Source organism: Cyprinodon tularosa, unplaced genomic scaffold (assembly GCF_016077235.1).
Source record: "Cyprinodon tularosa strain WSP-4 unplaced genomic scaffold, ASM1607723v1 ctg675, whole genome shotgun sequence".
NCBI classification, from domain to species: domain Eukaryota; kingdom Metazoa; phylum Chordata; class Actinopteri; order Cyprinodontiformes; family Cyprinodontidae; genus Cyprinodon; species Cyprinodon tularosa.
The window spans coordinates 182873-254961 of NW_024039424.1; the positions used below are offsets into that span (position 1 = coordinate 182873).

The 72089-nt window shown below is 38.1% G+C and overlaps 4 protein-coding genes and 1 pseudogene across 6 annotated transcripts in view; 4 read left to right on the forward strand and 1 right to left on the reverse strand.

Moving 5' to 3' along the window:
- Positions 1-635: 635 nt before the first annotated feature.
- Positions 636-20429, forward strand: LOC119771496 (annotated as a pseudogene).
- Positions 20430-21994: 1565 nt separating this feature from the next.
- LOC119771497 (leukocyte elastase inhibitor-like) lies at positions 21995-31727 on the reverse strand. Its single transcript, XM_038267524.1, has 9 exons — positions 31636-31727; positions 29781-29962; positions 29510-29650; positions 28425-28542; positions 28125-28267; positions 24390-24467; positions 23856-23945; positions 23601-23781; positions 21995-23352 (listed from the first exon to the last, which is right to left on the reverse strand). The coding sequence occupies exons 2-9, from the start codon at positions 29958-29960 to the stop codon at positions 23141-23143; spliced, it is 1143 nt and encodes a 380-aa protein (XP_038123452.1). The 5' UTR covers positions 29961-29962; positions 31636-31727; the 3' UTR covers positions 21995-23140.
- Positions 31728-32891: 1164 nt separating this feature from the next.
- LOC119771498 (transport and Golgi organization protein 6 homolog) lies at positions 32892-39262 on the forward strand. The gene is made up of 3 exons (XM_038267525.1): positions 32892-33063; positions 33142-33268; positions 39012-39262. Exons 1-3 carry the CDS (start codon positions 32954-32956, stop codon positions 39030-39032), a joined length of 258 nt encoding a protein of 85 aa, XP_038123453.1. The 5' UTR covers positions 32892-32953; the 3' UTR covers positions 39033-39262.
- A 4332-nt stretch (positions 39263-43594) lies between these two features.
- Positions 43595-54773, forward strand: LOC119771495 (leukocyte elastase inhibitor-like). Of its 2 annotated transcripts, XM_038267521.1 has the most exons (10): positions 43595-43738; positions 43977-44158; positions 48600-48707; positions 49584-49724; positions 49874-49991; positions 52033-52175; positions 53043-53120; positions 53649-53735; positions 53815-53995; positions 54107-54773. In XM_038267521.1, the coding sequence occupies exons 2-10, from the start codon at positions 43982-43984 to the stop codon at positions 54331-54333; spliced, it is 1260 nt and encodes a 419-aa protein (XP_038123449.1). In that variant the 5' UTR covers positions 43595-43738; positions 43977-43981; the 3' UTR covers positions 54334-54773. The 2 variants fall into 2 exon arrangements, with proteins under 2 accessions (XP_038123449.1, XP_038123450.1); XM_038267522.1 differs by lacking the exon at positions 48600-48707 and having other exon boundaries at positions 54107-54333.
- Positions 54774-59441: 4668 nt separating this feature from the next.
- The window catches only part of pigm (phosphatidylinositol glycan anchor biosynthesis, class M), a 14706-nt gene continuing 2058 nt past the window's right edge, over positions 59442-72089 (forward strand). For both annotated transcript variants that reach the window (XR_005279150.1, XM_038267515.1), the window contains exons 1-7: positions 59442-59695; positions 67361-67534; positions 67616-67736; positions 67809-68058; positions 68285-68388; positions 68626-68780; positions 69559-69660. Coding sequence is in view for 1 of the 2 variants with exons in the window: in XM_038267515.1 (XP_038123443.1) it covers positions 59525-59695; positions 67361-67534; positions 67616-67736; positions 67809-68058; positions 68285-68388; positions 68626-68780; positions 69559-69660 (1077 nt within the window). In the remaining variant the exon portion in view is untranslated. The remainder of the gene's footprint in view (positions 59696-67360; positions 67535-67615; positions 67737-67808; positions 68059-68284; positions 68389-68625; positions 68781-69558; positions 69661-72089) is intronic.

The window sequence follows — 72089 nt, forward strand, 5'->3', positions numbered from 1 at the left end:
GTGGTGCCTATCTGATTAAAAAAGGTATGTAACCAACTACAGAAATCAACAGTTATTCATACAGCGTCATACCATATAAAGATGTGTTTTTTTGTTCATCTAGAATATTTTATGTAAAAGGGTTAACATTTTTGACAATTTCAAAAACAGTAAATATCCTAGTATATGTAATTTTCAACAAACAGTGTAGATTGAACGCTTTTAAACACAATGGATGTACTACTATAATCTCTTTGGGATTTTATGGTGCTTATGTCAGTAATAAATTATTCAGATCCATTAGATTTATACAGCAACAGTTCGTGAAGTGACATCTGAGTACACTTCACAAGACAGATACAGCTTATATACAGAGAAGCCAATTTAATGTTTAATCTGTCACATAGAGAAATCAACATTCAGATATGTAGTTGGATTATTAAAGTGTGTCTGATTCTGTCTGATGCTAATTCTGAAAAATAATTATTTTTTAATGTTTCAGTTTTTCTTCTTTCCTCTTCCATTCCTGTTGTAAATAAGCAGTGGAGCCCTCTGTATTCACATCCACAGAGGATGTGTCAGAAGATCCGCCCCTTTTCTTAGAGCCTTCCCTTTGGGGGGATGTTAAAGTAAAGCCTTCATAAGAACAAGTTGTGTCTGTTATCTGGCAGTTCTGATTTAGGTTTGGTTGAACATCCAGAGGTAATGAACTGTTGTGGACTCTTCACGAATAAAACATCAGAGGCAGACACCACTGCCAACAGGAGTGTGGATGAAGAGAGCTTCCCTAAAAGCGGCAAGTTAGATTTTGTTGTTACACTTTTTTCAATTACTATATTAAAACTTTGTTCAAGCTTATAGCTCCATTCCTCAATGATGATGAAAATAAAAATTATGACCAGTAGCAACTGGATTACAGAGATCTGAAATTCCTTTTTAGACATTTAGACATATTTATTTTATGTCATATTTATTTTTATGTCAGAATTACATTTCAGATATCTCAAATTGTCATTTTAGATAGGAGGAATACTATTAAAAATATCTGAAATGCAAATCTTGTCAAGCAAATGTATGTTGAAACGGCTACTTAAAATAAGTAAAGATTTGTAGATATCTGAAATGTAGTTCTTACCAGTACAATTTAAAAAATTTTAAATTAAATTTCTACTGGTAGAAATGAAATTAGTGATATCTATAATACTATTCTGATTAGGAATATTGTTATTGTGACTGGTTAAAATGCTTTAATACTATCTGTAATAGAAATTGGATCTGACATTCTGCCTATTTTATGTTAAAACGGAGTCTCATTATTCTTTTGCAAGTATCTAAAACTGCATAGACTTGTTTAAAATGGAGATCTGGAATTCTAATTTAACTAGTCATAAAATAAGTAGTTGATATCTGTAATGACATTTCTACTAGCAGAAATATACTTTTGATGTCAAGAATTGGATTTCTGGATATCTGTAATGTTATATTCATTTTTTATATCTGAAATCTGATATCTATCTTTATGAATAGCAGTAACTCTATTATAGAGATCTGAAAGCCCAATTCACATGATTCAGAAACGTGACATAAATTTTACTAGTAAGAATTACGTTTCAAATATGTGAAATGTTCATTTTAACTAGGAAGAAATGCATTTGAGACATCTGGAATACATACAGTAGTTAGTCAAGCTAATAAATGTCAAAATGGCCTGCCATACTCTAATACTCAACAGCCATTGGGAAATAAGCGACAACATCATTGAGTAATCACATGATATCAATACGTACTCACTCAAGGGCCCTGAGAATCTTCTAGTTCAGGAGGAGAGAAAACAGATAAAGTAATGGCACTTTGCTTTGTAGCTTTCAATAACTTTTCATTATCTGTCTCAGTCAAAGTGCATTAATTTGTGTGGTACAGAGGTAGAAGATGAAAAAATATCACACAGACCTGCCAACCCTGCGCCTCTATACGCAGTCAGTGTAACATGAAAAAAGAATCAGATCAGAGATTAAAAAGTTGTACGTGACCTGGGCTGAGCAGAGCTGAGAGTGAACATCAGGATGTTTAACAAACCAGCAACAAGGAGCAAAAACGTAGCAGTTTTTCCAAACAATCTTTAAAAGTTGCCCAACATTGTTTGCAAATTAGACTAGTTAGTTAAATGATGACAACAGGCCAATATACTGCATCAATATGTTAAGCTTGTTAACATTTATTTTAAAGGTTGCTACCTCTGTGACATTACCGAGTAGTTTATTGTTGGAATAAACCCAATTCTATTTTTTTCTGCACAGAGTTGTGCTCACAATTGCTCTCCACATAAAAAAAAAAAGGTTTTTGGTCACAACAAGGGAGGAGAGTCATGGAGGGAAAAATATCTATGGCACAAAAGTGAATACTGTAAGAATACTGTATATATGAAAGAAACCAGATTGCACAAATATGATAAATGTATTAATGTATGAAACATTTAACTGGCTTTGTGACAACCATGGACCGACCACATACCTCACACTTGAGACTTGAAACGCTCTTGTCTCTCACATAAAGTACAGTAATCCACATGTGTAGCACTGTAAAATACAATTTGTATTTTTGAGTATTTAATTGAAGCAAGTTAACAATCACAGTTGGTGATATACTATAACTAGTAAAAAATCACGTAAAGCATTAATTCCCAAAGTTGGGGTCAAAGTCCCTCTTGGTTTCAAATAAATATTAATGTTAAAATGCTTGGAAATGTAAAAAACAACCACTCTGGTTATCAGTGCTGCTTGTAAGAATTGTTACAACAATGATTTAGTGATTTTGCAGAAATATTTGTATACTCAACTATTTCTGAGTCAACTTTGGTTCTATTTTTTTCTGTCAGCAGCTGAAAAGTTTGGGAATCTTCAAAGTAAACTTTATTCTAGTGTCACAATGTCTGAGAGTGATTCTTACAGGTTCTTAATGTCCATTTATAAAGCCAAAATTGTGTGTGAAACTGATTAATAATGCACAGAAGATGCATTCTATGAATCTCTATTATAGATGTAAATATTTTAACATTAAACAAAGTCCTTACTGCTACTGTATTACTGTTAGGCTTTTTGAATGTTCCTGCTGATTGGTGTAACTTAAGAATAAATTTTTCTTTGTCTACTCTTATCAGAATACATGGCTTCCCTCAGCCCTCTATCCAAGGCAAACACCAGCTTCTGTCTGGATCTGCTCAGAAACCTGAGTGAAGACAACAACACTGCAAATATCTTCTTCTCTCCTTTCAGCATCTCTGCAGCTATGGCTATGGTGATGATGGGAGCTAGAGGTGATACAGCCACTCAGATATCAGAGGTGAGTTAATCATTTATTAACTTCACTAAAACATTCTATAACTTTGTTTCCTTAGATCTCCCAGTCTGCATGATCTAGATGTTTAGAGCAGGGGTGTTGAAGTCAAACTTGTGCCACTTCTGAATAATGTCTGTAATAGGGATGGCTGCAGCTAGGAAACATTTCATATAACAAAGAGCACACTGCTGGTGTTTCATACCTTTACTCCCATTACTTTAGCAGTTTAACTTCTTTGTACCCACTGGCTTTTTTATTGACATATGCTTTAGAGCATCTGCAGGGAAAATGTATGTTTGTCTCCTTGTAAAAGCTCCAGTCTTGTGTGTCCACAGTGCTTGAAAACCCAGGATTGTCAGGGCGAAGTTTACACTCTGTTTGCCAAACTGGTGAGTGTGCTCAACCAGCCAGGAGCTGCATTCGCTCTCAATGTTGCCAACAGACTGTATGGAGAGAAGTCCTACAGCTTTCTGCAGGTGAGGGAGTGTGAACATGCATCAGCATGAGCTAATATGTGGATTCTTAACCTGCTTACTTGCAACACCAAAATTACCAAAGCTGTGTTTTAAAATGCCTGAAAAATAACGAATTAATATAGCAGCTGTTCTTTAAACCTTGGGAGAGTCTAGTCTGTTAAATAAAACCATTATAATTGTGGACATTAGCCTTAATCTGGCAGTATGAGGAGGTATCAGATTTATTATGCGGATGGAACATGACAGATAAGAGCTTAATTACAAGAAAGGCTATCAGAGTAGCATGTTAATTAGGTAAACGTAAAAATTATATTGATGAATATTGATAATAAGTAAAAGTTACTTTGTTAACTTATAGTTTTATAGAAAGTGTCAGGACTCAGAACGTTGGAGCCACAAATCAGGCTACAGACCGGAGGATTTATAAAAGTGTTTATGGACTGCTTGGAAAGTCTGTGAGTCAGCAGCTAGCGCTAAATGGCCTGAACCTCTGTAAAGGGAAAAACACAGGTTAGTGACCAAGTAACTCTGATGGAGGACCACAATGAGTGTGTGAGTCACTAACCCGGCTATAAAGTTCAGTCCGAGCCCAGAGGAAGGAGCGGAATCCAGCCGGATGATTTTCCACGGCCCGCAGCGGACACCGCCCAGAGAGTTCATGGAGCAGAAGCCATAGGGGCTCAGAGCCAGCAGACGAGTAGATGCCAGCAGACGAGGAAAAGCAGGAGTTTTCAGAAGGAGAAACCAAGACCAGTGTCGAAGAGGAAGCAGAAGTCAAAGACAGAAGATCAGAGATCTGAAGAGGTACCGTAGGGAAATCAAAGCTGGGGTCGAGAGAGAGATCCAAGGTCTTAAACATGCAGAATCCAGCAGTCCGAAGAGTCCGAAGACAGGTCAGGTAAACAGATCAGAACAGGGTCAAGCAGGCTCAGAGGTCCGGGAGCAGAAACTAGTCAGGATCGGGTAATCAAAGTAACAGACCTGGTACGCTAGAGAACTCTCACCTATGGCTCGAATAATCTGGCATTGATGAAGTTGGAACAGGTGGATCTAATGAAAGGTAATGAAGACTGGGCGGAGATAGGCAGGTGGAAGGAATGAACCAATAATCCAGTCATCAGTGCCAAGCTCATGATAGAAAGTATTTTTGTTTTCCAAAAGAAAAAAGGGAAACATTGCTTCAAGTTGTTTATGAAGCAAGATTCACCTTTATAAAATAAAATAAAGCACAAACATTTCAACCAGGTTTTTTTCATAAAGGACTAATTCACTAATGTTTTACCTCAAGGTCCTTTACATACAGTATGATATAAATCTTTGCAAGGTATTTTGTTGTATTTAGTAAGCCAGTAATTAGTATTGGTAGAAAGGTAAATCAGAGGTTTTATGGTTTAGTGTGTAAAACATGTATGGAGACTGAAAAGTTTGTCTTATAACAACTGTTTTTCCTTTTAGGAGTTTTTAACCCAAACCAGGACTTACTTCAACTTAGAGCTGGAGTCTGTGGACTTCAGAAACAGGAGTGAGGAAGCCAGGATCAAGATCAAAAGCTGGGTAGAAGAGCAGACACGAGGTGGATCATGCACACTAATGCCTGGTTCATGTGACAAGATGTTAAAACTGTTGACTGGTTTTCAAAACTTAAGAGTTCCATCACATAATAATCAATATTGCAGGTTTGATACTATATTGTGTGGTGAACAGCTGCACAATGTTGCACAATATACTGCACACAAACACAAATAGTTTTCATCCAGAAAAATTCTGATGTCTAAGGGGAAATTTCTTAAGACCTCTCAATATCAAATATGAGTTCAGGAGTAAGTGCACATGGGCAACAAGGAAGAAGCAAAGGAGAAACTGGAGATTTCATTTTTATAAGATAATTTCCAGAAGATGAAGCAAGATATAAGTAACTGAGATATGTGCCATGTTTATAGGATTGAGAGCATGACATAGGAACAGAAGCATAAAAGGCGTTACCAAGACTACTATTTTTTGAGCGTTCATAGGCCTGGAAGATCTAGATATAAGTGCTTTTCATTCTATCAAGAACGCATAGTGCAACCGTGGGGATGGAGTGGCAGTTTTTCTTTGAGTGGCCAGAACTGCAGTTAAGTCTGTCTGCCTCAATCCTTTTACAAAAAAATAAATAAATACTGCATTGTTTGGCCCTGGTTGGTTAGAAATAAGTTGCCACAATTGATCTTAAATTTCCCTCTATAGTTTACCATTTTATCTTCCCATTTAGCATAACTTCCACATCCTGTATTACAACTGGTCAAAACGGTCTTTTCCTTGTAACCAAGCACCAACGCTGAATGACATGAGCCCTCAAACCGATTCAAGAGCAAAAGTTATGCCAGGGGAAAAGGGGAAAGCAAGCCCTGAGATTTGAAGCCCCAAGTTTTATATCACCTGGATATTAGGAATCCTGAGTAATTCATCAGTGTGGTTTCTCATTACTCTGGAAGCCCTGTGACAATCAGCCTTAGAGAAACTGCACTACACCTTCAGTCCAGTGGGTGGCAATAATAATAAAAATGGTTTTCCATTTACCTGAAGTACCATTTAGCTATAAGTAGATTCCTAAACTTTAAAAGTTTATTTGACATTTTATATTTTTATCAACTTGAATCGGGCCAAAGTTGATTTTTAATGATATGATTCATTTAATATATCTTAAAAAATTTATACACAGTTTTTTTTAAATAAATCTCACATCTATAGCACAAGGAGAACTATTTTCTTTATCAAAAGGTTATTTACTAAAACTCTTACCTACATTGGCATATATTTATATTAAGTTGAAGCTATATACAATGGACTCCATGGTGGAAGGATTCCCACAAGCCAACAGTCAACTCATGATCTCTATTGCAGCCTTGTCAGCATAAAATGGTCAAAATAAAACATGCATTTATACACACAGATAAATATTTATACTCTAGTAAACAAGGTTTACATGCAAATACAGTTTGTATGAATGTATTCTATTTCTATTATAGAGCTTACATTTTGAGGAGTACTTGTTTGTCCTAAAAATCTTTAAACTGATTTTATGACAAGCGTAAGGTAAAAAAAAAAAACATTTAAAGGTGATTGTTGCCGCCAATGCTGTTATTAAGCATTGCAGCTGTTCACCAACCCCTCTCAAAAGTTCATAAAGTCTCTATAGAGGGTTAAACATCCCAAAAAAAAAAAGCCCCACTAAGACAAATAATGTATGTAAACACTACCCAGGCTTTTAAAAACCCTAAGTCTTTGAGTGACAATGGAAAGGAAAGGGGGCTAATAACCAGCCGCTTCAACTAATGATCTCTAAAAAGGTTGCAAGTACCCAGTTTGACCCCCACAGCCTCCGCTCTGGGTCTCTGAGCAGAAACCTTAACACCACACTGCTCCGCGGGCGCCGCACAATGGCAGCCCACTGCTCCCCAAAGGAGATGAGTTAAATGCTGAAGTAAATGTCTCCAATAAGAGATCAATTAAATTAAATTATTGTCTATTTTCCACCAAATGTAAAGAAACACATTTTGGTTGCTATTCTTCACTAATCTGAAATAAACTCCCAGAAAACAAGAAAAGCTCTGAAACCCTCAGTTGCTTTAAATCAAAATAAAATAAAAACATTTGTTTAGAGTGTCTTTGAATGTGCTATCTAAATATTATAAGCTATGTTTCCATTGTAACTTTCATCCCATTTTCTTAATAATTTTATCTTCTTCTCCCATCATTCTCTTTGCATAGGTTATCCTCTATTTCAATATGTCCTTTTCATTTTCTTTTGCTATCTGTGATGCCTTTATGCCACTGCATTATACTTTGTTTTTTATGTACATTAGATTGAATTGTCTTGGAACTGAAATGAATCACAATACTTTAGCATTAATGGGTTGCTATAGCAATAACTATCCAGAGATGACTTCAGTTTAGCGGTAGCTTCCATGCCTGCACGACTCTGGAAGGCTTCCTCTTTTGTTGAACCAAACCCACACTCACTGTACAACCAGGAAAGGTAATTAATGGACATATCTTCCAGATGCATGGTGGGACAACAAGTACTTCAGATTATAACAGCAACTAATGATACAACAGACGTAAGAACAGTAACAAATAAAACATGTAACTTACTGTAATAACCTGGAGAAGATTGATAACATTAACATGCTGCCCAGTGCATTCTGGGAAAACTAGCCTCTGCTGCCCCAACACACTACAATACATTGGCATGTAATTTAATAACTTGTCCATGTTAGAGGCGAAATTTTTTCAAGTGATCAGTTAAAGTGTGCTATGGAGTATACTTTGCAGCATCTGGTTTAAATTTTTCTTTTTCTGGGTCACATGCCCAGTGTATTTACAGCATTAAGGTTATGTTTTTTAAAAGCTGTAGTCTCTTGTGTTTGTTCTCATCTGATCCATTTTGTCACCAGGTTTAATCAAGGACATTTTGCCCCCAAACACTGTGAGCGACATGACCAGGATGATCCTGTTAAATGCCATCTACTTTAAAGGCACCTGAGATGAACCGTTTAAGCTATGGGACACTCAAGAGTCCGAATTCAAAATCAACAAGGTAAAAATGAAGACAGAAATACAGATGATGAACTCAGTTAACTCTGTGAACTAGGTTGATTCTATGTCTCATGAAGGTTTAGTTCTACAAATTTTCAGTCTGGTACAGTTCCTGTTAAAACCCTTTCATGGTTGCTAAGGATATTCCTTAAACCTCAGTATTGCAACTTGATCGGCTGAAAGTCTCTTGATTGATTCAGCCTTGAACTGTTTAAACTAGAATGGTAGAAAATTAGTTCGTTGTTATTGAACGCACAAATATCCTGAAAGTTCAGCTGCAGTTGTTGGCCTATTTCACAAAAGCTGAATTAAGAAATTCCAGGATAAATTATAAAGTCGGGTTTGACTTGACATCATGAATACATCCTGGCTTCGTCCAAAGGCCAAGCCAGGCTCATAGGGTGAGGCTTTGTTAGGTCAGGTATAGCCAGGGTCCAAAATTAACACTCACTACTCGCCCAATGCAAAATTTTTCATTTGGCGGGTTAATGCCAAAGCAAGTGTTGGGGATGTGCTCTGGAGACCGGGCCAGAAGATCAGAGATCCAAAGAGGTACCGAAGGGAAATCCAGGGAGGTGTCAGGAATCAGTTCCAGGTTCTGTAAACGGGCCGAATCCAGCAGGAGTCTGGAGACAAGTCAGAACGGGAACGGGCAGGCTTAGAGGTCCAAAGGCAGAAAGGCTCAGGATCAGGCAATCAGAACACACTTAGATTTAATTTTCCTAATTAAAATAGTAATGTTAATAATTTGTTACTGGCTGTCAATCTATTAAACTGGAGAGCATCTGTGACTCAAGTGCAGCAAATGCAAGATTTGCAGGATGTCCTTGTCTCAAGCTCAATATAAGCAGCCCATGCCACAGTCACTGTTTGAGTGCGCTAATAACTATATCAACACAAACACACAAAGATGAAAATATTGTTTTGCACTGACCATGCCATTAGAAGAAAGGCTACGCTTTTATTTCTGAACCATATAAAAAATTTTAAAAAGTTTTTTTTTTATGGTTTTATATATCTCCCCTTTATCAAATAGAAGTATTTTGGATATGCACTGTTTTGAATGAAATTTAATAAAATTCTGAATTACAACTTCATTTAATAAAACTACACTAACTTTTATTGTAACTTTGTTTGCATTTAGCATAATGCCACAGTGAAATAAAGTGTTACTTAAAATTATATGAGCAAATTATACATTTTTTTTTGTGTGTGGCAGATAAAAGTATGCATGGCTGGCAAATAATTTTATGTTCCAGTTGGCCGCTGATTCAAAAGTTAATCTTGGACCCTGGGTGTAGGTAATGAAGCTAAATGAACTTATGCAGCTTAAAGTTGTTCCATATTTGCAAATGTCTGTTAGTATCACTATTGTGACTTTAGAATAATAGATTATTAACATGCCACTAATAAACATGGAGTGGCTGCAAAAATTTTTTGCATGTAGAACTTAGAGTGGTAAGATTTAAATATATCTTTTTAACAAAGCAATCGGGGTCTCTGTTGTGTGTAGGTATGTGGTTTTAATGCGGGGCGACTCAGGGTAAAAACCTGGGTACATAATGAATGGCATTTAGCGTTAAAAATGTTATCAATCTGGAAAACTGGCCCTTAATTTAAACAAAGGGGAGGGCTCAGTCCTCGGATTTGGGACCGAGGACTGACCCAAGCCGGTTTGCTTCCATGTTGCTGAAGATGCAGTCAGAATCACAGATAATATAATTCCTAGAATAAATGTATGTATTAGACAAGCCTAACAATAGCTTACTTTTACCCGAATGCTCAGATTTTCTGTCAACAAAATAACCCTCATGTGCTCCGGAGGGGAAATATTTTAAAGTTTGTTTGTTCCAGTGCACCCATTGCATTAGGGAATCCTGTTAGGAATACAAAGGAAAAAGTTGTCCAACTGTTCTAAAGTTTTTTTGTAAAATGTGGCTTAAATCATGTTTTGTGCAATACTGTGGAATTCTTCCTTTATAAAGTTCAGTCTTTAGTGGCTGGGGAGGGTTATTAAGATTTGTGTCCTTCCTTTTGATGCCAAATACACAATTCTGATGGTGCAGCGACAAATTTATTTTACTAAAATTTCAGCATTTCCTACTGCAAACAGGAACATACCTCCAGGAGAAAATCTGAGACCCACACAGCTTATCTGAAAAACGGTCAACGCATGGCTCTGTTCTCTGTAGTGCTGAATTGTGGGACCCAGCGGTCCACACAGGTACATCTCATCCCTAGAAAAGAGGTTATGCTGTTGCAGGTTATTCCTTGGAAAAATGTAAATATGGGCACGCCATTGTAAAGAAAGATGTTTGGAGCTACTTTCACAGCCTGTCTTCATGGATAACACTTTTGCTCCTTTATCAGCAATTTCTCTAACCCAGCAATTTCTCTAACACAGCGCTAGTCTATTAAAGGCCTTTCTTTCATGCTTAGAACTCATACAATTATAAAGTTAATAATGGTATAGACTACCATAATAATCATGTTGAAATGATGAAAGACATTTTCTTTATAACAACATATATCAGTAGTTTTTCATGTAGGCTTATAAGAAATATTAAAACACACAAGAGAGGGAAATCAATGATCAGACACATTGATTTCTAATTCTAACCACTGACTGAACAGTTAAGGCACCAGGATTGAGTAAAAATGGCTTATAGATGGATTTGGACGAGGCTAGCTGCTAAACTGCTTTCATGTTACCGAGTTGAGGCCATGTAAGCCAGGAAATCCAGAAAATTCTAACTTTATACCTTATTTCTTGAAATAGGAGCCATGTTTCAAACATTAACATGAGTGCATAGTTCTTCTTTAATTACTTTTTTATGTTTTCTTAGAGCTTTATAAAGACAGTGTTTGGGATGCTTCTCTGTTACTCAATAAAACATTATTACACTGCATTTATTTTGCTGTTCATGTTTTTTCTTTAGACTGAAACAAAACCTGTACAGATGATGTGGAAGGATCATTATCTTCCAATCACCTCCATTCCTGAAGGTAGATGTCAGGTAATTCAACACGTTAAATCAGTTTTAAATTAATTACTGTGAGTTAAAGCCTGGCTGTAATCCTAGTATGTATATTTCTTTATTGTCTGAAACCATCTGCTGGAATCTAGATCCTAGAGAAGCCTTACAAAGGGAAGGAGATGAGCATGCTCATTTTTTTGCCTGATAAAATAGAAGATGATACAACGGGTCTGGAGAAGGTAAGACTCAGTCTAACAGATTGATGAAACTGAACATTTATAGTGAGACATTTGATTATTGATATTCATCGGTGGGCAGAGCTTACAACCCTTGTTGGATTAACCTAAATGGAGCTTTGAAATGAAAGCAGATAAGACAGCTGCCACTGCGTCTCTATCCTTATACAGAGATTCACACCATCACCTGCACATGGTGCTTGATGTTTGTATTCCTGCTGTGTCATATTTTAGTGTTAAGTTGCTTTATTCAGCATAGTTAATTGATTTTTAAAGGCATTTTTCAAGATTATCTAATCACTTTATGCCCAGTATCTTAAAAACACCAAAGTTACTTTATGCTGGAAGCCAGATGCAGGGCTGGGCATTTATTTGTTTTTCCCTTTTCCACTCTGCCATAAAAATCTTTATCTTCTTAATCTGCTGGTCTAAACTGGTCTTCTATCAGACTGTTTAGTTTCTATCAGAATCTCCTCGAGTTGCTTTAAGCTGCACTTAAAATGGAAGTTACAGGTATAGTGCCCCTCATGGCTAACAGCTACACAGTTAGCCCTAATATCTACATCTTGAACTATTAATCAGTTTGAGAATTTATGAATACAAAGATTAAAACAAAATAGTTTGAGTCATTAAGTGAAAAAACTACTATCATTCTTATCAGATATCACTTTTCCTAATGGTGCATAAAATAGTAATGCACAGTAAATCCTTAATGCATGTAGCACAGACATATCCAATGGTGTCCAGACTGCATTTAGGTTTGTGTGTCTCGCATGTCACATGCTGCTGGCCGATGTGTCTAAATGAAATATGTTTGAAGCTCCGTTTAAAAAGCTTCTACCTCAAAATTGACTGATTGTGGCAAATTGTTGTGTAAAAAATACTACAGTTTTTTGTCAGTTGGAGGCTTTTTGCTGTTGTTTTTTTAGTCTGTTTGGCTGTAAACTACAACTTTTGTATTTGAAAAATACAAAAACTTTTTAATTTGAAATTTTTTTAGAAGAGGTTTGGGGAAATGAACCTCTTGGCACATGTTTATAGAAGAGCTTCGGAACCTCAACAGAGCCACATCTAGGGATGTTCATATTTTGTTTATGTGAATGTTAATGGTATGGCTATATATTCAATCCACCTTTTTTTTAATTGAAATTAATCTTTTTTTTAATCATGAAATCTGAACTAACAACTTCTTTGGCAGCTTTTACTGAATTTGCTTATATTAAAATGGTTTATTAAAAACTAATATGTTTGAACTTTGTATAAATCCCTCTCAATGCAAGTAGATAGAGAGAAGCTCTACATAAAGGTGACTTAAATAAAAAGGTTCTTCATATCTAAAAGCATCTAGCTTTTATATTTTGATTATGTAAATGATATTGAATTAAAATATGCAAATTCAGTATAACTAAAGTTAACCAGTCAGCAAAGAGTTTTAAAGGTTATCAAAAAAGCTAATCCAATGAAAGAAAGGTTAGCTTTTCTATTAGCTTTTGTCTGATTATCAGATGTGTGTTCACAACTGTTTTTGTTTTCCATCAAGCTGGAGAAACTTCTCACCTATGAGAAATTCATGGAGTGGACTCATCCTGACAAGATGGAACGCCAATATGTTGAGGTGCGTCTCCCTCGATTCAAGATAGAGGAGAATTATGACATGAGGAAAACCCTGATCAGTATGGGCATGGAGGACGCTTTTGATGAGACAAAGTGTGACTTATCTGGTGAGAAAAAAAATAAGTTTCTCTAATTACAAGTGTCAGAATTCTGAATATATAATTTTCATACTATAATAGCCAGTCTATGTAATATGCTGAACGAGTGAACTGTTGATCGATTGCACTAATTTACCTGTTTTAAAGTGTTCAATATAATTCATACGCTCATCAGATGCAGAATTCCCAGGTTACTTAACTTAAATGGGATAATTAGAGCATATGGCCCAGAAGATCGAGAAACTCACGTCTAACATTTGTTATTCATTTCTCAATGAGTATAAAGCAGTGTAACTTCAGCATGCCTTGAGCGCAAAGGAGAGACAATCGTGCAGAGCCACTGTCCGTCCTCTCACCACGCCTGGCTGCAATGTGCTGTTCCCCTCCCTCCTGTAGTGAGTTCTTCACCCTTACCGCCAGATTCCACATACTCCGTCAGCGCTCCGCTCCGCTCCGCCCCGCTGACGTACGTCGTGCGAAGCGCTTGTCTTTCATGGAAATCAATGAGAGCTGTTCCACATCCACCGCTACTCCTCTTCACGTCTCCGTCCACGTACGTCTTCTCCGTCCGTCACCGACAAATTACGGAGCCGAGCTATTTTTTGCTCCGCTCCGGTCCGGCCAGGTCAAGATCCGCAATAGGGCTTGGTCGTCGTGACGTAGGCACTTCGCGTCGCCGCCATGTTGAATGCGTCTTTTACCGCGGCTCAGACTACTGCCTATGACTACCGGGTACTGTACTCCCCCTCAGCCGTGTTTTAATTTGATTAATTTCACCTTAACTTGATTTCAACCATGGTAAACCGTTGCTGTATTGTGGCCTGTAACAGCTCAACGCATGATCGCCATGGAAACAGAAAATGGGTTAACTTTCCACCGCTTTCCTGAATGGACGCGTAACCATGGAGACCAAGCGTCAGAGATAAAGAGTCGTCGGCTAGCTTGGATCGCGGCTGTAAGACGACCGAACATAACTTTCCACAGTATTCCAATGTCATTGAGAGTGTGTTCCCTGCATTTTCATTCTGGTAAGTTAAAGATGCACGGTTTTATTTTATAGCCTACATTGTTTCTTTCCTTCAAAGTTGGGATCTTTTACGGGAAAATAATAAAAACGGCAGCGGGAAAAGGCTCAAATACGTGAGAAACCCGGAGGGTTGGCAGTTAACGTTACTAACTACACCTTTGAAACACATAGCAGCTAGTTAAAAGTACATTACATGCGTGAGTGGTTGTTAGCATTAGCGGTTAGCAGTTGCTAAACTAGCAGGTTCCAGAGCCCGTCTGATCACAGCTTACCTTCGTACGGATTACTGTGTTCCCACTGTTTGCTGGCTTTATGATTTGCAGCTCCTGAACCCATCCATTCATGAACTGCACATGAGACTCCAAGGACTTGTAGCTTCGGAACTGTTTTGAAGTATAGGCGCTCACTCATCGGTGCTCCACTCATTGTTTGGAACTTTATATGGATCCAAATGATTAATAATGCTGATTTTGTCAACATTTATGGTCCCTGGGTTCTCTATTTAATGTGTCCCGGTAAATTCCAGATCCTTTTCGGGATTTTAACATATTTTTTCTCTCTACTTCTGTCTCTTCTTTCAACAACAACGTTGTGGTAGAGCTATGCTTACGTTTGCGTAGCAGTCAGTATGGCTGCGACGTCCCACAATGCAACGTGGATCCCGAGCCCTATTAGAAATGATTTTAATGCCATCAACAAGAACCATGTACAGCTGGAAGCACAGTATGTATGTAAACACACACACACATATATATACGTATATATATATTCTCTAGCTTTTTCTCCGCCTCGAGCTTCGTTTCCGAACATACGGCTTTATGATCAGTTCCACGCAAATTAATAGCGATATAATATATCGGAAACCCTGGTTCATCTCGCGCATGCCCTCTACGATCTCCCAGGAACTCAGAGCGGAGCGGACGGGACCACAGCGGCGGCTGTAGGCTTTGCTTTGCGCAGGCGGTCTGGAGCGCAGCGGGGCGGAGCGGAGCAGAGCGCTGACGGAGTATGTGGGATTTCAGGGTTAAGGTTTTCTGCCCGCTTCTCTTGCCAGGTCTGTAAGACAGCTGATAGGCTGCTTCCAGGCACACCCACAACTCCACAGGTGACCATCATCAAGTTAATTGTCCTTAGAGTCCACAGTGGATCAAAACAGTAAAATCATGCAAATCTCCAACCATGTTGCTTCATCTGTTCCAATTTGCATGTTTTCAAAACAAAAACAAGGCTTTGTTGGGCTACCGTTTAAAACCTTGAACTTAACGCTGTTCCTGACATTTTGAATTGAAAAAGCTTCCTGGATGAGAAGCGAAACGTCTCAAACTTGGAAGCAAAGTCCAGTGGATTGTTTTTAATTTTAATTTTTTTTGGCATGCAATAAAACAAAAAAAATGAGAAATCATGCACAATCAAAAATATTTACATAATCACAAATTCAAATTAATTTCCACTGTGAGACATATCCAGCTGCAACATCAGCTCCACCTCTGGTTTGAGTTTAGGGAGCAGACATTAAAGGATCCGATAAAACCTTCAGTGCGGTGTAGCATCATCCTCAAGGAGATATTTATGCTCAACCAATGTAGTGAAACCTTTTGTTTGTGTGAAAAGGTCTGTGTCAGTCACTGAATATCTATCGCTGACCAGGCTGGAGTTCTTACAGATCCACTGTCATAGATTTTGTTTTTTTTTCCTGGGAACTCCTGTACCCTGTCCTCTTCTGCTTCACAAATAAAGAGCTATGGCTTAGATGTTTCAATAGTTGGACCTACTTGGTTGAAGGACAGTGAAGCTCCTTCAAATGGTTCACATGGAAACATCTGCTGCTTATCTGATGTGTAGAGGTCATAGATGACCTTATTCACACATCTTATGATCTTATAAGGGCAGTGGTGGAAAGTGAAAAAAAAAAAGAAGTACATTTACTGGATTACGGTACTTAAGTACTTTTTCAAAGTATCTTTACCGTAATTTTGGGACCATAAGCCGCACCTGAATATAAGCCGCAGGTTTTTTATGTTTAATTACCATATGGCTCGTGCACAGAGAGGATTGTCAGGCAAGAGGCAACTGTTTGGGGAAGCTCCTATTTATTAACATTTCAACACAATTGAATTGAGACAATTCTTCCTGCTGGCGTCTCCAACGTCTCACCATTGACTCGTTGATTCCAAGGTTACGTGCAGCGGTTCTATTTCCTTGGTTTACTGCCAAATTGACTGCCTTTAACTTAGAAGCTGCATCATATGCATTTCTACGTTTGTTTTCCATAATGAAGGTGTCACACGAACTGTCTTGCGCGCGCAATGTCCGTCTTTCTCGGAGTCTGCTTCCGCATTCCCGCGTGCACGGCTACTTGTGTGTTGAAGCAAATGTGACGTCAACATGGTGGATGGTAAAATCCATAGATTTAGGTACCATATTAGCCTAGTGGCCGTTAGCTGTAAAAGTCCATAGATAAACCGCATTGTTATAGAAGCCGCAAAATCAAAAAATGGTCGAAAATTGGGAAAAAGTCGTGGCTTATAGTCCGAAAATTACGGTACTTTGCACTTTGTAATTTTTTGGGACGTTCTTATAACTTTCACTTCACTACATTTCAAAGTCAAGTATTGTACTTTTTACTCAACTATGTTTTGAGGAAGCTGTTATTTGTTACCATTTGCCTCAGCTTATCTTTATAATCCGCTCTTGCTGTTTTTCTCGCTTGAATTCAATTTCAACAGGCAAGATACTAACAGCCCTTGGGAGCAAATTTGAACACCACTGTTTTAGAGATTTGCATGAAATTCCACAAATCCATAAAACTATTTGTAGTTTGAAAATTCTAATAAGGTGTTGGTTATTGCCATGCGGCCAAGTTGTTCAGTTGGATGAGTTCCTAAAGCAGAGTTGTAGTTTCTTTGTGGTAACAAATTCAACCTTAAACCTCTCCATCATGAAATCGTGAGAAGAATAAAGAAACACCTTCTATCTTTTTCTGTTTGTTTTTAAATAAGAAATAATTATCAAAATAGGCATTATTTTTGTGGCATTATTATGCTAAAGGTCTTTACAGGTGGTGCAGCATTTGTAGCAGACTGGTTTTACACATTAATACTTCAGATCGTTTCTGAAAGTTAAAGTTTTTTTTAGAATTACTCTAAAAAATATACATAAATGTTCTGATATTACAGAAACTTATTTATACGTTTGAAAGTATTTTCAAAAGTGAGTACTTCAATAACTTAGATTTTTGACTGAGTAACTTTTACTTCTAGTTGAGTAATATTTGACTATGAATATCAATACTTGTACTCAAGTACTACCACTGAGTACTTCCTTTTTCCACGCCATGCCATCATTTAGCATGTAGTTTCAAACCATAACTTCTGACACCACTTGCTACATGCTAGTCAGGAGGTCAATCAGTCTTGGAGGAGGGACCCAAAACAGTTTAAAGGAACAGACTTAGAAGAGTTTAAGCTGAAACTTCTTCAATTTTTGTTACTGCAGCACATCAACCAAACCACACCAACCACAGCACAATGACAGACAAGCTTCTTAGATACAGATGGAACTAAATTGGAAGAAACCTTTATAATAAATAACGGAAACAAGAGTATTTGTTCTAAATGAGCAGCTAGTGCAGCGATATATTTACATGTACAAATCAAGACAAAACAGAAACTTTCAATTCAATCCCAACAAATACTCAAAACTTCATATAGAAGACAACATACATAAGACTAAACCCCTCCTTCAATTCTGATGGTGCGGTCCTGTGCATACCTGCTCTGAAAGGGAAATGGCAGAGGAGAGTATTCAAACTGACCTTTCATATTTCACCACTCTAATATACCGGTAAGCGTTTCATTTTACGTTAAGAGTGTAGCAACTAAATATTCTAATGTTAAATCAGTTCCACGTTTAAAGGAAACAAGATGAGGCCTGTCAAACAAGGCACTCCCCAAAACAAATCTAATTTCGAAATAAACTAAATAACAAAACCAGAATGTGTTTAACTGTTATCTTTTACTCACAAATATAAAGATAACGGGTCATTGTTACAACCATCCATGTGCTGACTTTGACATTTTATGAACTATATTAACCTAAAAGTTACAAAAAGAAATACAGCAATTAATAATTTACAACTGTATTATAATTAATGAGGATTAATATATGATTGTTGCTGTTTTATATAATTTTTTTAATGTTTTGTGGGGTAGAGTTTGTCTCTGCTGTCCTTTAGGAGTCTTCTATGTAATCAGTGATAAACATCAACTGCTCAACCCATTTAATGTTTATACTGTGTATAACAATAAATTCCTTTAAACGGCACCGAAGTATAAATATGTGCATAGCTTTATTAGCAACGGCCTCATGAAACTCTGCTCCATCTTCAGTGATTTATTGCCACAATATAGAAGTATGTTCATTTTGATCATTATAGGTTCACCCTGAACCCCTTTGGTGCCCTTTCATTTCCGGCAAACCTCCATTGCACATTGGTCACCTCTGAAAATTTGCCACTGTTGTCAAATTTTTGTCCAAATTCTTGTTTCATATCATATTTATGGTTAATTAAGACTTGCACTGGGAGGCCACAGTGCAGTTACATGAGCTGGCATGGAGGTGAGGTAAACAGTCTTTAGGTATAAATTGGCTTTAAAAACAATTAAACAAAAAAACAATTGTTTGGGCAGAACGCATCCTGACACTTGAGTCTCACTCTTGTCTTTTATTGAAACTCTGCAGATCTGTCTTAACACTGACTGACTGCTGGCTGCCTTTAATCATGACACATTCTCAGGGTTAATGATTTTACTTGCATGGTTTATATTTTTAAATCCTGAGATCATAAAGTCCTGATAGTGTTTTCTTTCTGGAATAGTGTAACCCCTTTTTTTATTCTATTGTAATATTTATTTTACTTTTGTTATTTTTCAGCTTTATACCTCTTTATACCCAATTATATAAAATTCTAAAACATGTTATCTTTATTTTAATCTAAAAAAGAAAAATCATCATATCTGCATAATTATATCGCTGCTTACTTGTCAAACCATATACACCAAAGTAGTGCAAATTAGTTGTCAATGTTTTCTGATGAGTAGACCTTTTATTTAATACTTTGATTTATTTATAAATTAAAAAAAACTCCTCATATTACAAAATTAAACTTAACATTTCAAAACATGGAAAAGTAACTGCATGCTTACTTTCAGAGTTACTTTCACTGAGCATTCACTGTTACTGAGTTACATTATTGGAGGCATAAGTATCTATAACTAGCAAATTTTTTAAAGTAACTTTCCCAACAGTGATAACTGAGATGCTAATTAGGGAACATGTGGGAAAGATGCAGCTTTTTTTATGGTTCTGCTTTACTACTCATATTCTCATAAAAAGCATCAGCTCCGAGTGTGCAGTTTAAAAAAAGTAACACATATTTTGGCTCTACGCACACATCAACTAATATGGTAGTCATTTAATGTTTCTGTCTGCTCTGGTACAGGTATGTCTGGCAATAAGGAGCTTTTTCTCTCTGAAGTCTTCCACAAGGCTTTTGTGGAGGTCAACGAGGAGGGAACAGAGGCTGCTATTGTTTCTGGTACTGCAATAAATCTTTGTTTCAGAGAAACTCCATTTTTTTGTGCAAATCAACCCTTCCTTTTCTTCATCCGCCATAACCCCACCATGAGCATTCTCTTTGCTGGACGCTTCTGCTCCCCTGAATGATATCCGTTTGCTTTAAAGTGAACACTGTCCTTGTGAAAGGTAAGGGGTGATGCAGCAGTAGCCACATTCCTGCAACAGTAATAGAAGTATGATCTTAATTCAACCTTTTTATAGAGAAAGTGCCTAATTGCTGGCTTAATCGAGTGAAATGGTTTGAAAAACATCACTTCTGTTTTATTTGCAGAAACTAACCTGGGTAACTGCTACATAAACAATATGTCTGACATTTCTCAATGCATAATCTGGACATTGACAGGAAACTACTGCTGTGTCTTAAGAGCATGTGATTTACTATCATAGGCTTTGCTATCATGCTGACGTATTAAAATCTTATTGAATGTTTAAAGATTCTGTACAATAAACCATTACCTGAGCAAAATGAATACTTTGTCATACTTCCTGTGAATCTATTCAACTCTGTATCTTCTATTTGGGGGGCTCTAAAACCTTTAAGCCTTCCAAACAAAACGCCTTCTTCAGAAGTAAACTCAGACTATTAAGCCTAATAGTAACAAGCACTTGAAAACAGCAAAAGACAGCAGGCCAGTAATTTTGAATTGAAATGAAAAAAACATTGATCCCAAATAGATTTTAATAGTTTTTCAATAATTTAGTTTGTAATTCATATGTATCTAATAAATAAATCTAGGTCGATATTTATGTATATTTCTAATGAAATAAAACCGACTTGGTCAAATGTTGAGATGAATTTCTAAAACAGAAAAAATAACCGACCAATTGTTTAAAGCAACACACTTTCTAGGAACGCTGCAATTTCCCTGGTGTAAATCCCACTAATTGGCATGTTGCTTCTCAAAAATAACCTTAGCCCTCCATGGGTGCTGCACGGCATTGCACTGCTCGATAAGGGATGGGTTAAGTGCAGAAAACATTTTTTTGTGAATGCCAGTGTTGTCCTGAAAACAATGTAGGCTAGGCTGATCGTTGACAGACTTTTTGGGGAAATCTGGTGTGATTGAGAGGGACGGCATCCATCCCATCTTGAATGTGCAGCTTTTCTTTCTAGGAATTCAGATCTATTAATCTTCCAAAACCTTGACAGTCCAGCGTGCAGACCAGGAAGCAGGGTTGTAGTATAAACGCCTCCCTGCAGCTTCTTTACTGTTAGACAATCCAAACATCCAACCAGTGTCTTGTCCACGGCCAGTATCAGATAATCATAAAGTCGGAAATCATGTTGATCTGATTAAAGTTCACATTAAAAGAATTGAGAAAAAAAGTTAAACCAGGTAAGGTCAGCTGCTGCCTATGAATCACCTGCAGAGGATTGTTAATAAATTGTTAATAGTTGTTGTTAAAAATTGTTAATAGTTGTTAATAAATTTTTCATATATTAACAACTACTTCACAACAGAAACACTGCGGTTAATTGTGCACATCAATATACAAATATTAAAGGTGATAGATACAGAATTCATGCTCTTTTCAGAACTAAATTTAGAATTATTTGGGGTAAAGATAAAATTATGTGCCTCTGCAAGTCATCTAGGAGTCTTCAGTGAAATCATAGATAAATAAATACTTTAATAATAACATAAAAATTAATTAAATGTGGATATTAGTAGATTTAAATATAATTTTTTTGCAGAATGATTGTTTATAAAAGTAAGGTAGGTAATGACAATTGAAATATGTTCACCCTGAACTCAAACCTGAAAGAATTTTGACCTATACCTTTTATTTACACAGCATAGATGTTTAAATATATGCATCTATTTGTAGCAAAGGCTGCAGGAAAGTATAGTTTGTCTTTATTTAGAAAATATGAATGTTGTGCTTGTTCCTGTTGGAACAGTGTAGATTGACCCTGAGGTTCTGGTGCCTTTCGGCCACCCCTCAATGTTCGTTTGTTATTGACTGGACACCCCTATTAGGATTTTCTGGCTACACCTCTGCTCCCTTCCTACACACATTAACACAAAAAACCTTTTCCCAAATACAGATTTATTAACATAATATTAACATTCCAGTTAACTCTTTGCTGGGCTATTAACATTCAAATCAACTTCTTAGTAAATACTAAAAGAACAAGGTAAACATAGCAATGGAAGAAGGAACAGATAAAGAAACTCATTACATATGCAGTGGAATCCAAGTTAAATGAGATTCTGTATGTCTAAGAACCATGGAGAATCAAAATGTATAAAAAAAAAATTAGGCTCCCAGCTTTGGCATTTCAAAGGAACATATTAGGAAAACAACTAATTCAATTCACATTACTCTGTGGAGAAAATAAAGATTAATTCACAGCGTCCTCTACACCAGTGGAAATACCACCTTTGATCTTCATCTATCAATCTGTTTTACAAACGGTCAATAAAAAGAAAAAAAAATAACGTTTGTCAGCTTAAGGTTCACAGCCTACTTATAAAGATTTATTAAAACTGGTTGAGTGCATATTTTCAATTGCTGTAGAAAGCCTGCCCCTTGGTTATCTAAGCATCTCCGCTACAGTAACATATGAAAAATACAAAGGTGCTTTAAGAATTTTAAAATCATTATTATTACCTCATTAACAGTGCAATCGTGTGGACAACAGGCATGTAGTGCACTTATTTGTTAGTTCACAACTTCAGTTCAAGGGTTTCAACTGAAAGGAAGGTTATAGGGATCATTTTTAGGGTGTTTAAGATAAGATCACATTCTGCTCCAAGGTATCTAAAGGAGCCTTGCACATTTAATTCAACAAGGCTAAGAGCATAAAACTGTCCACGATATCTTGCTATGACTAAGCAATAATAATTCATGTCTCAGGAAAATAATCAAACTCCCTTTATTCAAATCTTTAAATTATTGCCTTCCACTCGTCAGGAGAAAGACGGGTTTCTTACTCCTGACGAGAACCAGACCCAAACTCATTAACTGCCAGATAGAGAGGCATGATTTGAACCCCGCAATGATTAAGAGTTCATTTGCAGCATTGCAGATTAATGCTTTATATCAGCTTTCTATGCATTGTGCAGAGGACTCTAGCTATTGAATTTGCACATCCATCCATCCATCCATCCATCCATCCATCCATCCATCCATCCATCCAGTTAAGAGTCACAGTTTCAAAGGACACAGTTCTCACTCAGGGGGAGCAGAAGCGTCCAGCGAAGAGAATGCACATGGTGGGGTTATGGCGGATGAAGAAGAGGAAGGGGTGATCTGCGTTGAAGAAGGAAGCACAATCTGCCATAATGCCAGCAGTAGCAGCAGCAGCTTCTGTACCCTCCTCATTCACCTCTACAAAAGCCTTGTGGCAGACTTTGGACAAAAAGAGCCCCTTGTTACTTGACATTCCTGTCATAGATAAAAAAAAAAAAGTTAAATTACAGGATTATAATCCATAACTCTACAGTTTTTTCTATGTACGAAATATCAAATATTTTCATGTAGACTTACTTTCCCCATATAGAGCACTAATCATGAAAGCACTTTTATTGTCTAAAAATTTTAAAAGTAATGCAGAGCTAACTGCAGCTCCAGTGCAGAGCTGCTCATAAGCTCATAGTCTACTTAAAAACATAGCTCACTCTTCTCTATCTCACCAGAGAAGTCACATGTTGATTCTTCAAAAGCGTCAACCATGCCCAAGCTGCGCAGGACCTCATTCAGGTTATACGTTTCCTCCATCTTGAATTGAGGCAGCCTTACATCAATCTCACAGCTTTCCATATCGTCTGGTTGAGTCCACTCCAGGAATTTCTCATAGGTCAGGAGGCTCTCCAGCTGAATAGATTGCATATCAATTAATGAATTTTCTGTGCCTGGGTTGTATAATATAAATCTGGAGGAAGTCCTACCTTTTCTAGACCTGTTGTATCATCTTCTATTTCTTCAGGTAAAAAGATTAGCATGCTCATTTCCATCCCTTTGTAAGGCATCTCCAACACCTGTCCAATAAAAGGGTAATTAGTGCAACATATTAGCTCTTAAATATGCTGGATTCATAGTAAGTCACCAAATAAAGTCTATATCCTTAATGAAGGGACATCAAGCTAAATCATGCAGTCAACTTCAGTTGTAGCGTTGCTTTACATGTGACGTCTCTCAAAGCCCACTTTCCAATTGCACAGGCCAAATAATCACACCACATGTTTCTGCTTACATATTTTCTACTTCCACATCACAGCAGAATTAATTTGTGAGTTCAGAGGACAGAGAAATGCTCTGAGCTCTCCTGAGGAAAATACTCCATATTGGGAAACTAATTCAAGGAGTAAAGGGATCAGATTCAATGCATCAAACTCTAAAACATTATTTACCAAAGATTAAAATATAAACATTAAAAGATTAAAATATAAACATTTTGGTAATCAAACATTTTGTTTGATTACCTGACACTTGACTTCAGGAATGAAGGCAAGGTTGAAGTTACTGCTCTGTTCCATCATCTGCACAGATCTTGTCTCATTCTGTGAACAAAGAAAATAATGACCCAGTTTCCTAACAAAGTACCATCTCCTTCAGGATATCTAAAGTTTTAACAAGTAAGTAAAAAACAGAGTTTTTTCTTAAACAAGATTGAGGAGATTGAGCATTTTGTGCATGTAGTTCAGGGGTCGGCAACCCAAACTGTTTAAAGAGCCATATTGGACGAACAAAACCAAAACAATTCTGTCTGGAACTGCAAAAATGTAAAAGTTTTATATAAGCCATGTATGGCAACACAAGCTCTAAGAGTATTAGCCCACTTTAAAAGAGGACTACATGGGCTTAAATATATAATAAGCATTCATGATTAAATGATTATCCTGAAGCAAATGTCTCATCATGTTACCACTCTGCTGTACGATATTCAGTGCTTTAAGTTTAAATTCCATTACAATATTAATGTATTATGTTTTATTGCATTGATGAAATTATAGAAACAAAATAAAGATTTCCGGTGTTATTTTTATTTTGAGGATTTGGGGGGGAAAATGGAAGAAGATCTACATACCTGGATAAGAGCACTACCTGTTTGATATTTTCCATGTTGCAACAAAACTAGCAGCAGCAGTGGAGATTGGTGATGAAATCTACTTCTTGAATCTGTATTTGCTCTGCTGTGATTTATACAGAAGCACTCCAGTCGCACTTTTTCTCTCACTAACAACTTGGTGGTTGGAAATGCACCTCCAAATTACTCTATTTATTGCTTGACAACTTCTCGTTACAAAGCAAACATGCAAGCAATCCTTCCTTATTGGTAATGAAAGCAAATGATTCGGTCCATTCTTCTTTGAATCATCTGTTCTCATCAGCTATCTTCTTTTATCCCTTTGGGATCCTTGCCCCAAGACACACCCGCCAGTTTGTTAATAACAGTCACCTGCCTGACACTGCGCCGCGCTGAAACGTGTGTTGCAGGCTATGATGCAAATCTTTGTTGACAGAAATTTTATAATTTATTATTTAAATTTATTTATCATATAAATGTTTACAGCACTGGAAAGATAATGAATGTTTGTTTAATGACTTGCACATCGTATGAAAAGAAATACAAAAATAAACAAAAAAACGTCTTTTTCCATTTTCATACATTTTTTTTAAAAAGCACAGGGGAGGCTCAAGTGGAGGCATTAAAGAGCCGAATGCGGCTAAAATGGGACACTTTACCATATGCCATACCACATGGAAAACTAAGGTGATGGGTCCCAATGGTAAGTGAAAAATATGCAGACCACAGCTGCCCCATTTGGACAAGAGACGCCCATCAATTCCCTAAAGCCAGGCCTTGGAGGTAAACTCCTTGATGAATGCCTAATGGTCTAGCTTTTGGTCCTGTGGGCTAACTGGCTCAGCCTTTTAAATATCATCAATGTAAGATACCTTCTTATGGTAGGGTCTCCATTGCAAACTGGTTTCATTGGCTTTAGGGGAAATAAAACTACTAACTACTATATTTTTTTACTATATTTTCTTTTTGGGAAATGAAACATCCCCTCAGTCGATGAAAAAGTTATCAAGTTGAACAGACTGAACTATTTACAGCTTGGTATAATTAAAGGTATTGTAGAGAATTTTCACAAGTTTTTCAGAAGACTCGCCCTCTCCACTTGAAAAAAAAAATGCACATGCACAACCCTGTACCCGCTCCCGAGAGGGAACCTCTATTAAACGGGTGCCAGAGCGTGCACAACCCCATTTGTCCTCGTGCACGCTCTGTTTAAAAGTTGCTGTTCTCATAGCTAATACAAGCTTACTGTGCCCAAATGTCCGACCTAACCCCTAAATCCCTCAATCACTATATAGAGCGGGGACGATATGCTGAACTTTGCAGCAAACTCGGCTAACTTACCGTTCGGATAGATGATCACAGCTTTTTGCTCCCCGTTGGTCACATAACTCCTCTTTGACTTGCCGCTGTGAGATCAAATCCCATAATGCTTTGTGAGGAGACCTCCTGCACAAAGCACTCCGGGGTATATCTGCCTCTTCTGAGGCCTTTCTTTTCTTGTCATACACTTCATAGACAATTTTTCTCTTACTGTATGACCCTCAGCCATTTTCAAAGAACCTCGGTAAGAAAGGTGAGCTTCCATAACTGTCTGAAACCGCAGCTCACCACAGATATATGCCTGAAAGTGAGCATGCACAGAAAAAGACAGCTAACGGGATGGGCACGTAGGACGGCATTACGTAAACATATCACCAGAACGATTGACAATTAGGAACACTTATTTAGATTATCCACCTTGAAATAAAAGGTAATCCTCTATACCTTTAACTCCACAAGCACCTTGGGTTTTGAAGGCCAAATGATAAAGTTTCCAAGTAAGAAAGGCATTGAGATCCTCAGTGGTTGGGTGCTATGGATTTAGGATCAGATCCCAGTCATCATCTACTTGAACGACCAAGGGGGTTCATAAGTGTAGTTAGTAAGGGGTCAGCTTATATTTTTCCAGCATTTTGCTAACATATCCTCAGACCTTTGGAGTTCTGTGTGTTTATATGGTAACACATACACCACTGACCTAATGCATTGGTAATGTCAAGAAGAAGATTCTGCTTCTTTAGTTTACACTCCTTATACTTTAAGCAAGGTTGGACTATAGCTGGAGACGTTTTGAAGGAGGATTCTGATAAGTATTGAATGTAAGATTTAAGGCATATTCAGCTCAATCGGGGCTGCCTATTTTTACAGACAAAATATTCATTAGAATGACTCTGTCAGGATTTGTTTGTGGGTTGAGGACCCAAAAGCAGAGGGAGGAAGAGGTGAATTTATGGTTGGTTTAATGAAGAGTAACTGAAAAAACAGGAAACCAAGAATCCAAAATAAAAACTAAGTCCAAAAAACAAACAAGAAAAGAGGAGTCCAAAATTCAAAACATGAAAAAATAAGAAGAAAACAAACCAGAAAACCATGGAGCCGTCAGAGAATCAAAACTCAAGGAGGAAGGCTCAGAGAGACGAAGTTGGAGAATGTGAGTCGAAGTTAGATGAGGACCCAGCAAAGAGGAACTGCAGAGAGAGGGCTTTTAAATGAGACAGAGAAAAAGAGAGGGCTAATGAGAAGATTGGGAACAGGTGAGGACAGAGCAGAAACAAAACAGGAGCTAGGGAGAAAGGAGAACACAAGAGGGCAGTAGAGGACAACAAATGAAAAACCTGGCAGACTGGAAATAACTACAAAACACAACAAAATAATAATTAAACCACTAGGACTAAAAAACATGGAGAAAAGTAAAACTAAACACTCAAAAGAAAACATAACAGAACCAAGGCTAGTACAGTGACTGAAAAAAAAAAACAAAGAAAGTAATAAACTAAGAATTAAACCATAAAAACTAGGAAACAAGAAGAAAAGCAAAACTGAATACTCAAAAAAAAAATATGTCAGAAAACAGACACATAACAGACTCAAAAGGCTTGGTCCTGGAAGAGGAGGCTGTCCATTTCTAAATGGAGTTATTGCAAAAGTAATTTTGTTGTCAAAGGCCAACTGTGAGGATAGATTAATATTGGCCTGAAAACACTTTGGAAAAATCACTCAACATTTATACAATAAATTCTTTTACCAATTACTATTAAATTAAGATATATTTCATTGAAGTAAATTAATAGTCAAAGAGCATCTGACTGACCTTATTGAGTTTAAACTCAGCCTTACAGGTGCTGGATTTTGGGAAAGCTTTATTCCAGTTGCCTTTGAAGTAGATGGCATTAACCAAGACCATCTTGGTGTTGTTGTTCACCATGCCATCACTCACAATATCTTTGATTTTACCTGGTAACAGTATTGAACAAAAAGGAACAGATGATACCAAACACTGCAGATAATGCAACTTTTAACATCACAGCAACATTGCCCCACCAGATCATCATCTTCAGAATCATTGTGTGTGGTTATGTACAGAGTGACAGTGTGTTTACATGTGATCCACCTTGTGTCTGCTCCTCTACCCAGCTGTTGATCTTGACCCTGACCTCATCCCAGCAGGTTTTGAAGTCCACAGACTCTAGCTTTGAGTGGAAGTGAGTTTTGGTTTGGGTTATGAATTCCTAGGAAAACAAAGAAAAAAACAGTTTCTTGACTTCATCATTAAAAACAACCACCCAGAATTCCTTATCTATTGATATTCTATGATGGGAAAATGATATACGCCTTGTACAGTTTCAGTTATTTCCTAAAGTTGCGCAATACTTCCATTTTTATACAATACTAACAAGGCTGGAAATTCCCTTTCCTGTTTTTGGGGGGACAATAAACAAGACATTTCTAAAAAAAGAAAAAAAAAAGTTTGAGGGTTTTAGCAAAGCTAGAGCAAAATAATATGTTTTTAAAATGTATAGACAGAATCTTATCAATGCTTTTTCCATTTCTGTTGACAGAAATGTGGACACAACTAGCTGGTAGTTTTTTTCCTGTAAAATTTCCTGTCACTGGCTAGCTGACAAATTTTTCACTTTAAAACATAAATTTTTCACTAGAAGGAGACTATTATAACTGTCCTTGATAGAAACTGATGCTAACTAATGTATTCGAAGCAACTAATCCATTGATATGGCTTTGGCTAAGACTGGAATTGTCCGTTTAGATGCCCTCACTTTGAGAGGGACTGTTTTTTATGATAAAATCTGCACAGGAACTGGGTGTGGAAGCAATGTGCCCTATGACCTCCATCGCTACCAAATAATAAGGACTCCCTTCACCTTTATTTAAAAGCTGTAAGAAGAAAAAAAAAACACAGAAAAGAGTGTATTTTTGTTCCTTCCTAAAATACATGAACACGTACAAAGAAAAGCGGCTGCTCTATGGTATTCCAATTAAAACTATACAGAGACGTTTCAAAGGGACATCCAAAAGCTCTATAATTGCTCTGATTAAGGTGGCTGTACGTTGCATTGAGTTTCTGCCATGTGTTTGGCTGATTAGAAATTTGTCTTAGCAAGCAGTCGGACACTTTTACCTTATATAGTGGACAATGAGTGTATATTTGCTTATATAAAAAGACATTGTCTCCATCACCTGAATAAAATGGTAGGACTGCTCTCCATACAGTCTGTTGGCAACACTGAGAAGAAACCGAGTGTCTGGATGGTTGAGCTCATTCAGAAGTTTGGCAAACTGAATATGGAAATCATTCTGACAATCCTGGGTCTTCAAGCACTGTGCACAGCAAAGATTGGGGCTGATACATGAAGACAATTTAGGTAAAAATTATAACTAAGTAAAAGCTTTGGGTAGATAATCTAATAACCAGTTAATGTACCAGATAATAAAGAAAGCCAGATATTACCTCTGACATCTGTGTGGCTGTATTTGTTTTGGCTCCCAGCATCACCATAGCAAGCGCTCCAGAGATGCTGAACGGAGAGAAGAAGATATTTGAAGTATTATCGTCCACACTCAGCTTTCTGAATAGATCCAGAGCGAAGGTGATGTTGGCCTTGGATAGATGACTGGGGGAATGCATCATGTCTGTTATGAAGAGCAGGTAAAGTAGTCATTTTGAGGCCATATTACATCAGAAGAAACAATCAGCACCATATGGAGCCCATGCAAGAAGAAAAATTTGACTACTTTTACCACAGTTTTTTTAAAAGTCGTTTGTGTATGAGGTAAGAAAAAAAAAACCTTTGCTACAATAGTCACTGACATTATTTTAGTATTCCTTTGGGCTGTAATTTTTTTCACAAAACCGTGATGCACTTGTGTATACATATAGTCAGGTGTCAGTCAGGTATAGTCAAATTACCCAAATTCACCTAAATACCCTTAAAACCTAATCCTTAAAATGATCAATCAAATTAATAAGGATCACCTTCACGTGTTTTCAGGTTCTTTTTAAGATTAAAATTACAAACTCAATATTTTGTCTTGGACAACGTAACAACGTAAAGATAGTGATCTCGCAACATTACAGAAAAAGCTATACATCATCACCCAATACATTGTACTTCGTATGTCACAAAAAGCTATCCAACAGTTCCCTGGTGCCAAGCAAGCTTACACATCAACTTGATGAGTTGCAAAGGAAGATATCTTGGCCAATGTGTGATTTGTGTGTGGTTGGGGTACCTTAAGAGTATAGTGGTAGATCATCAAAATAAGTGGTCCTCCTAATTGTCAATCATTCTGGTGACATGTTTACATAGGCCGTCCTACGTCATCCCCATTTTCACTTACTGGTGGTGAGTCTGACATAGTGGAAAAATTGCAGATGTTATTTTGAAAAGTAAGCTTGTATGAGCAATGCAAACAGCAACTTTTAAACAGAGCGTGCACGAGGAGAAATGGGCTCGTGCATGCTCTTGCACAGGTTAATTAGGCATTCCTCTGTAGCAGGTGCAGGGTTGTGCATGTGCATATTTTTTTTTTAAGTAGAGAGGGCGGATCTTTTAAAAAACTCCTCCACAAATACCTTTAATTATACCAAGCTGGAAATAGGTCAGCCCGTTAAACTTGATAACTTTTCCTGCTACTGAGGGAATGTTTCAATTTTACCCCCAAGGCTTGACTTTAGGGAATTGACAGGTGTCTCTTGTCCGAATAGGGCTCACTGGTTGTTGTTGTCTGCATATATTTACCATTCTGACTCATCACCTTAGTTTGCTTGTATTAGCGATGTAAGCAGCACCTTTTAAACAGAGCGTGCACAAGGAGAAATTGGCTCGTGCATCCTGTTGCACAGGGTAATTAACCCTTGGAAGTGGGTGCAGGGTTGTGCATGTGCATTTTTTTTTCCAAGTGGAAAGAGCAGGTCCTCTCAAAAATTCACAAAATCCTCCACTATTCATTTTTAAAAGAAAACTTGCCTTTATGCAAGGCATTTCAGACAAAAAACAATAGGTATTTAAAATATCTCTGTCTTTGTTTCTGTCATGTATCAAACACACAGAGACACTGTTATTCAAGACTGTACTGAAAGAGAGAATGAGTCTATAGGTGAACGTCCTTCTCCAGAGCTATCAAAGTCATTTGGTTTTGATTGCTCGATTCACAAAAAGCGTCATATTCCCATACTCATTGGCCAGTCTAACTTTATTTATGTACACATGTAACAAGACACTTTACCTGTAACAAAAAATATTATGCTGTTAACCATCACTGTTTTAATGTCCTTTAGAGACTAATATACAGGTTTTACTTACCGTCAGATCCAAGTCTTGATCAGGACTGATTCAATGGCAGAGAGATTCCTCTCTTCAGCATAATATTCAGTTGACGCAAGCTCAAGTTGACGCATGTCTTCAAAGAGGAAAGTATTTTCATCCACGTGTGTAAAAGCTCCTTTGTGATTGGTCCTCTTAGGAGAGGTTGGTAGATGAAACAGGATCTAGGCCAGCAATTTGTTTTCATTGGAAATGCAAGTCAAAACTTCTTTATGTTTCTATTATTAGAATGTTTTTTGTTTTGTTTTTTATATTTTGGCATCTAAAAGCAGAGAGGTTTGTGAGCAGCTGTGGATTGTGGACTGCCAGCCATGGTTCTAATTCATTCCCTGCTTCAAGGATTATCGGGTCTGTCCAGGTAATAAGATGAGTTACTCGAGCCCAATTTATTATAATTATTTTTAAAAAAAAATTATGTAGATAAAAACAATAACAACTCATAGAGAGGTCTTGTCCTGTTAGTTTTAATAGAGCTTCCCATGAACAGCTATTTATCATTCCTAACATTTCTGTGGTTAAGTGAATGTGAAAGCAGCTCTATAATGCTGAAATACCAGCTGGCAGATTCATTTCATGACACCAACAGTTCCTGTAACTTGTAAAATGTCATCAAAGAAACCCATCGAACCTTCTGGGAAAAAGTCCAACCACACACTGCTAAAACTATCTGGAAATACTTAATTAATTAACGTAAGTAATAATTATTTACCCTTAATTTGAGTAATCAAATAAGAGGATTTGCAAATGGAAATAGTATTTTTACCCATAAATAAGATAATTAGATAATATGCACTTGAAATAAGACAATGTAATAGTTTTTTCTTATTTTAAAATTTAATTGTTTTGTTCCATTGGCAAAGTGTATCACTTGCCTCCTCAATTCAAGACTAAATGTACTTATTTTGCAAAATACTATCAATTAACAATTTCAAAGGAACTTAAAAGGGGAAAAAAAAGAAAAACATTTGCAAAAAAATCACAAATTTTATGACTAACTGTAGTACTCCAGTCATCTCATCAAGTGAGTCCAGGCTTAACATGATGACTTGATGAGATGAATGGAGTCTGGTGAGCTATTGCTTGGTTGGAAAGAAAACCTGCAGCCACACGGCCCTTTCTGGAACCAGTTAGAGACCCCTGGTTTAGACCAAGATTTCATGGTTCTGCAGACAGAAGGCTGAGTAATGAAATAATTATTTTGCATGGCTGCGTCTTCTCATTGCACCCCAGCACCACCTGCCAGGACATTTTGCTTTGGTTCCTGAACCAATCGGAGAAATCTGCTGCTCTGTCATCTATGAGGCAGCTTTCCGGCCTCCGAGAGTGTAAGAATGATGTGGCGGTGGGGTACCAGTTCAGGGCGGGCGCTGATGGAGGCGTAAGGCTCAACTGCAAACAGACCTGCAGGTGGAGACCACAGCAGACTTACGGTCCTCTAAGCAGCCTTTAAATGTCAACGTAACAGAGTTTCTTCTGTAATCCTAGTGATGAGGATGAGGAGCTGTACGAGAAGCTGTCCAGTGAGCAGTGGAGGCTGGAGTGTCTGATGCACCTGATGGCTCAGCTCAAGGACTCAGACCTGCCTGGGGATTTCTTCCTGGAACTGCTGCAGGTAGAGAAGCTCCCACTAGAGTCAGTCCAACCTTGTACACTAAAAAAAATTGCACTTATAAAGAAAATATGCAGAATGTTCTGCAGTATTGCACCTTCCATGCCCACGGTGGGCAAATATTATGCAATTAGATAATATTCAGACTGTCATATATTGCTCTGTGAACAAAAGTTCCTCTGGCTGTGTGTCAGAACAACATATAAGTGTGAATCGAGCTCAAATGATGGTCAAACAGATAATTCTGCACATACATGGAATAAATTCACCACAACTTCCATTACAATATAAGGGTTTATTTACAAAAATCATTTAGCTCCAAGTCCGACAGATTTTAGTAAATAACTAAACTAAGCTAATATAACCACAAAGAACAAGGAATAAAACTGGAAGTAAAGCAATGATATCACAGTTCAGCAGGATTTTTTTTGAGAACTACAGTTTATCTATGGTGGGGATTTGTTAAAGCTACAGTGTGTAATAATTACAGGCATATAAAGTCAGAAATTTAATATATTATACATAACTATGTTATTTATCATCACCTATGAGCTCAGCCTTTTAACCATAATATTTGCGTTGCCTTAGAATTCGTTATTTATAATTACATAGGAGCGGGTCTCGCAGCCATGGAGGAAGACATCTTTGCGCTACGGCAAGCGCAGAGGCAACAAACTAGCGATTGCGAGATCGCCCATTACGCTCGAAAATAACTACGGCAAGTTGAGAGAGATGAACTGAGACGGTACTGAACAGTAGATGGCAGTATTATGCCTGAGAAGCGTTTAGTCTGCCTGAAACCAAAGAAGAAGAAGAAGCACGTATACTGCGCCTCAGTAACAAGAAAGGTGAACAAGGCGGCAGGCGTGAGTGACTTTGCAAACTGTTTGGCACTGTGTGGCCAAATATCAGACGAATGGAGGATCATGCCTACTCTGTATCACAACGAAAAGCGGCGGACACCAAACCCCCGTCATCTAAGAAGCGGAAACACGACGAGAATAAACGCAAGCGTCACAAGAAACGACAAAAATAACGGATCAACATTGGCACGGCATTTACACGATGGAAGTCACTGATGGAGGAAAAAGGTTTTCAAAGTGACGCTCAAGTTGCCAGTTTTCTCTTGGACAGGTAATTAATCCTACACACACAATTGTCTAATATCTGCAGTTTTTGGAGTACAGGATGCTCAGACCTGTCTAAAACAATACCATGCTGCGTGATGATGCTGTTACTCTCCAGTATACTTATTCAGCAACGTCCCTGACGTTTCACAGGTAATGATTCAGTAATTTTCTTTAAAATAATTTTCTGGATATATACCTCGGTTACTTCTCTCCGGCTCCTTTGGAGATCTTCAAGCCTTTCCTCCTCTGCTCTCACCCCGCTGGCTCCCCTCCCTCGCCTTGTAACCCCCGTGCCACAAACATGACTTGGACTCTGTAAACGGGGAATATATATTCTTCCAGCGAACACAATCTCGCTGTTAAACTAATGACTACAATTACTTCCTCTGTTTATATCACCATGCAAAGCAGCTCACCAAAACGTCACAACGACGTAGAAAAAATAACGGGTATATTTATTATCTTAAGTCTACATGAAATCTATACCCTACACAGACTAATGAAATACTATCTGTAAAATTATCTATGTAAACAAACCTCATCACTTGAGAAGGTAGGTGATTCCGACGTTGTGGAAGACATTTTGTCCCGTAACGCTCGCCGTACTGTTGGGGGGGAGAAGCGGTGGGGGGGAGACGTTCATGTTGCTGCAGTCTGCAGTCTGACCGCTAGATGTCGCTGAAAATTACACACTGTAGCTTTAATGTCCAAAAAATCTTAAGCAGAGTCAAACTTTAAAGAATGGCGCCACTTTGTGGTGAAATTCTGCTATTACACACCAAGGGGCCGGATCTATCAAAGGTTTGCGTGTATAAAAACGTGAGCTATTTCACCGCGCACGCTAAAAAAAATGTACAAACTGATCTATCAACAGCGTGCTAAATGGATTTGGTCTTTAAAACGTGCTAAATAGCGCCTCTTATCCATTTAGTACTTTTCCTGCAATGAATATGCAATATGGGGCGTTTACACGCAAAAGTGCGTCTTGTGGGAGGAGAACATGTAAATATATTAATTTAGCACTCGCAAAGTGATTTATTAAACCTGAAAGCAATTTTGCTAACGGTATCTGACTCTATATTTAACACGTTTCAAAAGAAGGTGCAAATGTATGGGAGAATTATCCTGCCATAATGCAAGAGCACATAATTTCAATTTGAGAAAAGAATTTCATTTTCTTGCACTCAAAACTTATAATGCTCACACTCAAAACATGCGCTCTCTCTCAAATATTTTCTCTTCTCTCTCAAATCTTTGTTTCTTCTCTCAGATTTAATGCTTCTTGCACAGATATTTTCTCCTCTCGCTTGCCTCCTTCTCTTCGCGCACAAACCGCGCTCTTCTCGAGTCTCAGTTACGCTCGCAAACCCGTAGGCTCTGCTTGCGTATTTTTTTTGCTCTCTCTGGGATTGGATCGGATCGTCGCTTAGCAACCTTTCCAGCCAATAGAACGACAGCCTCGGAAAGGGCGCAGATTATGTGTTTTCACATCCACCTCAAAAATATGTAGTTGCGCCCCTGGTCCTATCGGTTTTCCCATCATGCTTCCAACCATTTCCCAGTTTAAATCTTTCACTTCCAGATATTTTCTGCAGCTTTCACTATTATTTTGATTTTTTCGGGGGGGTTTTGTCGTCTGTGCAGTACAATTAATCACTTCCACCATGAATAGAAAAAAATCTCTCTTTTTAACAATTAGTGAATCTTCTTTAATTTTGGGACATTTCTCCAGAGGTCTTGAATTTGCCATGTGTTTAACTGTTGGTTTGGTTTATTCTAACTGAGATGGAATCCTTTTTGCAGCTTCAGCTTAAGTTATTTCTTTATTTCCTCAGACCTTTTGCTTGCTTCACAGCCACAATATGCAGCAGTATGTTCTCAACCACAGTTACAGCATTTGATTTGAGCTTCTTTTCCACATTTTCCATATTCGTGTTCTCCTGCACACCTTCCACATCTCTGTTTTCCTTTACAAACTGCTGCTATGTGTCCGAATTTTTGGCATTTGAAAAATCTCAAAGGTAGAGGATTGTAGATTTTGACATTATAGCTGATGTAACCAATGAATACTTTACTGGGTAATTGCTCTTCCTCGAATTTAATGAACACAGATAAACCGTCAGATCTTTCTCCGTTTTTTGTTGTTTTTAACTGTTTTACTTCTTTTACTTTTGCACCACTTATGTTTTCTAGAATTTCCTTTTCAGACACTCTTAGAGGAACTCCTCCAATGACTCCCCTGCTGATCTTTTTGTTCTCCACTAAGCTGCAATGAACTCTTATCCCGTCAATTATGTTAATCCGAATGGCTTTGCCTTGCTGGGCGCTGTCTCTGCCGTTGATTAACAGGTTTCCACTGTACAGGATTCTGGCACCTCTCACTTCTCCTACTAGTTTATTTATGGTTTTTGTTAAGTGAACCGGATTCCAATTTGCAAAAGAGTCTGCCTGATTAACGACTTTGAATATGACTTTGTACTCATTTTGTTTTGCTGTGGAATGTGTGGATTGATCATTACTTGATTGTTCTGAACTGGACTCCCCTTTAACTGATCTCTGCTTTTTCCGCTTTTTCTCATTTTTTGATGTTGCTATCTTCCAACCTTCTTCATTGTCACTATTTCCCTCTTCCATCCCACAAGAATGGCTTCCTGTTTCCTCACTACTTACAGCCCAGGCCATTTCTCCACAAGCGGCTTCGAAACACGTACCATGCACCCGTGGCCTCCACCTTTAAAACCATTCCTGTTTTGATGGTCGTCTCGTTGTTGCCCCTCTAGTGCACCTGTTGTTATTTTAATTAACACCAAAGCAGCTGAAACTGATTAACAACCCCCTCTGCTACTTACCAGACCAAATCAATATCCCGGAAGTTTAATTAATTTGATGCTATAGTCTGATTACACAGTGTTACTTTATTTTTTTTGAGTAGTGTATATATACACTCACCGGCCACTTTATTAGGTACACCTGTCCAACTGCTCGTTAACACTTAATTTCTAAGCAGCCAATCACATGGCGGCAACTCAGTGCATTTAGGCCTGTAGTGTAGACATGGTCAAGACAATCTCCTGCAGTTCAAACCGAGCATCAGTATGGGGAAGAAAGGTGATTTGAGTGACTTTGAACGTGGCATGATTGTTGGTGCCATAAGGGCTGGTCTGAGTATTTCAGAAACTGCTGATCTACTGGGATTTTCACGCACAACCATCTCTAGGGTTTACAGAGAATGGTCCAAAAAAGAAAAAACATCCAGTGAGCGGCAGTTCTGTGGGCGGAAATGCCTTGTTGATGCAAGAGGTCAGAGGAGAATGGCCAGACTGGTTCGAGCTGATAGAAGGGCAACAGTGACTCAAATAACCACCCGTTACAACCAAGGTGGGCAGAAGAGCATCTCTGAACGCACAGTACGTCGAACTTTGAGGCAGATGGGCTACAGCAGCAGAAGACCACACAGGGTGCCACTCCTTTCAGCTAAGAACAGGAAACTGAGGCTACAATTTGCACAAGCTCATCGAAATTGGACAATAGAAGATTGGAAAAACGTTGCCTGGTCTGATGAGTCTCGATTTCTGCTGCCGCGACATTCGGATGGTAGGGTCAGAATTTGGCGTCTACAACATGAAAGCATGGATCCATCCTGCCTTGTATCAACAGTTCAGGCTGGTGGTGTCATGGTGAGGGGAATATTTTCTTGCCACTCTTTGGGCCCCTTGGTACCAATTGAGCATCGTTGCAACGCCACAGCCTACCTGAGTATTGTTGCTGACCATGTCCATCCCTTTATGACCACAATGTACCCAACTTCTGATGGCTACTTTCAGCAGGATAATGCGCCATGTCATAAAGCTGGAATCATCTCAGACTGGTTTCTTGAACATGACAATGAGTTCACTGTACTCAAATGGCCTCCACAGTCACCAGATCTCAATCCAATAGAGCATCTTTGGGATGTGGTGGAACGGGAGATTCGCGTCATGGATGTGCAGCCGACAAATCTGCGGCAACTGTGTGATGCCATCATGTCATTATGGACCAAACTCCCTGAGGAATGCTTCCAGCACCTTGTTGAATCTATGCCACAAAGAATTGAGGCAGTTCTGAAGGCAAAAGGGGGTCCAACCCGTTACTAGCATGGGGTACCTAATAAAGTGGCCGGTGAGTGTATATGGACATAAGAAGTAGATTAAGTTTAGGGGTTCCCACTGAAGGCCTAGGAAACGAGAGAAGAGAACATGAAATATTCTGTGGTAAGATTTAGCCTCAGTTCCTGCTCTTTTCTCGTTTATCAACCCTGTCAAAACTCAGCATCTTTTCCCAGCCTTCCTCTTCCTGACTGGCTCATTCTTACACATCTTTTAGGCACTTTTGAACGTGTTCCACCAGCTTTTGACAGACAAGGGACCCACAAATGTATGGCAGGGGGGACTGGTGCTGTTTAAAAATTCTGCATGAAAAGCCATTCCATACCAACAGGTTCCTGTCAAATGAGCTAAAGATCAGCAAAAGGCTCTCCCAGAGTGAGACAAACATTTGCACTTTTATAAATCTGTTCATTTTTACTCTTTTTGACTTGAACTCTAACAGTTGCTGCTCTTTCCCCTTTAATCTTTCAGGATGCAGAATTTTCTAACTAAATCTGGCAAAGTCGAAGAGAAGAGCCCCACCTGGAGGAGCTGTTGCGCCATCAGTGTGTTGTCAAAAAGAATAAGACAGAAGACAATTTTTACTATTGTTCATTACCAGGAAGTTCACACCAATAGCTGCTGGGTTTGCCCAGATTTTCTGATTTCCCTCTAATTCTGGAGCCTTAATTTAATTTATTGTTTGTTACTTTGGTTCACATTTGAAATGTTCTCTTACTTGATTGCAGATCCATACTTTTTTTTTTTTTTTTTAGATTACTCAGGTTCCCAGTCATTATTCTATAAATGTTGGAAGCTTAATATGAGATTAGTGGCTTTCCTCCAAGTACTTAGGTTTCTCCATATTCCAGAATAATCTCTTAGTTTAATTTCAGATTTGTGGCTTTACTTTGGGCGCTCTGGTTATACCACATATTCCAGAAACTTTCCCTAACTTAATTGGTGATTTATACTTTTTCCAGGGTCCTGTTCCCCCCCTTATTCTATAAATTTTGGTAACTTAATTTGGGATTAGTGGCTTTTCTCTGAGCGATTGGGTTCCACCATATTTCTTAGTCATCCCTTACTTCAGTTGCAGTTTTCCTTTGGGTGCTCTAGTTTCACAACTGTTACAGAAATCTTCCCTAACTTGGTCAGAGATTTATACTTTTTTCTTAGGAAATTCAGGTTCCCGTCTTTTTCAATAAATCCTTAAAGTGTAATGCATACATAACATTTCCATGGAACATGACACGTATCAGCCAGGAAAAAGTCTCTCAATTTTTTTTTCCATCTTTTTTTGTGGCATGTTAGGGCTTATAAGTGAGAGCAGTACATTGCAACATGCAGTGAAATGATTAAAGTGAGTTTCGGTAAAGTCACTTGCAAAATCCACACCCAAATTACCTCTTCCTCCTCCCCGGTCAGCTTTTCTCAGTCATATTTGACTGTTCTGCTTAGTCTGAGCTTTTTTAGGTCCGAGCAGAGCTCTACAAGCACATAACCGTTTCTTCGCAATGGCTTTGAAGCAACGGACACTGACCGACACCAGATGGAAAACATGGTGCTTAAATTTCCTTGTCTCTATTGTTTGGCACACACATATTTGTGTTAGGAACTGATTCTAGGCTCTAAACCAGGGGTGCCAGTCCACAAGAGCTACTATCCTGCAACTTTTTGATGCCACCATTTTTAACACACCTGAATCAGATGAGTGGCTCGTTACCAGGCCTCTGCTGGGCTTAATGTGGGGATTGAGCCTTTTTATTCAGGTGTGTTAGAGAAGAAATGCATCTAAAAGTTACAGAATGGTAGCTCTTGAGGACTGGACTTCATCACCCTGCTCTAAACACTAAGTGATATGTGAAAACAGCATGTTTCCCTGGGTTTTATTCATGTCCATTGGGTCAAATGACGCTTCTTGAAAATGCAGGTCAAACATTTCAGAGCAACTAAGCATACTTTAGCTTCCACTTAACTGTCTTAACTACTTTGTAATGATCTAAGAACAGGGAGTTTTCCTCTCCACTGTGTCTACAAGCATGCTCCGTGTGAGGGATTGCTAACATGTGTTGTGAATTGGTGCTATATAAATAAACTGAATCTAAATGAATTAAACAAAAATGTGAGTGTAATTTTTACATACCAAGATGTAAAAAAGAACCAAAAGTATTAAATAAATGTCTTTTTATACATTGCACTGTAGACCTTTTTTTGATGTTGTTTGTATAACTTTTGTATTTGCTTTGCTGCTCAGCAACAGAAAAAGTGTGCATCAGTGAGTGGTTGCTCATTTCCTCTACTTGGTTTCCTATATCTATCGGTACTATGAGTACGTGGAGGTGTGGTTGGGCGTATGATCAAAATCCTCACAGGGACAGATTACCCATAGTCATACTTTTTTGGTCCGATGAATGAAAACCATTGCATAATTGAAAAGTTGCAGATGCAAATTTCTCTGGTATTCAAATTTGTGCAAGCATGCACTTGAAGTCAGTTGCAACATCTTTCCAAGTAAACTTTTATAGTCAAAATATTCATGTGTGTTGCGTCTTACATACACAGAAGAGTCAGCTGTCAGACTCCATGTAATATCATCTGAAAGCAGAGAATGTATCATTATCACTAAATGTTTGCATTTAAAATTCTCCACTCAATGCTTTTGTTTGAAACACTTTGTAAATTTTAGCTTTTTGTATGAATAAATATTTATATCAAAGGTTTTTAAAAAATAAAATATTATCTTTAACAACTCCAGCGAAATGTTCTTCCTATTTTAAAATAACTTCTTTGCTTGAGAGATGATTAAAAACAAACAATTTAGCTATATATATATCTTAAGTAACTGATCAATCTGATAGGATCTGTAAGTTTTATATAACTAATAGATTAGCCACTAATTAGAGATAAACAATGAGCCATCTCAGTTTATCAGACGTGAATAAAGTACTCAAAACAAACAACTACAAAAAACAACTAAGTTAAAGTGAAACATAAAATTACTTTGTTAAGAGCAAAAGTCATTGATAAGAAAAGTACTAAAATACAAGCCAGAAAATTATTCACATACATGGGGCAGTAAAGGTTAAAGTACTAAGTAATTATGTACATAGAAAAGTGAGAAATATATATATATATATATATATATATATATATATATATATATATATATATATATATATATATATATATATATATATATATATATATATATATATATATATATATATATATATATACATGTATGTATGTATGTGTGTGTGGGTGTACCTGTCTAGCCCTTGGAAAAAGGACCTTTTTTCCAATTTCACCATCAAATTGAGGGCCACTTGTTGCAAAGTGAGGACATTTTTATGGTCCTCACATGCTAGTTTGCTAATTGTTAGGTTAAGGGCTAATGTCTCAGTCGGATTAGGTTTAGGGTGAGGTATGCATTGGTAATGGTTAGGTTTAGGGTTAGGGCATAAAAAGGGTTGAAAGTGACTGAAAAATAATGGAAGCCACTGGGAGTCAACACATGGTCCTTACTACAATGGCAGAACGAGTCTGTGTGTGTGTGTGTGGGGGGGGGGGGGGCGTGGATGTGTGTGCATATTTCAAACACTATTATCCTTAAGAATAACATAAAAGCCCTCTTGTGGAATAACTTGCATCCACATGTTCCGTCTGCCTGGGAAAACTAAAAGTGCCTTCTTTAAGAACAGAATAAAACTCAACAGAAAAAAAAATACTGCATTGAATCACAATAACTTACTAGAATTACTTACTGGTAACTAGTAAGTGACTGACTAATCAGCTTCTTTTTTAAAGACTCTGGTCCAAAGAGTATAACTTCTGTTTTGTCTGCATTAGAAGGAGAAAGTGTAGTTCTTCTCTATGCTGATTCAACATAAACAGATTCTTTCATGATAAATTTATATTTCAATTTGAAGAAAGTAAAAATGTCTCAACAAATAATGTACAGTTTTTCTGTCTGTAATGTAAAATAATAAAAGTAAAAGTCTTGATTTATAATACATAGTAAAGTATAGGTCCTCAAAAAAGGACTCAAGTTCTTTAACAAAGTAAAGGTACTGAGTTACACCTCAGGGTTTTTTAATTCAATCAGTCTGTTGGTTTAGTGGTTTGTTTGCTCTGTCTTCAGATTTCCTTTGTGAATTTTTATTTTCCTTGTCCAATTTTGATTAACATACAAGATAATCTAATCTAATCCTCCTCCACTCCTGCAGATCAGCTCTGAGAAACAAAGAAGATACTGATTACACAGAAAAGCTGTGCAATCAGCTACAACATGGGTGTGTATACTGTTCAGTAAAGGTGGGACACTGTTTAATGTGAATAAAGCTGCAGGCTCTTCACTCAAAACAGCTTTGAGGCTTACATTCAGCAAACAAAGTTCTCTATAAAACTCTTTAAGAATATTAAAGAATTTGGAGCTTAGGTTTTACTTCTCATCATTGGTCAATTTGCACCAAAATAGCCCTAGTTTTCTAGAGAGAAAAGAGATCGTAGAAGAAATGTATCCCTGTGTCGGTTTAAACTTTGATAACAGCCAATGAAGTTAAAATGATATGTGATAACAGATAGAAAGCAGATAAATAGACAGTTATACGATAGAGATCAGGATAAAAGCTTTTTTTTTTTTTACAGATCTGATATCAGTTTAATCTCTATTCCAGTTTTTGTATATACTAAAATCCCATTAGGTTTTTGAATATTTTACTGATGTAATTTTTTTAATCTTCCTTGTTGCTTTGCTTTTTTTGTTGTTTTTTTTCTTCTTCTTATAGAGAAGTGCTTAGGAGCTTTACTATCATTATTAGAATAAGGTAATAAAAGCAGGAAAGGCGACTGAAAAACAAATTTAATTCAAACATTATTATCATTATTATTATTATCATCATTATTGTTATCATTATTATAATTATTATCTTAATTATTATAATTTTTGTTATTGTTGTTGTTGTTTTTATTATTATTATTATTGATAGTAGTAATTTGCAAATTAGTGGTTGTAAAAGTAGCGGTTTGTTTTCTAAGCTCCGCGCAAAGCTACTTTTACCTGGTCTCTCGGCTTCCGTACAAAGGCAAAGACATTTGCGGAAGTGTTTTTGTGTCGGGGCGTGTCGGCTTGTCAGATATAAAAACCAGTGAATAACCTGTGTCATTCTTCATGTGAGTCTAACTCTTGCTGAGGAACAAACGGAGATCATCTAACAGTGAGTGCTTTTGTGAGAAAATCTGTATTTCCCTGTGATTTTACGGCTTAAAGGGCACTGATACATTTTTACCCTGGCTCCTTTGTATCCAATTGCAGTTTAACAGCTACCTTTATATATTAGATCAGAAAACGAAGGGTGATCTGGGTTTGATATAACAAAATGAGTGGTGTTCATTTAAAGCTGGAGTTTAGTGGATGGTTTGGTTTGAAAGATTGTTTTTTTTATTGTCCTACAGGCAGGATGGCAGCAGCAACCCCTCTGACTACAGCCAACACCACCTTCTCTCTGGCTCTGCTGAAAAAGCTGAGTGAGGACAACAGCACCTCCAATGTCTTCTTCTCTCCTTTCAGCATCTCCTCAGCTCTGGCCATGGTGATGCTGGGAGCCAGAGGCAACACAGCCACCCAGATGTCAGAGGTACAACATCCTCAACTCATTAATTTCCTTCAGCAGAGAATATCATCACTCCATTGAAGAGATGGTTCAGAGATGCCTTTTTAATGTAGTTTCTGCTAAATTGAAAGTCGTCAACATCTTGCTTGCAATGGATAAATCTCATTGCATCTTATAGGCTTCACTTTAAATACCCAGTTTATACATAATGTTATATTTATTTATTAAAATCCAACATACATTAGTAGTAAAAGGTTTCTACCAGCTCATTTTTTAATGGCTTTTCCTTAGTTTTAGTACGTTCTACATTGATGCATATAGGGCTGCAATTCAGACTATGAAAAGGCTCTAAATAGATCCTCTTTGCCTTTTTAGTTTTAGTATCTTTTAGATATGGAATTTAATAAGAAAGGGAGGGAGTGGCAGCTAAAAGGTCAGGGCATAGAGCTTGGAATCCTGAGCCCCACTCCCACAGACTGCCACTCTGGGTGTCTGAGCAAGACCCCCACACTGCTCCCTGGGTGCCCCACAATGGCAGCCCACTGCACCCCTTATTCATAATTATAAGAACTAAATTCAATAATAGGCATATGCAGATTAGGCCTCTTTGTTTATGTTTATACATGTACTTTTAACATGTAAACCCTATAAATGGTGTCTTTTGAAGTCAGTTTTTACCTGGATGGGAGACACCAATGCAACAGCAAACATCTATCACCGCCTTAATGTAGACGGGGCCTAAATAAAGATTCGTTGGACCTACATTAGTTACAGTTAGGGTAGCATTTGATATCAAAATAAACTGACATTCAATGCAGAAAATAGTTCTATATTTAACACAGGAAGATCACATATAATGTACCAACTCCTACCTCTACTTTCTGTTACAATTGCTAGCTGCTGTTTGTGCATAGAAAACAATTATCTGTTAGCTTCACAATGCAGAATATTTATACTAAATAAAGAAGCAAAATGTGTCTGAACTTCACTTTAAAATCTCTAAATTCTCACTTTTAGTCTTTGTGTTGAATTTGAAAATAGACGAAAGCCCAGCTATGAAATCTTCTACTTGTTGCTGTTCTTTTTTTTTCCAGAGTTTTCAAATTATTTCTGCTGAAATTCAACATCTATTTTTTTTTTTTTTATACATATCAGGTTTGTGTTACAATAGGAACAAAATGATTGCTGTAGATGTGTAACAGCAATAAAGTCCTCTATGTTCTTGGATCCCATTATGTGCAGCAGATCTATTTTATGAGGGGCCTCTTCTCAGTGTTCAGTCTGGCACCTCTTTTATTAAGCTTGAAGAGTTTGTAAGCATGCAAAACTCAGTTTCTTCTTCCATTTTCACCTGTTTATTATTCATTCAGCTATTCGGTTATTCCCATAAATCATGAGAGCAAATAATGCAAAAAAAAAAAGGCAGCAGAAAGCTGCAGAAGCATTTTCCAGGAGAGGCTGCTGTAAATCATGTGGAAGTTTACTGAGCTGATAACAAACAGAGCCAAACCACACCTAGGTGCTGTAAAGGTTAGTATGTGGGAGGGGCAGAGCCTCACCCATTATCTGCCTCATCTCTGCTAAAAGAAACAGTACTGTGTAAATCAGGGCTGTTCTCACTGCAGTACATTAATTACGTCACTTTAAAGTAGTTTGTCATTGCTCCTGTTTTTCTAATAAAATGGTAAAACCTTTCAGGTTTGTGTACAGATTATCAATGAGAAAATTGCAGATTTTTTTTTTTTTTTTGACTGTCTCAATTATAAGGAAGTCATTTGATCTACACTAGTGATTATGATCCTTTTGCGATGCTTCCTGGAGGAGGAACAAGCGGCCAAAGCTGTAATAAACCACATAAACAGAGAAAGTGATAAATGTCCTGTTTGTTTGTCCGTGCTGCAGTCATTCAGTAAGTCTTGGCACTGAGCAGTAAAGCAGCTCTAGGATTCATAATAGCTTTGCTGTTGGGAATCTCGGATGATTCAGGCTGTGTTATAGCTTTGTTTTGGAGAGACTATGTTGCCATGCATGTTTCAGCATTAGAGGGAGTGGTTATGGGAATGAAGTAGAAAGGACAATGCAATGAGTCAGCAGTGGAGATTTTGTCTTTTAGCTGGAAAATCACTTGCTGTGCATCGGTCATCTGTTTGCAGCCTGATGGTAGCTCTGCAGAAACCATAGTCTAAAGAAATGTGTAGATTAGCGGCATTGTTTCTATAGGCTTTTGTGTTGTAACTAAAAAAAGTCTTTTTTTTTTATGTATTTTAAGGTTTAGATGTTCCTGTCTCCTCTTTAAATGTGTGCATATTTTAAGGAAGAGGGAATTTTAGTTGTAAGAACAGTTAAGGTTCATTTAAACTCAGTTGTAACAAAAAACTCCACCCTCCCTATTAACAGGGGTTGCTAGGAGATCTGCATAAATACGATAGTTAGACATAGACCATTACATCAGTCAGCCAATATTTATGACCCTTATTTGCATTTTGTTTATATGAGCATATTGGTTGATTGATTATATATATTATTTAAAGTAATTATCCAGCTGTAAATTTAGTTCATAAAACTATTTATCTATATATCATATTCATCCATTAGTAAGATTCTGTTTATAATAGTATTCATCTTTATACTTACCCAGTAGAAACCCATGTCCTGTATTTATGGAAGCATTATTTATCCTGCTCTTGTTGCTATTGCACTTCTGGTTAGACCTAAACTGCATTTCGTTGCCTTTTACCCTTGTAATGAAAGTAAAGTTGAATCTAATCTAATTAGTCTTAGATAGATTACATAAAATTAGGGCAGGGTATTTTCGCCAAAGTCCTGAATCGATTCCATTTTGACTAATACAGTTCAAAATCGATTCATTTCAATTCGATCTGTTTTTACGATAATGAAAGTGGTTAAATTGTGTTTCAAAATACTGAGAGTTTAAACTTGAGATGTGAACAAAACTGTCCCATTAGTGCAAACTTGTTTGTGAAAAGTGAAAAAGTGAAGCCTCACTCGAGCAAGCAGACGTGCATGAGCTGCATCATCTTCACTGCACAAACTATATTTGCAGCGTTGTCTGTAACAACTACAGGGTGTTTTCTGGTCAGCCCCCATTTGTTAATGTCTTCTGTCAACCTATTGGCTATATTTGCAGCTGTCTGGCTTGAAGTAATCTTGATTGCATCTTTCCTGCTTATTTGAATGTGAATGTCATGCGTGTCACAATAAAACTAATCGATCTCATTCCCTAAACATTGATTTTGCAAAAATTTAAAGGAATTGATTCAAAATCGATTTTTTTTTTACCCAGCCCTACATGAAATGCATGCATTGCTGCTCCTTCCATTTGCTTTCTATGGTAAATAATTTGATTTGTTTCTAAAATATTATTTAATGTTTAAATTAAGACCTGTTGAATATGTTAAATCTTTTTAATTATGTAAATCAGGGGGGCGGAGTATCTGCTTAAAATTTGGCCCGAAAACAATCGGCAGCAAATATCAGCAATCAGTTAGATTGTCGAAATAATCAGTATCAGCATTTGCTGCTTAAAAAAAAAAGAAAACCTATATGAGCTGATTCATAATTATAACCTTAGTAAAAATACTGTGGTTTTAAAGTATTAAAACATAAGATCTATAATGATCTTATTGCTTTTGTTTGAATTGTAGCAGCAACAGTTATAAAAATGCGCTGAGTTTACTGGTTGTTTTAGTGCAAATTAAACCCATTTACATTTATTCTTTTTTCTAAAGTAAAATTTGCACCAAGAAGTTGGTTTATTAATCTCCCTGCAGGCCGCTAGCCTGAACATGCAGGTCACGCTTTGTTACCTGAATGATTAAAAAAGAAAAAGGAAAAATCCAATAAATGGTACAAGACTTTATTTTATTTTCGTAGCACTGATTTTGTCTGTCCACCAGTGTCCAGCAACATGTAGGGGAGGGGAAGCACTTCACTAACCATTGCTCCAATAAGCCACGGAGAACCCAACTGACTCTAGATTTTACCTGGAAGTTTTTTTTCTTTTTTTGCAGAAACTGTGGTTTTTAGAACTGTGATTTAGACCTTCGTGTATCTGATCCAATAAGGATTCAGTTTTTAGCTTCGAGTCCATGTCAGCTGCCTCGATCCTGGAGCTTATCTCCTGTCAGCAGAAACAATCAGACCTCCTCTGACTCTGTCGTGGTTTTTATGAGAATCAATGCTTTGATGAACCGAAGTGGTAGAACTTTTCAGGATCTATTATTACATAGATGTGTGACACATAGAGCTGCAAGGAAGGTTTCAAACCCCAGTGTAGTCTGTATTTTATCAGTCCACACTATTTGAACCCTATCAAGGAACACGATGTTTTAAAAGTATTTAGCTTTATTTAAAAGCGAGCCTTAATGGCTCTGCAGATAAAAGGTTCGGACCGGCAATCGATAGCGACGAGCTTGACAGTAAGTATCCCAAATGTCACCTCCAGGTTCTCGGTTTCACTAAGGCGGATAAGATGACGAAAGCAGGGCCGCCGCAGATGCAGATGCAGCAGCAGCAGCAGGTCCAATCCAAACTGCCAGCGTATCTGTTAAAGGTGGTATCAAAGGCAATATGAGAGGGAGTGTCGGCTGAAGCTACTAACAGATGGAGCATGTGATCCTCAGAGGGAAACGACTGCGGTATCTGGGTTAGCTGTCCTCTTCTGCCCTGCTGCTCTGCTACTATTTAATCTTCTTATTATTGAATATATCAGGAAGGAAACGGCAGGTGAAGCAACCAACCTTTGCTTCATTTTGCACTGAACTGCCTAAACTGGTTTCCTCTTGCTGGTGTGGCTCTGACTCTGGAAAACAACCTACAGAAACATAACAAAGACCTCTGGAATTACATGGTTCATTTCTCAATCTGTAACTTACAAATGCAGAATATTTTGTCCATGGAGTTGGACTTTGAGTTTACTTTGGTGGAAAACTTGGTGGAGGGATGACTTCATGTTCTGTTAAGTCTGTATCTTTACTTTTTTTTTTTTTTTTTTTTTTGAAAGGGATGGTGTTATAACATTTTTCTACTTCTCTCTCTTTATTCGCATACATTTCTTGGTGCTATACCTTAAAAAAAAAAAAAAAAAACCCTTCCACTTTAAAATTAAATTACTACACATAAATGCCCCTTTTTATTTTTTTAAAAATTGCCTTTATATTTAAAAGTAACTTGTGTTGGTCTATGAGATAATCGGGGTAAAATCTGTCAGTTTGTTGGGTTTAAAGACTTTAAGAATCAGTACATATAGTCTATGTATGAGAGGGTTTTAAACTTGATTATTATTAACCACGTTTAGTTCCTTTTTGCAGTTCTACTAAACCTCTCATCAGTTACTAGACAGGATGAACATGGCAACCAGTTCCCTATCATCACCTTGGACTGGTCTCTTGCTTGTTCAACAAATCTGACTGGTTTATTTCATCTGCAGACCTTGAAAACCCTGGATATCCAGGATGACATCCACTCCAGTTTTTCCCAGCTGCTGGGCGAGCTGAACAAGCCGGGCGCCCCATATGCCCTGAGTGTCGCCAACAGACTCTACGGCGAGCAGTCCTACCAGTTTGTTCAGGTGTGTATTGGGCTTCCCAGCACTAGTCTGTGTGTGTAGAGGATCTGAAAAGGTGTGGCTTTCTTTGCACAATAAGAAGGCTTAACTGGAAGGACAAAGATCAGGTTACAAGCAAGTGGGGATGTTTAAAAATGATTGCTTTCTTTCAGGATTACCTTGAGAAAACTGTGAAGCACTACCAAGCAGAACTGGAGAAGGTGGACTTTTCCAAAAACTCTGACGCAGCGAGGGTCAATATTAATGGCTGGGTGGAGAGCAAGACACAAGGTGGATCACATGTGCTTCTCAATGTGTCGTTATTCCTATATTTCCCCCACCCCCCTTACAAATAGGAATGAAAGTCTATGAGTTAGTCATCAGTAGGGCTGGGTAAAAAAAAAAAAAATCTATTTCGAATCAATTCCTTTACATTTTTGCAAAATCGATGTTTAGGGAATGAGATTGATCCATTTTATAGTGACGCGCTTGATGTTCACATTCAAATGAGCAGGAAAGATGCACTCAAGATGACTTCGAGCCAGACAGCTGCAAATATAGCCAATAGGTTGATAGAAGACATTAACATGTGGGGGCTGACCAGAAAACACCCTGCAGTTGTTACAGACAACGCTGCACACATAGTTTATGCAGTGAAGATGATGCAGCTCATGCATGTCTGTGTCCCCGCTGTGTCACGTCTGCTTGCTCGAGTGAGGCTTCACTTTTTCACTTTTCACAGTAGTTTGCACTAATGGGACAGTTTTGTTCACATCTCAAGTTTAAACTATCTGATTTACAAGTTTGCACTTTGTGTTTAATATGACAGGAAAAAATTAAATACATGAGTGTTTTGAAACACAGTTAAACCACTTTCATAACTGTAAAAACAGATTGAATCGACTTATAACTGAATGAATCGACTTATAACTGAATGAATCGAAGTGAATCGACTTAGAACTGAATGAATCGAAGTGAATCGACATCGAACTGAATGAATCGAGGTGAATCGACTTTGAACTGAATGAATCGAGGTGAATCGATTTAGAACTGAATGAATCGACTTATAACTGAATGAATCGAAGTGAATCGACTTAGAACTGAATGAATCGAAGTGAATCGACATCGAACTGAATGAATCGAGGTGAATCGACTTTGAACTGAATGAATCGAGGTGAATCGATTTAGAACTGAAAGAATCGACTTCGAACTGAATGAATCGAGGTGAATCGATGTAGAACTGAATGAATCGAAGTGAATCGACTTAGAACTGAATGAATCGAAGTGAATCGACTTAGAACTGAATGAATCGAGGTGAATCGACTTCGAACTGAATGAATCGAGGTGAATCGATTTAGAACTGAATGAATCGACTTAGAACTGAATGATTCGAAGTGAATCGACATCGAACTGAATGAATCGAGGTGAATCGACTTTGAACTGAATGAATCGAGGTGAATCGATTTAGAACTGAATGAATCGACTTCGAACTGAATGAATCGAGGTGAATCGATTTAGAACTGAATGAATCGAAGTGAATCGACTTAGAACTGAATGAATCGAAGTGAATCGACTTAGAACTGAATGAATCGAGGTGAATCGATTTAGAACTGAATGAATCGAAGTGAATCGACTTAGAACTGAATGAATCGAAGTGAATCGACTTAGAACTGAATGAATCGAGGTGAATCGACTTCGAACTGAATGAATCGAGGTGAATCGATTTAGAACTGAATGAATCGACTTAGAACTGAATGATTCGAAGTGAATCGACTTAGAACCGAATGAATCGATTTAGAATCGAATGAATCGAAGTGAATCGATTTAGAACCGAATGAATCGATTTAGAACCGAATGAATCGAAGTGAATCGATTCAGGACTTTGGCAAAAATACTCAGCCCTACTCGATGATTCGCTGATTTTTATCTAAACGAAAAAGAAGCCCATCTAAATAAAGAGTTTAAAACCAACCGGAGGAAGGTTGAGCTTTATTAATCTCCTTCTATTCCTCTGATGTTCATTAATCATAAGCTTCAGATTACTTCTTTCATGTTTCATCATTGTTTAATTCAAGAATCACATTAGTGACTCAATAACCAAACAAACGGGGTTGCTTTCAGTAACATTTGTATGCAATGATTTATTTATGGATGGATGTCTTTTGTTTACTTGTCATTAATCATTAATTTTTTTTTTATTATTGGGTTTAATTGCCTGTCATATTTATGAGGTTTTTATATTTTAACAGCGTTTATTTGTTTTGTTGTGTATGTATTTGCTTGACGAATTGTCAGCTTATCTCTTTTATTTGAATCATTTCTTCATCGTTAGGTAAAATTAAGGACTTGCTGGCCGAGGGATCAGTGAACGGGTTGACCAGGTTGGTTCTGGTCAACGCCATCTACTTTAAAGGGAACTGGAACAAGCAGTTTAATGCGACTGCCACCAAGGAAGCTCCGTTCAAAATCAACAATGTAAGAAACTAAATGTTTATTTTTTATCATACTGATATATTCCAGCAGGAACTGATACAATGTCAACATGAATCATACATGCTTTAATTTTTATTTCATAGTGTTGAATGTTAGAAAAGGCTTGAAAAAGTGATATTACTCTAATGTAGAAGATTGTTTGAATATCTAGTGTGAGAACTGGCCTGTTTATTATTAACCAAAGGGATAAATAAACTTTAAAACCAAAATATATTGTACAACTGAATAAAATAAATTGAAAAGACGGGGAACTTAAGCATGAGAAAGTTTGCTCTCCTCTGCTATAAATATCAATTTATGATTTCTTCTTTTTTTTTCATTAAACAGTGTACTTTCTGGCAATTTAGCAATAAAAATAATGTGGAGCAATACAGCTATCACCACAGTGCTCCGTTTGATTTATGCATATAAAGCTTTATTATAATTCATGCACGGAGTATCACAGATTATATGGACACTGAAATAGGAAAGGAAAAAAACAGGAAAAAGGAGAAAAGTTGAAAGAAAGAAAGGGAGACGATGATAAAACGTCTTCAGTCTGCTTCATCACCTGCAAAGAGGGATGTAAAAAGAACAGCACAACCAGCGGATATAGTATAAGAGATGCAATAAATGTTAAGACTAATGTAAAGTACAGTCACTTTGACGACGCTGTTTGATCACGTATGCTCTGTGTGGGACAGGATTGCTGCTGATTAGAAAATAGGTGAATAATTAACTGATTAAATTATACTTCTATAGGAGATTTAAGATATAATTGGATGTAATCACCTTTTTTATTTTGGCTGATTTCCACTATCAAACTCTGAAACGACACAATTTCTTGTTCCTTCTCTCCCATTCTTTTAGAACGAGACAAAGCCTGTGCTGATGATGTACCAGAAATCAAAGTTTCCCCTTACCTTCATCTCAGAAGTCAACTGCCAGGTAACTGCAGATGTTTACAACTCAGGACAAAGGTCACCTATCAGCCATACTCTTTACATGCATACCTCGTTTTTAGGAAAGAATGGCTCTGTTGAACGAAAGCCAAAAAAGAAGAAGTTCTGTTTGCAGTTCAGAACAATTCATCCATAGGGAAAACTGACAAAGTTGTGCTTCTGAACACACACCACCATACTTCACCAGCTGTGAAGCATGGTGGTGGCAGCATCATGCTTGAAGATCCCTCTCTTAGCAGGTGTTATTATGCCTTGAATTCCAAATAAGATGGAAAAGTTGGGATTCTAATATCACAGTTAAACAGGTCCAGATGATTTAAATATATTAAATACAGAGAGTTCCAAAGGTTATGTTAACTCAATGGTGAATAGGTGGTTAGAATACACTTAAATGTAGATTAAGATGGGAGTTGTGATCAAAAAAAGAAAATTAACTGCAGGAATATTGTTGTTGTTTTTTTGTATTTCCCTATTGATGTTTAGCTACAATATTTATAATCCATTTTTTTTCCAGATCCTTGAGATGCCGTACCAAGGGAAGGAGCTGAGCATGCTCATCTTTTTACCTAATAGCATGGAGGGAACAACTGGTCTGGAGAAGGTATGACTTTAGCATCTAAATCTAATGCAAGGCCTGCAGAGAGAGCAGAAGGAACTGACTGGTTTGTGCACAACCTCAGCTGGAGAAGGAGTTAACGTATGAGAAGTTCATGGATTGGACCCGTCCAGACATGATGGATGACACCGAGGTCAATGTGGGCCTGCCTAGGTTCAAGTTGGAGGAGAAATATGACATGAAGAGCGTCCTGATGAGCATGGGCATGGTGGACGCCTTCGATCAAGGGAGGAGCGACTTTTCCGGTATATTTCCTGATTATCTACTTATACGTGATTCGGCATCCTTTTTTTCTCCCCTACTTGTTGTATTAGTTTGGATCATCTAAATATTTCCGCCCCCCTCCTCTCTGACAGGCATGTCTCCTGCCAATGACCTGTACGTGTCTGAGGTTTACCATAAGGCCTTTGTGGAGGTCAACGAGGAGGGAACTGAGGCCGCTGCTTCTACCGGCGTCGTCATGATGCTGCGCTGCGCCAGGATTCCTGCCAAGTTCATCGCCGACCAACCCTTCCTCTTCTTCATCCGACACAACCCCTCCATGAGTGTTCTCTTCGCTGGTCGCTACTGCTCACCTGTGTGAGCTTTGTCCTTTAGAGTGAGGTTTCTGAACAGGAGGGAGGTCACAGCGCTGTGAAAACAGATCTGCGGTTTCCATCCTGTAGATGTCAAACCAGTGCAGAGGATTTTTACCTCTTTTTCATGTGCCTTGCTGTAATGTTAGTCTCTCACTGTTTAACCAAACATGTTTGTTCATGTTTGTAAAACAGCCCTGTTAGCTGCAGCTAGTTTGTATGTTAATGTGTCCCTTGAAGAATTTGTTTTTTAATCATTTTGCCTTTTTATCAACTGGCAGCATAAACAAAACTGAACCCCATGGTTGCAACATTATTTGCACTTTATCTTCACAAAATATTAGAATAAATAATGGTTTTTACACTTGAAGCATAACCAAAGAGAAATGAGATTCTACATAAAGCTTTTGTTGGATCCATATCTTTGTAATAAACGAGTAACTTGAAACCTGGCTCCTCATATGGTTATTTGCATTCAGATCTGGCATGAAGACAGATTTGGTTAATGTGTTTTGTTTTTTTGTATTACATTATCACTGTTTAATATAACCTTAAATTCTGCACTTTTCAAAAAATCTAAAGTTGCTTTTATATAAGAATGAAAAGCAACAGTTATTCCAACTGCTTTAAACATCATAAGCGACTGACAGTAGTGTTATATTTACATTAAGCTTCCAAGAGGGTTGCATAAGAACTGCCTCTAACAACTGCAGATGTCAATTTCCTCAGTTAATGTCCATGTTCATAATTTAATGATAGAATACACTCACCGGCCAATTTATTAGGTACCCCATGCTAGTAACGGGTTGGACCCCCTTTTGCCTTCAGAACTGCCTCAATTCTTCGTGGCATAGATTCAACAAGGTGCTGGAAGCATTCCTCAGGGAGTTTGGTCCATATTGACATGATGGCATCACACAGTTGCCGCAGATTTGTCGGCTGCACATCCATGATGCAAATCTCCCGTTCCACCACATCCCAAAGATGCTCTATTGGATTGAGATCTGGTGACTGTGGAGGCCATTGGAGTACAGTGAACTCATTGTCATGTTCAAGAAACCAGTCTGAGATGATTCCAGCTTTATGACATGGCGCATTATCCTGCTGAAAGTAGCCATCAGAAGTTGGGTACATTGTGGTCATAAAGGGATGGACATGGTCAGCAACAATTCTCAGGTAGGCTGTGGCGTTGCAACGATGCTCAATTGGTACCAAGGGGCCCAAAGAGTGCCAAGAAAATATTCCCAACACCATGACACCACCACCACCAGCCTGAACCGTTGATACAAGGCAGGATGGATCCATGCTTTCATGTTGTAGACGCCAAATTCTGACCCTACCATCCGAATGTCGCAGCAGAAATCGAGACTCATCAGACCAGGCAACGTTTTTCCAATCTTCTATTGTCCAATTTGGATGAGCTTGTGCAAATTGTAGCCTCAGTTTCCTGTTCTTAACTAAAAGGAGTGGCACCCGGTGTGGTCTTCTGCTGCTGTAGCCCATCTGCCTCAAAGTTCGACGTCCTCTGAGATATAACCTGAACAGATTGTGGTTTAAAACACATAACCTCTCCATCAGAAGTTGCTGGACTAATACTTTATTACACTGCATCTATAAAGTGCATAATTTATGTAAAGGATTAAAGGTACACTATGCAACCGGTGTTGATTTTCCAGTGAGGCTCCCTCCAGAGGGCGAAAGTAAAAGTGCACTGTCGTAAATATGCTCAGCTGTTCTCCTGGTTTCTCCGTCAAGCCAGGCGCGGTTGTTTTGAGCTTAGCAGCGAATGACTAACGCTGCGTTCACACTGGATGTAGCTGGCGCGACAGAAGCAGCGAGTTTACATGCAGGGTCAATGGTTGACGCGCGCGTTTTGAGCTGCAGGCGCAGCACGTCTGAGCGGCTGCAGCAGCGCGTCGGGTGCGTTTAACGCAGGGAGAGAGACAGCGCTGATGATCACTGCTCTTAAACAGTTTATTGACGCCTAAATTAACTTAAAATGCAGAAATCTGCCGGCAGAATATGCAGTTTGGATTATTTAGATGAAAAACACCTACCAGCTGCCGCGGTGAACCGCTGCTGATGAAGGGATCCATACTGTCGGCGCATCCCTGGTATGTGGGGGTCTGAGCGGCTCCGACAGAAAAAATATTGAAGGCAGGATAATAATCTGAATGAACTGACTGCACTGATTACGTTTTCAGGTGGATTTTCTCACTTAAAAACATATTAAAACTACTTTATTCCCACTGATCACAGCAAATATAGCTGCAAGGCAGAGAAAGGATAGTGAAGCTCCGCCCAACGCGCCTCAGACACACTTTTGCAGCCAGAGCAGCAAAGCTGCCTCAGCCGCGTGTCAGAACTAACTGGTACAAGCAGCAAAAAGGAAGCAGCAGACGCGATTTTGCTGCTTTTGCTGCGTGAACGTAGCATAACTGCACAAAGATTGCCACTGTGCTAGCAACGAGAATGCTTTTAACTGGGGGCGTGTAGCAGTTCTCGCCGTAAAGCAAGACTGACTCTCACGAGACTTCTGAGCCTGTGGGTGCGGGTCGGTGCTCCTGCAATTGCAAGTGCAGTATTTCCCCCACAGACCACCAGGGCGGCCGAGAATACCTTTGTTCAACCTGAAATGACTCATTTAGTCATCCATAACGTTATGGAACACATTAATTAACTGAAAAATGTTGCATAGTGTCCCTTTAAGAAAAAGTGCAAGGCTTCTTTCAGCCAGTTGACCAGCCCAACAGTATGTCTTAGCGTAATCATTTTCCACTTCTTTCATTAAAAGCATTTTTGAAAGTAAGAAATGATATGACAGGAATTTGAGGCATGCAAACAGGCCTCATATTACAGTATGTCACAGTTTACTTGGCTGAATAGTTGCTTTAAAAAAAATCTGTTCTTAATGTTGTCTGGCCAGTTGGTGGCGAATGAATTCAGGTAAGCGAGACTGTAAATGTTGTTTGCACCTGGAACACAGAGAAGTGAGGATGGTTCTACTTAAAGAATAACAGCTTAGCTTACATCTAACCTTAAGAAATATGAACTAAAGAAATAAATGATTTCATGATAGTCATGATATACTAAACGACTAGATAAAATCCATATAAAGAGCTGCTCAGTGGAGCAGCACTGCCACCTTGCAGGAAGAAGGACTGGGTTCGATTCCTGTCCTGGGGTCTTTCTCCCTGAGCATACATGGGTTCTCTCCAGGTACTCCACCTTCCTCCAATTAACCTCCATGACTGTTAGGTTAATTAGTTCCTCTAAATTCTCCTTAGGTGTGTGTGTGACTATCTCTGCTTGGGATGAGCATGACAGAAAATGGATGGATGGAAGTCCAGATAAAATGTTGCAGAATAATGTTTATGTCTAAATAAACACTTAAAAATATGATCCTGAGGGTTAAGATATGTTTTTTCATTTTTTTTTTTACATCGGATAAAATAAATGGCTTTATTAATATAGAGGAGAACAAAGGAGGTGTAAAATCGGGCCGTTTGGTGCATGGCGCGTGTTTTGAAGCTGCTCTGCTTGTGGAGAAATGTCCTGGGCCGTGAGTAGTGAGGAAACAGGAAGCGATTCTTGTGGGATGGAAGAGGGAAATAGTGACAATGAAGGTTGGAAGATAGCAGCATCAAAAAATGAGAAAAAGCGGAAAAAACAGAGATCAGTTAAAGGGGAATCTAGTTCAGAACAATCCAGTGATGATCAATCCATACATTCCACAGCAAAACAAAATGAATTCAAAGTCATATTCAAAGTCGTTAATCAGGCAGACTCTTTTACAAACTGGAATCCGGTTCACTTAACAAAAACCATCAATAAACGTGTTGGAGAAGTCAGAGGTGCCAGAATTCTGTACAGTGGAGACCTGCTAATTAACTGCAGAGACAGCGCCCAGCAAGGCAAAGCAATACGAATTAACAAAATTGACGGGATAAGAGTTCAGTGCAGCCTAATGGAGAACAAAAAGATCAGCAGGGGAGTCATTGGAGGAGTTCCTCTGAAAATTTCTGAAAAAGAGATTCTGGAAAACATAAGCGGTGCAAAAGTAAAAGAAGTAAAACGGTTAAAAACAACAAGAAACGGAGAAAGATCTGACAGTTTATCTGTACTAATTAAATTCGAGGAAGAGCAATTACCAAGCAAAGTATTCATTGGTTACATCAGTTACAATGTCAAAATCTACAATCCACCACCATTGAGATGTTTCAAATGTCAAAAATTCGGACACATTGCAGCAGTTTGTAAAGGGAAACAGAGGTGTGGAAGGTGTGCAAGAGAACATGAATATGGTAAATGTGGAAAAGAAGCTAAAATAAAATGCTGTAATTGTGGTGGAGAACATACTGCTGCTTATCGCGGCTGTGAAGCAAGCAAAAGGTCTGAAGAAATAAAAAAAATGAAATTTGAGCTTGGAATAACTTATGCTGAAGCTGCAAAAAGGATCCCATCTCAGTCAGAAAAACCCAAACCTACAGTTCAACACACGGGAAATTTCAAACCTCTAGAGAAATCTCCAAAAATTGATGAAGACTCACTAATTGTTAAAAAGACAAATTTTGTTCTTTTCATGGTGGAAGTGATTAATTGTACTGCTCAGACGACAAAAAAAAACAGAAAAAATCAAAAATAATAGTGAAGGCTGCAGAAAAATATCTGGATGTTAAAGATATGAACTGGGAGATGGTTGGAAGCATGATGGAAAGACCAATGGGACCATCAGAAACTGGCAGAGTTACGATGACCTAGAGTAAATTAAAATTATACGGGCAAATGTAATTTAGTATAATTTAGTATTATGTGGGTTTAAGTTACACAGGTATTTTTTTTATTTTTTTTTATTTTTTATTTATTTATTTATTTTATTTTTTTATTTATTTATTTATTTATTTTTATTGGGGGGGGGGTGAATCGTTTCCTGTTTCCTTGCTTTACTCCATATCAGTTGGTGGCGGTAATGCACATTTCACAAGTTTGCCAACCGCCATAAAATCTCATAAGAAGAAGAAGAAGAAGAAGGTGTAAAATCTGTGTTGCAGTTTTATCCATGTCCAGCAGGTGGCAGCAGAGCTGGTACAGAGAGCTGATAGAAGAAGACATTGTTTACATCCCTCAGACTTCCGGGTTGTGTTTCCTGAGCCGCGGTCATTCATTGATGGTAAATAAAAGCCGTTCCTCTGTCTGCTGATGGAGACGCTCCTTTCAAAGCTCCCAGACAAACATGTCCTTTTCTCGGCCTCCTTTGTTGTCCGTGTGGCTCTGGTGGCTTATGGAGACCACCAGGACAGGACTATGGAGGTGAAGTACACGGACATAGACTACCATGTGTTCACGGATGCAGCCAGGTTCATCACACAGGTAATTTATCTGCTGCTGCTGCTGCTGTGTTAGGAAGGACTGAAACTGGAATAATTTAATACTTTATTGGAAGTCATCGCCATCTCTAGCTGTTTTTGATCGCAAATTACAATTATTAATAGATTTTAAAAAGTTGATTATTTATTCAGACATAGGAAACAGATAATCAAGGTTCTTATTCACCACTTATGTGATTTAAAACAAAGTTACAAATCACATTATGTTCATGAAATGTGTTTATTTAATATATTTTATAACTTATTTTCAGACATCCCAAGTTCCACAAACTCATTTCAGGGAGATGCCTATCATTCCTCACCATGGCCGGTTCTAAACAGGGGCCAACGGGGGCCAATGCCCCTGTAGATGATGTGCTGGCCTCTATTATGGCCCCTCTACCGAAGACATAATACTTAAAAGAAATTCTAATGATGATATGCGCTGGAACAGACATGGTTACGGATAGCTCCTTTGGATCTTTTTCATTCTTTTTCTTTACAAATTCTGTTTGAATAATTATTCAAAAACAATAATGTGATAGCTTCAGTAGTTTTCATCTGTTAAATGTCTCCCCCCCCCACAACAAATAAAAAAAATGCTCTAATTTCTACAGATGAATTTAACAGTTTATCTTGAGTTCTAATTCAAATATTATAGAAAACAGTAGTTTTAACTCAAATTAAGTCAAAAATATGTAATATTCCTTAATTATTAATGTATATTGATCTCATAAGAAATAGAATTTTTAATGAACCTAATTGAAAACAAATTTCACTTCATGCACCTCTCTTTAATATATTTGAATCTCTTGCCCTGCTTTTTGATTTCATGCTTTTCTGGGCCCCCATGAAAACACGCTGGCCCCCTCCTGGCTCCCTGATACATTTCGTCTAGATCTGTCACTGTTCCTCACCTTCACTAGACGTGGAAGAATTGTAATACACCTAGTGGTGCAACCTGGACACATCTTCAGTGACTCTCCCGAGATCACTGGGTGTTTCGGGTCTTAGTCAAACGCCCCCACTCGGGCGACCCAACCGGGGGTGATGAGTTCCCCGACTTGTATCCAGGCAGCGCACTACGCCACGCCTTCCCCCTCCTAAACCAGAGCCACCATGAAGCCTTTTCAGCTGCTTCCGAGATTTTCTTGGTGGGTCTTTGCCTCTGCAGACCGCAAATCCCTAGGAGTCCAAGGGCACGGTGCAGAGATCTGCCTGCGAAGCCCCTGCAGCCCACTTCAATAGGCTCGCAGCGGGCCTTCCAGCAATTCCTCTGGCACTCGGCCACGAGTTCTGCATATTTAGCCCTCTTCCTCTCCTGGGCTTCCTCTATTCTGTCCTCCCAAGGAACATTTAGTTCAAGCAGCACAACCTGCCTGGTGGAAGTTGATGACAGCACCATGTCCGGGCGGGTTGTCTTGGCTGTAGAGATGTCCCGATCCAGGTTTTTGCACTTCCGATCCGATACCGATATTGTTTTTGGACTTCCGATCCGATACCGATACTGGCCGATACCAGCCTATCCGAGCATGTATTTAAGTTTAATTTAAAGTATTTAGCCTTAGTTGTAAGACTCATGTTGAAAAGGGTTTTAGTACTCTTGATAACATCTAGCCAGCTGAATTAGGTGAGATTGAATAAAACACAATGATTGGTAACAACAAACTTACCTGTTTATTAAGAGATAAACACAAACTGGACAAAATTATGAATAGCAATCTGAAATTGCACAGTGAACAGTAAAACCGTAAACAGTTAAAGGTGCAAGTATTACTGTAAGTTTTAATAAAAATGCAAAACAGGGAAACACTGGCGCAAAATAGTGGAATGGATCGTTTCAATCAGCGAAACTGGAAAATACGGACCGGATTTTTTTTAAAAACTGGATCGGCAGTCTGGATCGGCATTTTACATGCTTTGCCGATACGCATTTTTTTGCCAATATCGGCTTGTCCCGATCCGATACGTGGATCGGATCGGGACAAGCCTACTTGGCTGCGATGTAATCCGGGAATCGCAACTGCCTCCCCAGATCGACCAAGTGCTGCCAGTCCCTTGCTGTCTTGAGCAGGCCCCCTTGGGTCTTCTTGGAGGGTTGCAATTTCTCCCCTGCTCGAACAAAGGCAATCATGCTCCTGGTTAGACGTCGACTCTTGCTGACGTTTATGCCAGTGATATACTTTAGTATGTTCTGCTGTAAAATTAGTCCTATATTTTCATTTTTTACTTGAGAATTAAACCTCTGCCGTTTCACTGGATGCACAGCTTTGAGTGGTAACTAGGTGACTGCCAGAGATTAACCAGAAACTTATCGGACTGATTCAATCAGCTCTCTGACAACCAGTCGCCTGGAGCGCTGGTTGAACAGAGCATCACTGTGGACGTACATGCTGCACAGGTTTCACCATCAACCTCCTCCCTACACCCCGCGCTCTCTTGTTGTCTGCGGAATCGCAGTAGTTCTAATCCGCACATGATGCATAAATTATTGTATTGCCTGCCCGCTCTCACTCACATAAAAAAAACACCACCTTGCAAAGTCTAAAATCCGGGATAATTTATCCGACTCGCGGGCATCCGTGATCAACTATCTATATCAGGGAGACTTCTGGAACTTCCGGGAGACTTGGGATGTCTGTATTTTAATAGTTTATCTCCATATTTCTTATTTTCTAATCTAATTAGATGTATTCAGTGTTCTGCTCCTATAGGTTTACTTTTCAGCTTCTCTGCCTTTTAATAATATTCAATAATAATTTAAGTTTATTTAATTATTGGAGAAATGTACCGCTGTATATAACCCAGGGTTATATGAGGGTCTTGCTCAGGGACCCAGAGTGCAGGCTGTGGGGATCGAACCTTCTCAGAGCACCAGCGCACTGCTCTAACCACTAGGCCAACACTCCCCCATCAAAACTCTCCAACCATCAAACTTCTTCCTCCATGTTGTAGGTTAATAAGACCTGTCCTGATCCTAACCTTCCTGCCTCAAGCTGCCTCTAACAGGATCTAAATATCCTGAAGGTTTGGATGCAGAGTCTCCACAGATCCAACTTGTTTAAGTAGATCATCCCTCAGAGGATTACAGTATGTTTTCATTGCTGTAGCTCATCCTGTTGCCCCGCTTTGACCTCTGTTTTTAATCCGGGTTAACCTCATGGTTTCTACAGTATGGAAAACTTTGAGGAGGCTGTGGAGTTTGATTTAAATATTTTTCATTTTTGATAAAACAATGAAAAGCATTTGCCAGTGGTGTCAAAACTACACATTTGTTACGTAAGTAGAAGTATAGATACTGCAGTTTAAAAGCACTCTAGTTGAAGTATCAACTTGACCTCTTTACTCAAGTAAAAGTGAAAAAGTATGTGCTTCAAAAACTACTTAAAGTATAAAAGTATAAAGTAACCTTTAAAAAAACAGACAGATGCCATTACATGAATTGAAAGCTGAATTTTTCAACTATTTTGATAAATTCTTTGAGATACGGCCAAAGATGAGGGAGGTCTTGTTGGTCTCCATCTCCCGATACGCTCTCGCCTGTGTCCGACTTTTCAGACATTTCGGCATCATTTCTGAATCCGACATTGTAGCATGGCATTTGAAGAACACCTGCTTGCTTCTGATGATTTCTTTTAGCTAACCAATGAGTGTTTGTGTTATAATGGTCATCCAATTACACTAGTTTTCACTAGATGTGGATAGAGCCAATGATCTACATTGGATGGCGCACATGACATGAAATAAATATAAACATTAAACCGAAGCCAAGAGTAACCAATCCAGTACAATCAATCCAATCCACTTTATTCATATAGCACATTTAACAACAGAAAACGTTTCCAATGTGCTGTACATAACAAATAATAAACAACAACACAACAATACATAAACACAATAAAACAATAAATAAACTAAAAAGGACACAGAGGACCACACAAACTACACGTTGTTAAAAGCCAAAGAGTAAATGTGGGTCTTAAGACGAGACCTAAAACACTCCACCGTACAGGCAGTCCGTATATGGAGGAGCAAAGTATTCCAAAGTCTTGGGCCAACTACAGAAAAGACTCTGTCCCTTCTGGTTTTAAGCCTCGTCTTAGGCACTGTTTACTGAAGAAGGAGCTCAGACCTCAGAACACGTGCTGGAGAATAAATCTGGAGGACAACAGTGATGTATTGAGGAGCCATCCCATTCAGGGCTCTAAACACAAACAATAAAATCTTAAAATCAATTCTAAAACGAACAGGGAGCCGGTGCAAAGACGCAAGAACTGGTGTAACGTGTTGATGTTTTCTGGTCCCTGTGAAAAGACGAACCGCTGCATTTTAGACCAACTGCAGACAGGAGAGAGCTCGGTGGCTAATGCCCGAATAAAGTGCATTGCAGTAGTCCAGTTTGTTCAGTTTAAAATCGCTGTCTATGGTGACACCAAGGCTGGTTACTTTGGAACGCACAAAATGCTTGAAAGGTCCCAAGTGGCACTTATAAACACCATCACCTGTGTCTTACTCTCAAGGGTAACGAGTAACGTTTGTTTTAAAAATGTAATGGATAGAAAGTACAGATACTTGTGTGAAAATGTTATAAGTAGAAGTCAGAAGTAGGAAGAAAAATCAGTAATGGAGTAAAGTATAGATATGTAAAAAGTGTACTTAAGTACAGTAACGAAGTATTTGTACTTTGTTACTTGATTCCTCTGGTATTTGAGTATTGAGAAACAGTTGCATTGTGAAACCTGATGCATTTATCTGTTTGTTTCTAGTAGAGCTGAAACGATTAATCAGATATATTGTTATTAATCGATTATTGCAATAATCGTCAGCTAACTAAGTAATCAATTAATTGTTAACTGGAGTATAGAGACTCTAAAGCATGCCTTTAGCTGACAGAGCGACCTACTTGCAGCAGTAATTATACCAAGATTGTAAAAAAATATATAAACATTTTGAAACATTTCGTCTGTCAATATGCTCTATCCAGAACTCCTCAAGTGGAAAAGTTTGACTTTCACCTGGTTTAATTTAGTAAATATTATTCTTTAATGAACCATTTGCTATCTGATTATTACTCTATTAATCGAAAATAAGTAATTGTCAGATTAATCGATGTACAAAATAATCGTTAGTTGCATCCCTTTTCTCTCCTGTATCTGTTGTTCCTCTACTTTTCCGCTTGTTCTTTATAGGCTGAGTATTGGCGAGGGTGTTTTGATACGATACGCATCACGATACTTGGATCACGATATGATATCGTCACAAATTGCAATATCAGGATATATTGTGGTATAATACCCGGCTAATATTAAAATTAAATGTAGAGATCAAAAACCAATTGCTGTATATTCAGTAGTAGTGTAAATTCCCTCATTGTTTTAGGGAAAAATCTATAAAAAGTAATGTATATTAGAAACTAAAGGATCAATATTATATTGGGATAAATATCATGATATATTGCCGAATCGATTTTTTCCCCCACATCACTAGTTCTTTATCCATCTACAGGTGCTGGTCATAAAATTAGAATATCATGAAAAAGTAGATTGATTTCAGTAATTCCATTTAAAAAGTGAAACTTGTATATTATATTCATACATTACATACAAACTCATATATTTCAGATGTTTATTTGGTTTAATTTTGATGATTACAAATGACAACAAATGAAAATCTCAAATTCATCATATCAGAAAATTAGAATATTACTGAAGACCAATAAAAACAAAGGATTTATAGAAATGTTGGCCAACTGAAAAGTATGAACATGAAAAGTATGAGCATGTACAGCACTCAGTATTTAGTTGGGCCTCCTTTGGCCTGTATTACTGCAGCAATGCGGCGTGGCATGGAGTCGATCAGTCTGTGGCACTGCTCAGGTGTTATGATAGCCCAGGTTGCTCTAATAGTGGCTTTTAGCTCTTCTGAATTGTTGGGTCTGGTGTATTGCATCTTCTTCTTCACAATACCCCATAGATTTTCTATGGGGTTAAGGTCAGGAGAGTTTGCTGGCCAATTAAGAACAGGGATACCATGGTCCTTCAACCAGGTACTGGTAGCTTTGGCACTGTGTGCAGGTGCCAAGTCCTGTTGGAAAATGAAATCTGCATCTCCAAAAAGTTGGTCAGCTGCAGGAAGCATGAAGTGCTCTAAAACTTCCTGGTATGTGGCTGCGTTGACCCTGGACCTCAGAAAACACAATGGACCAACACCAGCAGATGACATGGCACCCCAAACCATCACTGACTGTGGAAACTTTACACTGGACTTCAAGCAACGTGGATGAAGTGCCTCTCTTCTTTTCCTCCAGACTCTGGGACCTTGATTTCCAAAGGAAATGCAAAATTTACTTTCATCAGAGAACATGACTTTGGACCACTCACCAGCAGTCCAGTCCTGTTTCTCTTTAGCCCAGGCAAGACGCTTCTGACGCTGTCTGTGGTTCAAGAGTGGCTTGACACAAGGAATGCGACAGCAGAAACCCATGTCTTTCATACGTCTGTGTGTGGTGGTTCTTGAAGCACTCACTCCAGCTGCAGTCCACTCTTTGTGAATCTCCCCCACATTTTTGAAGGGGTTTTGTTTCACAATCCTCTCCAGGGTGCGGTTATCTCTCTTGCTTGTACACTTTTTTCGACCACATCTTTTCCTTCCCTTCGCCTCTCTATTAATGTGCTTGGACACTGAGCTCTGTGAACAGCCAGCCTCTTTAGCGATGACCTTTTGTGTCTTGCCCTCCTTGTGCAAGGTGTCGATGGTCGTCTTTTGGACAACTGTCAAGTCAGCAGTCTTCCCCATGATTGTGTAGCCTATAGAACTAGACTGAAAGACCATTTAAAGGCTTTTGCAGGTGGTTTGAGTTAATTAGCTGATTAGAGTGTGGCACCAGGGGCCATCAATTTTGAACCTTTTCACAATATTCTAATTTTCTGATATGATGAATTTGAGATTTTCATTTGTTGTCATTTGTAATCATCAAAATTAAACCAAATAAACATCTGAAATATATGAGTTTGTATGTAATGTATGAATATAATATACAAGTTTCACTTTTTAAATGGAATTACTGAAATCAATCTACTTTTTCATGATATTCTAATTTTATGACCAGCACCTGTATCTGTTTTTCATACATGCATTTATCAGTTTGTCAGCTGTCCATCCATCTCTGTGTATTAGTTCATCTGTCCATCCATTAAAAAAAAGGTGATTTTAACATCTTGGACAGAGAACTCTGCAAATCCCATCATAGAAAAGTACAAATTTGGACAAAAGATAAAACAATATGATGCAGTCCTGATGCCTCTGTGCTCACAGTAGGCTCTTTAAGCTCAGCATGAATCCCCATCTGCTGCATACTGTGATCTGAAGCTTTTCTATGAAAACATTAAATTAGTTTTTCTCTGATTTTCACTCCTCTAACATTTTCACTCCTTTTTGGTAAAATCTTGACCTAAACATCCAGGTTTGTCAAATCCAACACTTCTCTCATATCTGCTCTGACTTATACATTTAAAGCACAGAAACATCTTTTTTCCACCTCACCTTTCGCACCTCTCAACAAGCATTATCCATGATTTTAATGTTATGGTTGATGGGCCTGATTAGGTAAAACTCACTTCATCTCTTGTATGTGCAGACATGTCTATAATGCTGCAGTATTTCTGTACAGGGGGAGTCTCCATACAACAGATCCACCTACCGCTACACCCCTCTGCTGGCCTGGATTCTCACCCCCAACATCTACCTCTGCATGGCGTTTGGAAAGATCCTCTTCGTTTTCTGTGACGTGCTGTCAGGAGTGCTCATCTACACAATTCTCTGTTTGAGAGGTCTCCACGGAAAGGTTCGACAGGTCCACACTTTTATATCTGAGCAATGGGAGGCTTTTCTACTCTTTTACGTGTTATTTTTCGTTTATGTTTAGACTGCAACCTGTGTGTGTTCTCTTTGGCTTCTCAACCCTCTGCCGATGGGGGTCTCAAGTCGCGGGAACGCAGAATCCATCATGGCAGCTCTGGTGCTCGGGATGTTGCTCTGTATGGAAGGTAAGAATAGAAAAACTTGAGAGAGTTTCCTCCTGTTTTCTTCTTCTGTTCTAAGCTATTTTATTTCTTTAGCAAAGCGCCTGGTTTGGGCGGCTGTGCTCTACGGCCTGTCTGTTCATATGAAGATCTATCCCATAACCTACGCCCTGCCCATTGCTCTGGCCCTGAGAGCTCCGCAAGAGGGATCAGCGGACGCCAAATCAATCCGGACATGGAAGAAGTTTGTCACATTTATCGGAAGTTTCCTCAACCGTGAGCTGATCGTCTTCGGAATCGTGTCCGGAGGAGTTTTCTCCATTTTTACGCTCGCCTTCTACTACATGTGAGACAAACACACAAGGGCTGCATCCTGCAGGTTTTAACTTGGAGTCACTTCTGTGCAGCAAGTGATCAATTTAGCCCGAATTTTTTTTAAGAAGATACATTTTCACGTAGTTTCTGAATTGATTGTACAGAAGTTTTTACACCATTATTTGTGTTTAGTAGTAGAAAAAAAGGCACAGAAAACAAGAGTCATGATTCCTCCCCAAACTTCTCTGTGGGCGCAGGTATGGTTGGACATTTCTTCATGAGACCTACTTCTACCATCTGACCAGGAGGGACATCAGGCACAACTTCTCCCCGTACTTCTACATGCTCTACCTTACTGCAGGTGCTCTTCCATCCAGGCAAAGAGGTGGCAGCATTATGCTGTGGGGGGTTTGTTCTCCAGTGACAGCAAAGCTAAATCCATGCAGCTGGATTGCTCTGATACAGGTTTATAAACCGATAGCAGCTGTTATATGTGTGTTTTTAAACTTTTTTGTTGGGTTTAGCAGTGAATAGATGAAGACGTGTTGCAGGTGGTGCACCGGCCTCTGAGTCACTCTTTTGTGTTTTGTGTTTTCAGACAGCAGGGGGAGCCAGTGGCTCGGTTTGGCCGCCTTCCTGCCGCAGCTCATCCTGCTGTTAGTGGCATCATGGAGCTTTCACCAGGATCTGGCTTTTGCCTGTTTCCTCAATACGGCCATCTTTGTCTCCTTTAACAAAGTCTGCACTTCACAGGTACATGAAACCATCACTAACCTTAGTCACAGATCGATCATAGGAGGCGTTTCCCAACCTTTCTGCAAATCTTGAAGTCACATTTCCTTTTATAATTTTCAATTTGTTGTTGATTTATTTCAGACTTTTTATTCTTGTTCCATTTCCTAAAAGTAGATTCATTACTTTTTCTTTTTGCAAAAAAAAAGCTTAAGTATTTTCAATTAGTTTTATCTTTGATTCACACCCTCACACACAGTATTTGGTATCTATACTGTATCAAACCATTAAACCAGCTATTTATCTTACTTACAATGCAAATACTTTGCAAATAGTGTCCATAATGTTGGAAAAGGTGTAACAAATATTGAAAGTTTAGTCTGAAACTAAAATAAAAGCTAATAATTAGATTTTTCTTTAAGAATAAAAGAAATTATAGCAACATTTTTCACTTAAGATTGATCTAATTTGGCCTATTAGAGTTTAAACTTGCATACATTTCTTTTAAACTGTTCAAATGTGATTTAAACGCAGGATTACTACTAATTAGGTCTACTTGCTTTTTTCTTACAACTTTGTCTCTACATCTTTACCCATAGACTTTTTGATTTTAGATATTTTCTGGATATTTTAATTGCCAATGTAAATAACTGTTCATTCGGAGGAAAAAAATATTAATTTAGCTTATAAAAAACACAAATAAATGCTTTTAGTTTGTGGTGTGTTTGGTGAATATTGTATGTAATAATAGGAAGTGATTACTGCTGATTAAAAGGAATGAGCATGTTTGTGTTTGTAGTACTTCCTGTGGTACCTATGCTTGCTGCCTCTGATCATCCCAAACCTGACCCTGTCAGTGAAGCAGGGACTGACTCTGCTGCTGCTCTGGTTTGCTGGACAGGTAATTCATTCACCTTCACCTGCTGACTGTTCCTGTTGGCTCAGTTCAGATCCCGCCTCACATTTATATCTTAGTGGGTTTTTTCCTCATAAACTTGCATAATCTATAATAGCTCTCATATGTGTCTCATTATGTTTTCTTTAACGTTTATAAGCGTCATCTCGTTTGGATTAATCATTTCACTTATAGCGACACACATAGCTATTATATGTGGAGCTCTGCTCTCCTTATAGGCTGATGAATGGAGTCAAAACACATGGAAGGGATTTTTTTAGGTACATAATTTAATTGAAGATATGCTCCTAATGTTATTCAGCTTTGTTACAGATTTAGACGCCTGTTATTCACGCTGCTGTGTGCATTTAGGTGGAAAATCTGATCTGGAATCATAGAATAATTTTTATGGATGTTTCCAGTCACCTGTAGGAAGAAACTGCTGCAAGATAATTTAATTTACTTAAACTCCTGTTGAACTATTCCACATTTATAGAGTTTCGCACAGCTCCTTGAAATCATTGTTTTTTAATTTGAAAAGAGTAAAGTCAAGGTTTAAAAGTTTTATTAAAACAGCCGCAGACTGACATCCATTCATAGGAGTGGGGCTTCTTTCACATGTATGGTAACTTCTGTCTATGTTGTCATTATTTTTTGTTTGTTAAACCCTGGATTTTAATGTTTCCTGTACGTTACTAACGTGCGCTATCCTTTCCCTGGTGAGTCTAATACGTCATTTAGGCTACATTCTCACTGCAGCCTGAAGTGCCCTAAATTCAATATTTTTTTGCCCATATGCGACCTGTATCTGATCTTTTGATGACTGTCTGAACGACACAAATCCAATTTTTTTTTACATTTATTTTTTTCATCTGGTTGAAGAAGAAAAAAACGAAGAAAACAAAATTTTATTTCTTCAAACGCGACCGAAGCCTCTTGGGCTATATTCATACTGCAGGCCTTAATCCTCAATTCTGTTTTTTTTTTCTTCTTTTTGTTAAATCCGATTGTTTTGCGTGGTCGTTCACATTTCCAAATATGGCACTTGTCAGCATCATGACCCAATTAGATACCACATTAAAAACTAAGACAGTGCAGTGAGAACATTCTTATTACTTATAAAATTGTGCAACTCAACACGCGCTTGATGCTATGAAGATTGGCATATGGCAGTTTTGAGATGATGAAATAAGCAGTAGCCTAAATAAGTACCAGCTTTACCTAAGGAATGTGACACAACATGTTGCACCTTTAGGCATCAGAACACCTGCCAGATAAAAACAGGAAACTGAGCCTGTTGTTGCATCATTCACTGGAAACAGGGAAGACTCTCATTTTAGCAGCAGCATTGTGATGATAATATCACAACATGGAACCATTTTACTTTGTTAGTTCAACATTTAAAGTAATAATTTGGGGGACATTTTCTCAGTCCACGTTTCAACTTTTAGGTACTAAATAAGAAAAAAATCTATTTAATAATTTCCCCAACCCCTGATTATGTCTAACAGTGACTGTTCTTAACAGTTACTGATGTTAACCTCATCTTCACTAATTTTGTGATGTTATTACAGAACAAAATCTCTTAAGAATATTATTTAATTTCTAAATATAAAATGGGACGCACTCTATTAGTAGCAAGATGTACCTAATAAAATGCCTGATGACTTTGTGTTCATGAATCTGTATCTGATCTTTTGACGACAGTCTGAAAAACACAGATCTGATTTAGTTTTTGTTGTTGTTCTTCTGGTTGAAGAACAAAAAGAAGAAAAAAACTGAAAAAAGAAGAAAAAAACTGAAAAAAAGAAGAAAAAAATTCATTTTTTTTTTTACAAATGCGACCCAGGCCGGTCGTTGCCATACCTGATAAAAAATTAATTTCACAACACAAAACCAAATGTGATTGTTAAAGTGTAAATTTTATGTTTTTTCTCACTGGTTGAAGCATCAAGGCCTAACCTCACCATCACTTAACATACATCTTGTTAAATGAATGTCCACTATGAATTTTTACAACAAAAATGTCGGCCATAAATTCAAGTTTTCTATTTTTTTTTTTTATCAGTTCTGATCCAACAACTTCTCTCAGTTTTCAATTGATTTTCAACCATACAAAATAATGTACAAAGTTAACATGGCACAAAATTTGACAATCGATTCTCAAAAAACTACATTTATTTTATTGTTCATATCAATATAAGAAAGTGGAATAAATGGCTGATCAGACTAGAAATATGTCATATTAACATGCTAGTCTGCATATGGACGTACACCATGGGTGAGGCTGCAGTGATGGATAATTTGCTCTGTTCAACATTTTAATCCTGGCGTTCAATCTTAAGATTTTAGGGTTAAGCAATTTGCTGTTTTTTACAGAATAGGAGGTTTGATTTACAAATTAACTCCCTTCTAACTGCTCTTCAATTAATCGT

Bases quoted from the DNA above. Each gene is read 5' to 3' on its own strand.
- LOC119771498 (XM_038267525.1), top strand. From the start codon at position 32,954: ATGAGGCAGCTTTCCGGCCTCCGAGAGTGTAAGAATGATGTGGCGGTG. The intron at 33,064-33,141 runs GTGGAGACCACA...CTGTAATCCTAG, and splicing joins AACTGCAAACAGACCTGCAG to TGATGAGGATGAGGAGCTGT. The intron at 33,269-39,011 runs GTAGAGAAGCTC...TTAATCTTTCAG, and splicing joins TCTTCCTGGAACTGCTGCAG to GATGCAGAATTTTCTAACTA.
- LOC119771497 (XM_038267524.1), bottom strand. From the start codon at position 29,960: ATGATGCATTCCCCCAGTCATCTATCCAAGGCCAACATCACCTTCGCT. The intron at 28,543-29,509 runs GTGATGGAGACA...TTGTTTTCCTAG, and splicing joins AGTCCTACCATTTTATTCAG to GAATTCATAACCCAAACCAA. The intron at 23,782-23,855 runs GTAGGACTTCCT...CAATCTATTCAG, and splicing joins ATACAACAGGTCTAGAAAAG to CTGGAGAGCCTCCTGACCTA.
- LOC119771495 (XM_038267521.1), top strand. From the start codon at position 43,982: ATGGCAGCAGCAACCCCTCTGACTACAGCCAACACCACCTTCTCTCTG. The intron at 53,121-53,648 runs GTAACTGCAGAT...TTTTTTTTCCAG, and splicing joins TCTCAGAAGTCAACTGCCAG to ATCCTTGAGATGCCGTACCA. The intron at 53,996-54,106 runs GTATATTTCCTG...CCTCTCTGACAG, and splicing joins AGGGAGGAGCGACTTTTCCG to GCATGTCTCCTGCCAATGAC.